Raw genomic sequence first — 58,863 nt, forward strand, 5'->3', positions numbered from 1 at the left:
ATATAAAAAAATATATACAAGTAAAAAAATATTACTATAAAAGTCAAAGGGTATATACTCATTTGCATATAATATCTGATTCCAGTAAATAGCAGACTCAAAGATAATAATATCTTACATACAGACACTAAAGGTCACAACACTTCATTAGCAAACAAATAAATTGAATAACAGGCAATGTCTCAATAAAAACTGAAAAATATTATAGTCAGCATATCTAAAGTAAGATTTGAATTGAAATGAATTGTTGTATTTAGAACATCATACAGTTACAAAGAACACTTTTGTGTAGTGTTGTAGATACAATTCATTCAATTTCAGTGGACATCTCAAGTATCAATTTGTTCTAATTGTTGTGAATTTTGACAAATACAGAGTATTAATAGACTTTTGGCACACCACACCTTAACAAATACATTAATAAAATCACATCACTTTTATTCTTACAATTATATTGTTAAAACCAGCGAAATGAAAAATGACCATAATGACTGCTTAATACCTTAATGCTCTATCATCTACTACAAGGTAGCCTAATACGAATACATTAAGGGCATAGCCCAATATAGGATTTTGCCAGTTCCTTTTGACGGTTTTTGATAGGCAGCCTTGGACTCAATGTGGTTCATGGACTGTAGTATCCACTTCATCAGGAGTCCTAAGAGTTATATACTAAGAGAACATCAAAAAAGCAACAAATAAATATACATATAATAGTGTATAGTACATATTCCTTACATAGTAATAATTTTATAGTTTCGCAAAATACCTCTTTTTTTCTCCAGCTAGATTGAAAACTGGGCTCAAACCACAGCATCACATCAAACCACAAAAGCTGTTCTAAAGCTTTGAATAAAGGACCTCCCTGTGGAATTAAAAAAATGTAATGTCACTTTCAGTTCCATTCATTGAGGGCTAGCAGAGCAGAGGAGGCTGGCACTGAGTGGCACAGTTGGCAAGAGATATCATTTGACTTGAGATGTTTGAAAATGTGAGTTTGGCAAACAACCTGGGTCTAATAATAAAAGTGTCTGCACCAAGGTAAAATATACTGTATATTATCTAAAAGAGCTCATTAACACATACGTTTTAACTTGTTTTCATTTATTGGAGAATGTTGAGCTGTCTGTTTATTTGGAATTGTCTGTCAATGCAGTTCATTGCACAAAAATAGGTCTTGTACTATAGATACAAACATTTCGCCTTGCAATGCACAGAGAATTTGAATGTGTTTTATGGTACACTACAACACACTGCATATGTGCATTGGGAAAAATTTAAGAACGAATGTGAATATACTGTGTGTTACTGTTACAGGGTTATTGGGTTATTGGTGATCTGCAAGGTAGTGCAAGGTATAACAAAGATGCAGCCTGTAAAAGAGGAGAACACAAAACACATATTGCTCACTTGCATTCCACATTTAATGTGTTAAACAGAAATGGATCACATTATACAGATTATTACTTTTTGACAGCACAGGCCACATGGCAAAAATGCATCAATTTGTATTAGAGAGTTACCATTACAAACATATAGGATGATAAGCAGAGAAAGTGAATGTCAGAACAAACACAAAAATGAATAAAGATAGCATAAACAAAGTGTTATTAACCTGTATCAAAGAGTAGAGCACAAAACAGGTGTTGATCGCTTACATTCCAGGTTCATTTTATTTTTATTTTTTATTTTATTTATTTTAGGTACTTATATTGTGCCGTCAATTTACACAGTGCTTTACATATATATTGTACATTTACATCAGTCCCTAACCCTCAAGGGGTGTACAATCTAAGGTCCCTAACTCACATTCATACATACACATACTAGGGCCAATTTAGACAGGAGCCAATTCACCTATCAGCATGTCTTTGGAGTGTGGGAGGAAACCGGAGTACCTGGAGGAAACCCACGCAGTCACAGGGAGAACATGCAAACTCCAGGCAGGTGGTTCCGGGGTTGGGATTCGAACCAGCGACCCTAGTACTGCCAGGCGGAAGTGCTAACCATTTAGACACTGTGCTGCCCGCTGTGCTGTGAGCTTGTTGGTATCAGCCTCCTGAAGTCACATTACAAATTATTAGATCTTTCTTCTAGCTGCAGTCTTTTAATTGCATTACTGGGAGGTTTATTAATTTACATGCTGCATTGCAATGCATTGTGGTCATGTTAAAATGGTTCTGAAAAAAGGAAAAAAAGGTTTTATACCTTGATGCATTCTCTTCATTAAAGTAAAAAAACCTCTCAATAGTTGCTCCATTCGCCTGTCTCCTCTTAAACACTTACCTGAGTCCATTCTTGATCCAGCGTTGTCCCGTCTGCATCAGCTCTTCTCCCCTTTCCTCTTTCTCACAGGCTTAGCTGAGAGCAACAAGAGCCTTTGGCTCCCGCTACTGTCAGCCATATTCAGCTAGGAGTGAGTGGGGGTGGGACCAAGCCATGCTGTTTGTGACTAAGGATGCACACAGTCCAGCTTGGAATCAAGCCTACACAAGTTCCTTGCTATGGAGGCACTCAGAGAAGAGAAGGAGCCATGATTACCGGCAGGGGACCCCAGAAAAGGAGGTTGGGGGCTTCTCTGTGCTATACCATTGAACAGAGCAGGTAAGTATAACATGTTTATTATTTAATTAAATTATTTAAATTTAATTTTAAAAAAAGCTTTACAATAACTTTAACCTTGAAACTACCCATTGGAATTGAATTGGTTTGTATGTGCCCCACTGATTCTGTGGTTGCTGTGCTTTCCACTCATTATTCCACACCTCTTTATTCTGTATGCTGCTCTGTACATGTCCTATTGCACAGCTCCTCCATCTGTATATGCTCCCTATTCCGTGCTGTCTCATTCTGTATGCTTCGGTGTGCATTCCTTATTTCACACATCCCCATGGATGGATCCCCACTGGAAAAAGTTTGATTTGGAAAGGCCTTGCTCTTCACTTATGATGAAAAACTTGGCCTCTGGGCCCTAGTTTCAGCAGGTACCTGCTCCAACTACCGCTGGAATCACTTAGGTGATTCTGCCAGAAGTTGTCCCCCCCTCCCTCTCTGTTTGCAACCTCTTGGGACACATCACAGGTCCCAAGAGGCTGCGGGGCCATTCACAAGGCGCAATGCAACTTGCGCATATGCATTGGGAAGCCAGCTGTGAAGCCATGAGGAGTCACAGTCGGCTTCCCACACTAGATATGCCAGCTCCAGGGACCTGAAGACTGGTGAAAAACTGTCTTGGGTGAGGATGGTGCTGGAACCCTGGACAGGTAAGTGTACTATCTTAAAAGTTAGCAACTACAGTATCTGTAGCTGCCAAATAAATCATTTTAATAATTCTGAAGTGAGTGTAAAGCTTAAATGTTTTGTTTTATTCAAATAATAAACATGGTATACTTACCTGCTCTGTGCAATGGTATCGCAAAGAGCAGCCCCAAACCTTCTCTTCTCGGGTCCCCCGTCAGTGCTCTCAGCTCCTCCTCTTCTCGCTGCACTATCTATGGGCTAGCTCCCAAACCGAGCTGTGTAAATCTATTGACATACTGTCAGGGCTCCAGCTTTGACCAGAGGTGTGTGGACTGACACATGGAAACGCAGGCTTCAGATATGGTATAAACAATATAATTTATTAAGACTAACAATACAAAACGCAGTGCAAAACTAACATAAACACAGTGCAAACAAACCAAACCAAACCACCCACCGATAACAATACATACAATACAAAGAGTAGTCAGGCAGGCCGGGTCAGTAGCAAACGGGCAAACGGAGTACCAGGAACAGGCGGGAGAGCACCCTCTGGCCAGCCCTGGTACTGCAGCCCACAAGGCAGGAGAGTCCCACCATTATTGGCAAGTCCATTCCTGACAGTACCCCCCCCCAAGGAGCGGCCTCATGACGCTCCAAACAGTCCTAGCTGGGCAAAATGTTCCACATCCCAGGTCCGGTAACTGGCGGGATATCAAAGACTGGCACATCGGGCTGGGCACCGGACAGAGGCACATTGGGCTGGGCACCGGACAGAGGCACATCGGGCTGGACACCGGACAGAGGCACATTGGGCTGGGCACCGGACAGAGGCACATCGGGCTGAACACCGGATCACCAGGCGGAGCAGCAGGCACCGGGCCATCAGGCGGAGCGGCAGGCACCGGGCCACCAGGCGGGCCCCGAGTCATCTGGCAAGACCGTGGGCCCCGAGTCATCTGGCAAGACCGCAGGCCCTGAGTCACCTGGCAAGACAGTGGGCTCCGAGTCATCTGGCAAGACAGCGGGCCCCGAGTCACCAGGCACGACAGCGAGCTCTGAGTCAACCGGCACGACAGCGGGCTCCGAGTCAACTGGCACAACAGCGGGCACTGGGTCATCAGGCATCGGGTTATCTGGCTCAACAGCGGGCATCGGGTCATCTGGCTCGACAGGGGGCATCGGGTCATCTAGTATCAGGTCATCTGGCTCGACAGTGGGTACTGGGTCATCAGGCATTAGATCGTCTGGCTCGACAGCGGGCATCGGGTCATCAGGCACGACAGCGGGCATCGGGTCACCAGGCATGACAGCGGGCACTGGGTCATCAGGCATTGGATCTTCTGGATCGACAGCGGGCATCGGGTCACCAGGCATCAGGTCATCTGGCTCGACAGCAGGCACCGAGTCATCTGGCAAGACAGTGGGCACCGAGTCATCAGGCACAACAGCGGGCATCGGGTCACCAGGCATCAGGTCATCTGGCTCGACAGCGGGCACCGAGTCATCTGGCAAGACAGCGGGCATCGGGTCATCAAGCAAGACAGCGGGTACCGAGTCATCTGGTTCGACAGCAGGCATTGGGTCATCAAGCAAGACAGCGGGCACCGAGTCATCTGGTTCGACAGCAGGCATTGGGTCACCAGGTATTGGATCGTCTGGCTCGACAGCGGGCATTGGGTCACCAGGCATTGGATTGTCTGGCTCAACAGCAGGTACCGGGTCATCGGGCATTGGATCGTCTGGCTCGACAGCGGGCATCGGGTCACCAGGGATCAGGTCATCTGGCTCGACAGCTGGCATCGGGTCATCAGGCACGACAGCGGGCATCGGGTCACCAGGCATCAGGTCATCTGGCTCGACAGCGGGCACCGAGTCATCTGGCATGATAGGATCATTAGGCTGGATCAGTTCATCAGGCTGGGTACAGACATCAGGCTGGGTAGAGACATCAGGCTGAATTGCGGGTGCCGAGGCACCAGGCTGAACCACGGAAGGTGGGTTCTCAGACGGCAGGCTGACCGGTTTGGATACTGGCAGGATGGTACTGGTTGGAAAGAATTTTCGCTTTTTTCTGGTTTTAGTTACTGGAGCACTGTAAGTAAATGCAGGTCTGTAAACGAATGGAGCAGCTAAAGACAGAGAAGAGCTGGAGGATGGAACAGTGGAGGGAGCAGTTGCTACAGAGGACTTCTTTACAGGGTTACAGAAAGGATAGGTGCAGCGAGTGGGAGCAGAGGACTGGTATGTGGTAGTTAGCAGAGTATACTGGGCCGTCACTGGGGGTGCTGTCGGGGAGGCAGGAAGAGTGCCTTGAGCAGAGGAATGATGTTGCAAGCTGACTGAGGCTGGGTGCAACAAATCTGTTCATGTCTGCAGTACTGGTTGAACAAAACTTAGCTTACATATAGCTTGTCTGACCAAAGACTGCACTGCGTTTATGCAATCCATAAGCACATGTGATGGACAAGCTGCATAATGCTCATGGAAGCAATCTGGATCATCCTCCAACCATACCAGTGATTCCACTTGATCCACACTAAATGGGGGAAAAAAGTCATTCCTGCTTTCAGGGGTACAGGACCGAGCCAACTCAGCACAAACCTGGATCAATGGTTGCACCTCAGAAAAATCTGTGCCCTAATCTACTAGGCAATGAGCGATCCTTATGCATTCTAGTAGTTGATCCCGGGGATACTCCTTCAGAGTCTGATAAGCATAGTCTTTGTCATCAAACACTAGCAGAGATAAATACACCACCTCATCAAGATCCATCCTACCCAGCAACAATAAGCCAAGATGGCTTCCCTGTGCAGCCACTTCTGGTCAGGATTGGCCTTGGTGTAATGTCAGGGCTCCAGGTATGACCAGAGGTGTGTGGACTGACACAGGGAAACGCAGGCTTCAGATATGGTATAAACAATATTTATTTATTAAGACTAACAATACAAAACGCAGTGCAAAACTAAACATAAACACAGTGCAAACAAACCAAACCACCCACCGATAACAATACATACAATACAAAGAGTAGTCAGGCAGGCCGGGTCAGTAGCAAACGGAGTACCAGGAACAGGCGGGAGAGTGGTCGGGGTCACAAGCTGGGTTCGGTAACTCACGGGCAGCGCGGTACAGAGGGTCGGGCAGAGAATGGTCAGGGTCACAAGCCAGGGATCAAGCAGGAGAAGTCAGCAGAGGTCAGGATCAGGCAGGGTCGGCAACAAGTCAGACAGGAACAGGAATACAGGATACAAGGTACAGGAGCCCATGGAAAAACACACACCAAGGCCCTGACTGTGAGTCTGGCCATTCCTTAAATACAACCCCTGCAATCAGCTTCAGGTGTTTGACTGATTGCAGGGGTGAGTCTCTGATTGCTGAGAGCACCCGCTGGCCAGCCCTGGTTCTGCAGCCCACAAGGCAGGTGAGTCCCACCATTATTGGCAAGTCCATTCCTGACACATACACAGCACAGTTTGGCTACACCCCCATTTCCCTCTTCACAGAATTTGATTGACAGCAGCAGGAGCCAATGACTGGCCCTGTTTTCACTGAGTCCTGTGAAAAGAAGAAAAGAGAACAGTGCAGCTGCACTCGAGCACAACGCTGGATTGAGATAGGACTCAGGTAAGTATTTACAGAGGTGAGGGGGTGATATAGCCAGTGGGACATTTTTTACCTTAACCTCTTGGCGCCGGCCGAAGGCAAATATGTAGCCTCCCGGCGTCTGGGTCTAGACACCGAGCGGCAGCACATTTGCGTACTATTAAAAAAATATATATGTGCTGAGAGCGCACACCCTGAACGCTCCCAGCACACATGTCCGGTATACATCTCCTCTTTCGATCGGGACCTTTCCCAATCATGTGACCGCCGTGACAGCGTCACGGAGGTCACTTGACCCTAAACCCCGCCTCCCGGCTTCTGAAACCCTTAAAGGGCTGGGAGGCGCCTGTGCCAAGGGGTTAATGAGAGAATGCATTAAGGTAAAAATGTCCTGCCTTTAGAACTACTTTCAGTTTCAACACAGGGCTACTATCTGCTCACAGAAGCTGATTGATTGTTAACGCTTCATCTAATAATCCCATTGTTGGTGTTTTTTTATTTTTTAAATTGGGATCTATTTAACTTTTTTATTTTATTTCATTTTGGTTTTGGCATGAATTTGAGGGAAGCAGTCACTTAGTGGGCTTTGCATTTGAAAGGGTGAAAGTTTAATGATTTTGTGTTTTCTGGGATTTAAGTGATTTTATTTTATAGTGAAAAGGTCTTTTTTTATTAACCTCCCTGACGGTATTCCCAAGTGAAGCTCGGGGTAAAGTTTCAGTACCAAAAGCCGTAACCCCGAGCTACACTCGGGATTACCCTGCAGCGTTGCTCAGGGATTCCCTCGATCACTTATCTTGTCGTTCGCTCCCGCGATGTCCCCCCTGTAGAGTCCCCGGCCATCTCCTCTGGCCGATGCCGGCATCCGTCTTCCAGGTTCCGTTCCCTGCCAGTGTCAGGACGTACGGGGACGGAACCGGCGGGAAATTCAAAGATTTTAAAAGTGACATTCACTCAATACACTAAAATCACATAGTAAAACATTACTGTATCAAAGCATTTCACATACATTTTGTCCCGAGTGCTTTGTCCTGTGCCCTGCCTGCATTTTTACTGTTCTTTCTGCCTGGAAACTGAGAAATGTCCATGGCGTCCAAAAAGCGTCCCTTTAGGTCAAAAGTGATTTTAGACCATCTAGAGAACAGCGATAGTAAATTAGAACCACTTGCAGAATTGAGTGATAATGATTCGTGGGGAAATTTGTCATCAGACACTGAAAACGATTTTGCTACTAAGCTCAGTGATGTGCAAACTTGGCGTTATATTTTTTAAATTTCAGTGTTTTTGGTTTGATTACATTATTTAATTAAATGTATTATTATTATATGATTATTTTTTATGATTATTTATTAAATTATAATTTATGATTTCGTGTTTCAAATTTTATCGTACCCGGGATGTTTACTGGACTCTTGTTCGGACAGATTTCAGTGAGTTATTCCTAAAAATTACAGGCCTACAATAAAAAAACAACATATTTCTATGCAAAAACAGTACCACTTTGAGCACAGAAATACTGACATAATCAGACCGCTAGGGAGGTTAAGTATGGTGTGATTAGTGGATAGCAGTCACTTGTTGCTGACCAGGTTTCAATTCTTCTTTTTCTCCTCAGCATTTCACTGTGTCATTTGAAAAGTTATTAAAATATTTTAAACTATTTTTTTAAAAAGTGTGCACCACACATCATCACCCCACATTTCCCATACTTACATCTCCAATTTCCATACTGAAAGTGAAAGAAAAACTCCCCAATAATTACAGAAATGGCAGTTAAAAACTCCCAGAGGTTTTAACCCTTCCCAATCTATCCAAAATAATAAAAAAAAGTTTTGTCTAGACTTTAAAAATGCACCATAAAAGGCAAAGTTAAGAAAAGTAGCACTTTCTTCTTTGTTTAGACTTTTAATCCGAACATTTATTATTACCCAGAGGAAATAATCAGAATAAAATAGAATGTATCTGCAAAAAAATAATTAGCATTATTCAAAAAGTAAGAATAAGTAGAACATAATCAGTTTTAGCAATGAGGAGCACAACACGTCCATGTTTAATTGGAGAAAAATAGGTCACTTTGGATAGCGAGGGATGGGGGAATGTTTGCAAATAACAAGCTTAGTAATCACACTCTGTACGCTAAGAAGATCCCACGACTATCAAGATAATACCTTTCGTAAATTAATTTGACATCTAGTTTGTAGGGAAAAAACGTATTTATTATATAATTCATGATAAATAGTGTTGCTGTTTGAAGCAGAAGGAAAGATATACAGTATATAGACATTTCCTGAAAACCAACTATAGGTGATTGTTGAATTATAGAACATTTATGTTTTTTTCATTTATTATGAAATGCAGACTTTCTCAACATTTTTATTGAAGAGGAACTCTTGAAGTTATATTTAAGTCTCAGGCAAATTCTGCTAACATTAATGCATCTAGGGCCATTAGGAAAATGCCCCTAGCATTGGTGGTCAGTGGGAGGAATGCACCTCTTGTAGTGGTGATCAAAATGCCACCTTCACAGATAGCTACAAATATCATTGGTGTCATGCTGCTGTCTCTGCCAAGTGGTGTTGGACCCAGAACTATGTGAATACAATTGGATAAGAGGTCAGTCAGCCTCAGCTCAAGGAACCCTTGTCAACCTCTGAAGGAACCCTAGAGTCCCATGGAAACCTGGTTGAGAATAGCTGCTCTACAGTGAGTTACTAAATGGGTGACTCCGCTATTGATGAAAAGTTGACATAATCAAAAAATATTAAACATAGGTTAGGAAATTGTAGTCCTCCCCCCCTCCAATGTTTAAAAAAAAGCTAAGTATTATTCACCTTCTCCATGTTCCAGCATTGTCCTCAGCTTCCTCCTCCTGCCAGGGCAGAGTGACTGTGATGTCATTCTGCCCATTTCCTGTGAGCCCAGCCCAGTCATTTCCCCCAAGGGAAGTGTCAGCACACAGGCTGGACTCAAAGTATTCCAGGACTGAAGGGTGCTCACAGGTCATTACACAAGTGTCGTTCAGTCCAGGAAGAATATTAACCACTCCTGGAGCAAGATGAGGTAGCTGTTGTGACATCAACGGACTGGATAGAAGAGCGCAGAAAAAGGTGTAATATGGATTTTTTTTTGTATAAAAATGGGATGTGGAGGCAGGTAGTGGGTTAAATATCTGGAGTACTGCTTTGAAACATCTGTGAAGTTTGCGTGCCACCTGTTTCCCATAGGGGATATTTCCCTTCACATCCTGTGCTATAGATACAAAAATGCAAAAAGTGGGGGAAATCCCTTTTAGACAGTTGTCACCGGAACACATATCCTTGTTAGATGATTTCCCCTTCATTACTGCTCTGGTGAAAACTTAAGATTTCACATTTCCTATCACTTACAGTCCTGGTGGCAGTGATCAAATGTCCTACTAGTCTTTTGCAAAAACTAAAATACATGTTTTGCATTTAAATACACTTTAACCACATGCCGCCCAGCCACTGTAGAAATACGGCGGCAGGGCGGCACGGCTGGGCAAAACCACATTTATTTTAAAACGTGTGTTTTTAAAACAGGTAGGGGGTGCGCGCGAGGTGCGCCGCCGCCCTACCTGTCCCGCCGATCACAGCAGCGGGTGTCAGTCGCCGGGTCACAGCCGGTCGTTACCGGCTATGTCCCGGCGATCGGCGGCAATTGCTGACAGAGAGCACAGCTGCAGTAGCTGTGCTTTCTGTCAGTTCCCTGACAGCTCCAGGACACGCTGATCGGGACAGAAGAGTTTCTCTCTCCCGATCAGCGATGTTCCCTGTAGTACACACCCCTGCCCCCTAGTAAAACACTCCCCTCACACAAGTAACCCTTTCCCTGAATAATAAACTTAACCCCTTCCTCCCCAGTGCCATTAGTACAGTGTCAGTGTTTTTTTTTTTTGCACTGATCACTGTATTGGTGTCACTGGGGATGTCAGTGACCCCAAGTCAGTACACCCCAATGTCAGAATGTCCGCCGCAGTCCCGCCGTAAGTCGCTGATCACCGCCATAAGTCACTGATCGCCGCCATAAGTCGCTGATCACCGCCATTATTAGTATAAAAAAAACTAAAAATCCCAGTATCTTTCCCGCCATTTGTAAACGCTATAACTTTCACATAAACCAATTAATTTACACGTATTGGGGTTTTTTTTTTTAGCAAAGACATGTCACATAAAGCATTTTGGCAGAAATGTATGACTAAATTTGATTTTTAAATTTTTTTTTACTGGAACGTGTTTTATAGCAAAAAGTCCAAAATATTGTTTTTTTTCCTCAAAATTGTCAGCCTTTTTTTTTTTATAGCGCAAAAAATAAAAACTGCACAGGCGATCAAATACCAAAGCTCAATTTGTGGGAAAAAAAAGGATGTAAATTTCATTTATGTACCGTTTTGCATGACTGCGCAATTGTCCGTTAAACTAGCGCAGTGCTGTATAGCAAAAAAATGCAGTATCTATACCATAGTTTGTAGACGCTATAACTTCCACACAAAGCAATCAATATACACTTATTGGGATTTTTTTTACCAAAAACATGTAGCAGAATACATTTTGGCCTAAATTTATAACTAACTTTGCGTTTACTATATATTTTTTATAGCTGAAAGTAAAAAATATTGTTTTTCTTCAAAATTTTTGGCATTTTTTTGTTCATAGCGTGAAAAATAAAAAGCGCACAGGTGATCAAATACCACCGAAAGAAAGCTCTATTTGTGTGGAAAAAAAGGACGTAAATTTTCTTTTGGGTGCAGCATTGCATGACCACGCAATTATCAGTTAAATTAGTGCAGCACCGAGTAGCAAAAAGAGGCCTGGTCATTAAGGGGGATAAATCCTCTGGAGGTCAAGTTGTTAATGGCATTGCAAATTAATATATACTGTATATATACAGTATATGATATTTTAACTGAAAAAAATAAATTAATTAATTAAAATTTCACTACCGTGTCAATATGGAAATTTGGGGCATTCTACACATCGTATGGGGGGGAATTTATCAAAACTGGAGCTCAGAGTCTAGAGCAGTTATACATAACAACAAATCAGCTAATATCTTTAACTTGTTCAGTTAAGCTTTAAAAATGAAAGCTAGAAGCTGATTGGTTGCAATGCACATCTGCTCTAGATTCTGGTTGCTCTATTTTTGATAAATTTCTAGGAGTGATCATGTAGAAGTGGGACAGGCACACAGGAAGTGATGTCATTCTGCTACGTGATACTGGAAGTGGAGATATACCCTGAGTGTAAGGGCTGCGCTTTTGTCATACTTGGACGGCTGGGCTGGTACTTTTGATATGAACATGCAATATTTTCTTGGTGCAAGGTTATGCACTATTAAATGTGCGTATACATGGTTTTAGTGGAAGCTTTATAAGAAATTGAAGGTTTTACATTATATGAGCTTTTCCTTTTCTATGGTGACACCTATGTGTGGGGTGTTTAAAAGGAGAGAGAGCTGCAGTGGTCCGGGACCCCCCTTCCTTAAAGAGGCACAAGCTCTTTAAGACTCACATTTAGCAAGAGGGTCATTATTATTATTATTATTATACAGGACGTATATAGCTCCAACAGTTTGTGCACTGCTTTATAATATAATGGGAGACAGTATAGTTACAATACAATCAAAACAAGTGGATTAAGAGGGCCCTACTCATAAAAGCTTACAATCTAATAGGGTGGGGCAAGTGGTAAAAAAGGTTATGAGCTGATGGACATGGCTATCTGGTGAGTTTTCCATGGTGAAGGTGACACATGGGTGACACTTTTCACAGCAAGAAACCAGATAATTTTCTGAAATATTGGAGAAGAGATTAATAAGAGCATGGGGCACTTTGTTTAATAGACACTTTATTGGTTCACTTTGTAATGTGATCAAGTACAGGACATTTTTTTGGTACTATTATAAATATTATATCACTCTGAATGTAGCTTATTTCTTGAAGCACATCTTTTTGAAAGTATTTGATAGTTTTTGTAGCACTTCATTCATGTACTTTATTTATAAGATGTTTATGGATATGTTTACACCTAGAGCTGTCACATTTTGCATTTAAGTGACACATATTATTGGGTTTTGGGATAGCAGCTTGGTATGTACTAATTAGTTTTGGAAAGGGTGGCATGGGTTTTGTTTGTTTTGTATCATAAATTTTGCACAAGTGATCTCCTTTTCTGTGGAGCTGCCCTTTGAAATGTAGTGCCTTATGTGTAGTCTTTCCAGGAGAAACTAAAGGTGACTTTTTATTGAGATAAATATGAGGGCTGCCATTGCCAGCTTTCCTCTAAAAATGCAAGATGCCTGGCTGTGTCTGACCTCAGTAAGTAGAGTCAGTGAACCAGGACAAGCATGCTGTCAGGGGCAGCTCCAGACATGTTTTTGCAGGTGCTAGGGGTATAAGTGGGGGACCTAAGTCCCCAGTTCTGAAAGTTACATAATGTTAAAAGCAGACACGCAATATAAAGAAAAGCTTAGTCAGAAAATGAATAGTACACATGCTAAAGTATAGAGCAGCATTCCTGTCATCTGATGTAATCCTACATTTTTTTAATGTAATCGTTATTTAGGGTAAAAAAAAGGACAAAGGAAATCAAATAGGCATGTCTCAACCACTATGTACAGAAAGAGTCATAACCAACGAGACAAGTTCAAGTCTTCCAGTATCACTGACGTTCAAACTTAAAAGATACACGTCTCCATCACAAAATAAGGACTAGTGGCATAATGAGCTAACTTGAGACAAAAAAAACCCAAAACAAATGACAACATCCAGGTTAGTCAATATAAGATCTCATTACTATCCGTAAACATAAATATGTCAACTACATCTAGGTTGCGGACTGAAGTAAAAAAAGGTGTCAATAGTCACAAATAAAAGGAGACCCCCAACTACCGCCCAGTAAAGGATACAGCGGCAAGAGGGGAAAATCAGGATTGCTGATGCACCTGAACAAGTTGTTTGAAGGTGGGATCAGCAAGTGCCAGCAGAGCTACATCTAAGCTGGAGGAGGGTGCAGGCGATCTGGAGGCGTAGTGCCTCCAGGATGCCCAGATAGCGTTAAAGTGGTCCTGAGTACCCCCACACAGCCTCCATTATCTCCGTCACCTTCCCAATCCAATCTTTTCGGCTGGGGACACGAGAGCTGTTCCAGTGGACAGGAACAAGGCGTTTTGCAGCATTGAGGAGGTGTGGGAGAGAGCAGTTTTTGGAGGGAGAAATAGGCATGGTGGAGGTGTGAAACAAAAGGTGTTCATCAGATAGGGGGAGATCTATGGCCACAATCTCCACTATGTGGTCCCAGATGTCCACCCAGAAAGGCAAGAGCATAGGGCAATCCCACCAAATGTGGAGGAATGTACCTCTTTGTCCACAGCCTCTCCAGCAGCGGTCAGAAATAGATGGGTAGATCCGGGCAAGTGCAGTGGGCACACGGTACTATCTCAACAACAATTTATAGTTATTCTCCTGAGTCTTAGTGTCAATAGAGCTGGAATGTGTCAAACGATATAGGTGTTGCAGTTGTTCATCAGTAAACTCACACTGGAGGTCTTGTTCCCATTCCCTGATATATATCGGCTTAGGATTGAAGGTAGCCAAAGTAAGTCATTTATAGAGGACTGAGATCATATGTGGGATGGGGTCTCTGCCAGTCCTCAGGTGGTTGAAGCTTGTAAGGGAAGCCACCAAAATGCTCCCTAAGACAGGTAAGTGAGTACAGGTTACTTCCCTCCATAAGATGAGACAAACTAACATTTCTATCTCTCACTCACGGTCCAAAATAGGAAAGCTATTCCCCTGGGGGAAAACCCCTACCCGTATCTATCCCAGACCACAAGAACATAGGTAGTCAATGGAGAGACCCAATCTGAGAAACCCCTAGCGCCTGATAAGACCCAAAGTGCATAGGACTAGTTACGGCCCGCTATGGTTTTTTCAAGGGAGACCAAGAGCTTAGAGGAAACATGAAACCTCTAGTTGAGGATCTGCTAAAGTGCAACTGCCCTATAATAGAGTTGTATGTCGGGTACACCTAATCCTCCCACCTGTTTAGGCCTTTTCAGTATATGCCAGGCCATCTGTGGTCTCTTGCCACCCTAAACAAACGAGGCAAAGTGATGACGAAACTCAATAAAAAAGTGTTTAGGCAGGGAGACAGGTACCATCTGCAGGAAGAAAAGTATACAGGGAAATATGGTCATTTTTCGAATATTAATATGACCTATTCATGTAAAATTCGCCCTATCACATGCCTGTAATTCGCAACAAATTTTACCTAGTAAGGGGGCATAATTAGAGGCATAAAAGGAATCCACGCGGTCAGTGAGGTGGATACCTAAATACATTAGAGATTTGGGTGTCCGGGTGAATTAAAAGGCACACTTCAGGGCATAAGCAAGATTCGTATGGTTATGGGTCTCCCCTTTAAAATTATAATTAGACCCTTCACCAGGCACTCAGCCTGGGTGACCAGGAAAGAGCAGTAAGTTTGCTGCCCCCTTTAGTATACCATTCAGTATACCGAAACTCCAGCATCAGTGAGAAAAAGAAGCCCCCAGCAGTAGTAACTGCAGGGAAATATGCCCTGTGGTCAGTGGTTTCTGGGAGGAAAAAAATGTCCTAGTTTCAGTGATCAGAAAACGCACTTGTGGTTGGTGGTTAGTGGGAGAATAAATATGAATTATAACATTATTATTATATATTTCAGGTACTTATATAGGGCCGTCAATTTATGCAGCGCTTTACACATATATTATACATTCACATCAGTCCCTAACCCTCAAGGGGTGTTCAATCTTAGGTCCCTAACTCACATTCATACATACTAGGGCCAATTTAGACAGGAGACAATTAACCTACCAGCATGTCTTTGGAGTGTGGAAGGAAACCGGAGTACCCAGAGGAAACCCACGCAGGCACAGGGAGATAATGCAAATTCCAGGCAGGTGGTGCTGTGGTTGGGATTCAAACCAACGACCCTAGTACTGCCAGGCAGAAGTGCTAACCATTTAGCCACTGTGCTGCCCATCCAGTGACATCAGTGTGTACCTAGAACTGTTTGTGGGAATGGTAAGGTATAATAATGTACCTCTGTGCTCTTTCCACTGGTGGGGGGGCAGTTATCTGGACCACCATAATATAATGGGGCTGCCAGATTCCTATAGGACCCTCAAACCACAACTTGTGGATTGGATGTGGAAAAAAATGCCCTTGTCCCGCAATATTGGTGGTCAGAATATGTACTTGGGGTTGGTGACTAATGGGAAGATGAATATGAATGCCTTAAATGACCCTGACATTGGTGGTCAGTAGGGGGAAGACTGCCTTGACAAATGTTAGCAAATTAGTTATCTTTCAAACAGTAAAATCTGTAAATCGGTGTAGGATTTCTACACTGACCACCAATGCAATGGGAAGATTTGCCCTGAATGGTCATTATGTAGTAGAGGTATTTGCACGTACCACCAGGGTATTGAAGGTATTCTATATTGACCACCAATGTAAAAAGGTCACTTGCACTAACCACCAATGTAATGAGAAGTTTAACTTTGACCATCAACATAACAGAGACATTTACCCTAACCAGTAATGTAATAGTTGTATTTATAGCGACCATCAAAACCCTGTCTGCTTACCTCTATATCCCAACCCCATCCCCTCCGCTCATCTCTGCTTCCCAATCCCACCCTTCTTGCTAACCTCTGCACCCCAGGCCCCCCTATTTTCTTACTTTTGCACCCTCAACTTCTCCCTGTTTAACCTCTACATGCCAAGTAGTGGGCAATTTCCTCTGATGGCTCTGTTTACCAGTTTCAGCAGAGAGCCCTGAGTTGTCGAACCATTATATGTGGGTCCACACTGATATAAGTCTAAATGGGGCACCGCATTTTACAGGCTCTGTGTGAATGCTTGATTACATATTTCAGATGCTTTTGCACTCCCAAGCAACCCTCTGGGGCAACCACTTCATCAGTGTTAGAAAAGTTTCAGAGTTTCTTCTCTCTATACTTGTTCTAAGTCGCAGGCTCAGCTCTGTTAACAAAGAATCAGCATGAGAGCCAAAGAACTAACATTTTCAGAAAGGGGTTAGCAATGGTAACCTCCATTGTTCTGTCGTGATAGATGCCCTTTAAATGGCACAAGGAAAGGAATGACAGTATGATTTTTCACTTGAGTTATCTCACTGGATGGGTCACAGATTTTGTTTTTCAAGCATATCTGAATATCACAGTAAATGCTATTGATCAGTTTCATTAAGATATTTGTGATCTGCTGTTCCTGATTGCAGTTAGCTTGGATTGTCTTCATAGCTAATAAAAATTGCTTATTGTACATATGGAGTAAAATTGTTCTTTAAACACTGTTCAAAATTGACCTTAGGCAATTTGTAATGATCTATTTTCTCTCCCGACCCAGATTTATATGGTCAGTTTCTAAAGAACACTTGGTATTCTTGTTGCAAAAGATATATTTTGTATGAATGGCCTTAAACAATTTGACCTGTTTTTCATTCTAAGCTATTTAGGGAACTAATTACTAATAACTGTAATGCACATTTTTTCCTTTTTTTCTTTTACTTTACAATTTTTTAGGCCAATTTATTGTATTTGCTTTTTATATTTATGCTACATATTTGATTTACAAATAAAATATATTAGTGGTTACACCCATCATGTCGGATTCAAAAAGCACAGTGGATTTTCAAAGAGAGAGCAAAACAGGAGCTATTCACCTGACTGCTTCTCTTTCCAATTAAAATGTCAGAGGGTTACAAAAAAAAATGCTGGGGGGGAGGTTAGAGGTGTGAAACAGTATGGGGAATAAACCACTGTTTTAGCTCCTTCACTCGTGTGTACAATTCGGCTTTAGTTACCCAACTCTGTAAACAAGGAGTTTCTGTCAGCAAAGCAGAAAAGGAAGTTAATAAAGACTTTTATGAGGGAAAATAAAGGGTTCAGTAGAACATGTCATACTTTAAAAAGTGTTAAAAAAAAATACACTCCAACATCCACGTGAAAGTGAAACTTTGGGTATGACCTTTTTTGTTGACAGATTTAGGTGTCCTCCTCTTGACCACTGTGCCTAGCTGAACATCTGAGGCACCATCAGCTGAAGTCTATACTGTGAAATGGAATAGGGAGCCACTTGTCAACATGCTTATTGAATGTTACAGTCACTGTGACATGCTATACAAACTGTCCAGGGAGTACTGTTGGACTTTTACGCCGAATCATAGCCGAATCTGAAAAGGACTCTTATGGCTATATGAGTGCCTGTATTATATCAGTTCCCGGTATCTCCCAGTTTCCAATTCAGATATAGTGCATATATATACGTGCCTGCCATTAACTACACATATGGAATATTGGAGGGGGGGCTGTAGTTGTTTTTATAAGGGATTACAGGGTTTGTCAGAATTTTTGTACTTAATGCGGAGCTACAATCAACCTAGAAAAAAATAGAAGTTTGTAGCTAAAAAAACTGTAGCTGCTGACTTTTAAAAAAACAGCCACTCACCTGTCCTTTGATCCTGTGGTGTCCTCATACTGGCCGGTTCATCAGCTGTCCTGTTTCCCTGGCACCGGCATCTTTAGTTTGGGCACCCGGCTGTGACAGCTTGTGGCTGCACATCCGGGTGCCAACTGTGCATGCGCGAATAGCACTGTACTTTGTGAATGGTGCTGTAGCCTTCTTGGACCTGTCATGTGTCCCAAAAGACTATGGGGAGGGGGGGGGACAACTTCTGCTTCTGATCACCTAGGCGATCACAGAGGAAGTGGGAGTGGATACCTGTCAAATTCAGGTACCCCCACCCCGCTCCCAAAAGGTGTCAATCCTTAAAAGGGTGCGGAGGAGGAAGCCTTAAAGCGAAACCTCTCCTTTTGGGTGGAGCTCCGCTTTAATGAAACTTTTTTTGTATCATGCATTGGTGGAGTGGAGCATAAAGCTGTAAGTATTATAAAGATTCTGTAGTCCTTTATAGGTAACAATAGGAAGGTAGAGTCCAAACTTGTTTTTTTATTCTTAGTTTATTTATACTTAGCTTTGCCGGTGACTCCCCCTCATCAAAATTTTCAATATACCTACATTATTATATTGGGCCTGGAGGATTTTTGGAGTAAGATTCCAATCAGAAAATGATACACAAGACTTTCTGCCTGCATGTGAAAATAACCACATGCAACATTTCACATTTACCTGGCTGATAGTACACAAATTCTAACCTTTCTGCACTCTACTGTAATCTAAAACTAAGACAAAAATTAAAGGTTCTAACTAGACATGCACTTTAAGAATCCAAAGCCCCCTCTACTACACGTGTTTTGTTTTTCATCTACTTAAAATTTCAATATTCATTTTTAGTGGCTGACAGTTGCAGAACAGGCCTATGACAATGAGTTTATGGTTCACCAATAAACAGTATTTACATTGTATAAAAATACTAATCCATTGGCCTTGCTAATAGCAAAAGTGCTTCTGGATACATGTCATATTCAGCTGTAACTTTACTGTCATTTACCTCATTCTCATTGTAAAGTGTTACACAGGCAGCTCAAGCATCATTTGGAGAACAGGTATAATACGGCATGAACAGGCCTGATTCATCAGTTCTCTGCCAGCAGTACTTAGCCTCAGGCAGGGTTTAAATCTCTGGCTACCTGACCTGTGAATAGGATTTGGATGTAGTCCAGAATGAAAACACTGTTTTGTATTAGGGGGTACAGAAACAACTAGTATGCTTGCAATTTTTCTTTAATTATAATTTTTAGGCTAAATACAATTTAATGCTGGATGTGGACACTTATGGAATGCCTACCTCAGCCCAACATCAAATACTTTTCTTCACTGAGTGTCATAAAGGTGAACATGCTTTTCATACATCAGTCCCTGGAGAGTGCTCTGCTCTGGCAGGCCAATGTAATGTCACAACCACAAAAATGATATGATAATCTATGAATACTGTTAAATATGAATAGGGGGCATCTCCATGTCACTACACAAAGGTTTGTTTTGAAATGATCATTCATGTTAGATGGAAATATTTAATCTTCTAGCAATTTAAAGAGAATAGTCAATTATCTATTATGGTCAAAAATACAATTTTCAGTCAGATAAAAATATTTTATATTTAGACAAAAAAATATGTGCTGTGCTCAAAAGAATGGGAATCAATATCTCAATGGGAGTTTACATACACAATGGAATGAACAGTGACTTATCCCCTTACCCTCCTTATCTTTTCAAAGGGTACGCTACCAAGTTTCAATCAGAGAAGGAAAGTCTCCTGTGTGTCCTCTATTAAATATCTTTTTCAAAAACAGATTTTTATATTAAAAAGGTATAAAACAATAGTTTAAAAACATACATTTAAAAATAATAATACAATTAACCTTTAAGAATTAGTATTTCCTTTTAACATAGACAATCTATGTCTCTAGGATTTCCTATGTGTATCAAGGCTACTGTTGAGTTGTCCCCAAGTTATTTTCCCAAGTTGGTGTAGTGGCAGTCAGGTACATGGCAACAGGCACTCTTCCTGGCTCAATGAACAGTCTAAGGATGATTTTTTGATACGTTATTGCTATTTGAACTTGGATAGATGGAAGGGAGCTGTTCAGCAACTCTAGACAACAATAAGATGCCTCTCTTCACTTTGTCAAAGCTTCATAGTTCAGTGCCACTAGTAGCAGCTAAGGAAATGAGAAACTCTGAGACACTGTAAGAAATGTCCATTTTGTACTCTGTACTCACAATGTCCCTGGATACTTGGATACCTCCTTGCAATATCAGACAGCCATTTTTCCTGTGAACTCTCCAGACCAGATCCTTAGTGAAATTCCATAAAAGAGAAGTTTACCTTTCATAACATGTTACATGTTACACCCATATTCAGGGTGTATCATGTAACATGTTACAAAAGGACTCGCCCCCCGATCCCCCCATTGTGACAGTTAGCAGGGGATCTTCTCCCCCCACTAGTTTTCACAATTAAAAAACAACTTGATTGTGCGAGGCTGCGCATGCTGGCCACGTCATCTATTCACTGTGTTCCGTGAATGAGAAGACTACAAGTCCCAATGGCCTTTGTGGCTGTCGGCTTGTAGTTCTCAATGAATTACCACGGTGCTGTGGAGCACATTGGTAGTTCATTGATTCTTCCTGTCAAAGTGTATCTGCTTGCCCATATGAGGTATGAGCACACAGATACACTTACAGGTCTGCAGCAGTCCTACATGAAAATGCTGTACACACTCCTAAAACAAAAAATAGTAAATGCACATTGTTTACCCGCAAAAAAAATGTGCATTTATTATTTTTTGTAGAAAGGTGAACTTTTCCTTCAATCAGTTCCAGAAAGTTTTCAGCAAGACAAGCCTCCCAGCCCTAGCATAGTTGGGACCTTGATGTAGAACCACAGCTGGATGGCCAAGAAGGGCAGCAGCCCTTCAGGCTTGGAACTTCTCCTCCTGATCAAGGACAGGGCTGTCTCAGGCCCCAGACTATTTACATATGTACTCTCAGCCACCTACAGGGTACCCTCCCCCCAGGGATTGGCTGAAATAACATACATGTTCAGGCTGTCAGTTTGCTTTTTCCAAGCCTCTACATTCTAGATTAGGGGTGGGCAAACTTTTTGACTTGAGGGCCGCAATGGGTTCATATATTGGACCCGGGGGCCGGACCAAGAGTAGATGAATGATGTGTATGTGTCATCCATAGTAAGTATAGTAATATTCCCCCATAGTAAGCATAGTAATTAATCCCCCATATAGTAATTCATCCCCCATAGTAATTCATCCCCCATAGTAATTAATCCCCCATATAGTAATTCATCCCCCATAGTAATTCATCCCCCATAGTAATTCATCCCCCATATAGTAATTCATCCCCCATAGTAATTCATCCCCCCTATAGTAATTCATCCCCCCTATAGTAATTCATCCCCCATATAGTAATTCATCCTCCCTATAGTAATTCATCCCCCATAGTAATTCATCCCCCATAGTAATTCATCCCCCATATAGTAATTCATCCCCCATAGTAATTCATCCCCCATAGTAATTCATCCCCCATATAGTAATTCATCCCCCATAGTAATTCATCCCCCATATAGTAATTCATCCCCCATATAGTAATTCATTCCCCATAGTAATTCATCCCCCATAGTAATTCATCCCCCATAGTAATTCATCCCCCATATAGTAATTCATCCCCCATAGTAATTCATCCCCCATATAGTAATTAATCCCCCATATAGTAATTCATCCCCCATAGTAATTCATCCCCCATATAGTAATTCATCCCCCATAGTAATTCATCCCCCATATAGTAATTCATCCCCCATATAGTAATTCATCCCCCATAGTAATTCATCCCCCCTATAGTAATTCATCCCCCATATTAATTCATCCCCCATATTAAGTCCCCAAGTCCCCCCTGTGTCAATTCACTTACCTTTGCTCCGCGCGTTCCTCTCGCCGTGTACCCGCGCCGTTCCGGTGTAGCACGAAAATCTGTCTCCTATGAGGATCTGTCCCCCTCGACGTATCTGCGCATGTGCCAGTTTCAGGCATTAGCAGCCGATCGGCGATCTCCGGCACATGCGCAGATACGTCGAGGGGGACAGATCCTCATAGGAGACAGATTTTCATGCTACACCGGTCTTCAGAGCGGACTGTGAGAGGAGCCTAGCGGGAGCCTAGCTCCGCGGGCCGGATTAAAAGGTCCGCCGGGCCGTAGTTTGCCCATTGCTGTTCTAGATTCATCCAGAGGGCAGGGAGAAACAGTAAAACCTGCAGCTGGTGAAGCATATACAGTATATATACAGTATATAATATATATATATATATCTATATATATATATAAACAATAGTTAAAGCTGGGTCCAACAAAATGCCTAAGGCTCAGGCTTTTTCTTACTAAATGAACATTTAACATCTGAAAGCCTTATTTTCTCATGAAACATTTAATCTCACAAAGCTCTCTTTTATTACCACCTCAAATAACTCTAATATTGATTTAAATGGCTGTAAATTCTGTTAAAGGGGTACATTTAAAGTGTCAGCCACCTAAAGATAATTTTGTAGTTATAGGTGGAAAATAGTAGGCCAGGTCATAGCATGGCTTCGTTTTGAATACTCAAACAGCAACATCTTCCAACCATTATTCCCAGCTCTATTCCTGGGATTGTTATTTGTCCCTGCCCACCTTTGTGTGTTCCTTCTCCACCTGTTGCTTTCTCCCTAATATAAAATAAATATAGTGTTTCTACAAAGAGAATACTGCTTGAGATGATTGTAGCCATATTAGTGTATTTGCAACAGAAACAATTGAGTACTGTCCGTGATACTTTTTTTATTTGCACTAACATACAATTTTGAGGACAAGCTTTCGGGGTATGTCCCCTTCTTCAAGGTCCAAGCAGTACTGTACAAATCCAATGGATTTCCAATGGATTTGTACAGTACTGCTTGGACCTTGAAGAAGGGGGCACTCCCCGAAAGCTTGTCCTCAAAATTGTATGTTAGTGCAAATAAAAAAAGTAACATGGACAGTACTCAGTTGTTACAAAGAGAATAGAAACTCCTCATAATAGCCATGGGTGGTGTACAGATTCAGAAATGCAAGGACAGTAATATCACTTATTGAGAGAGACATTATAACTTTCCAGCGCCTACCAAAAACTAAATATCACTTGAGGGTGGACTGAGCCTTTAAGTACAGGTCCAGCTGCATTTATAGTAATACTTAGTTTAATAAATTTTCTCATTTCAATGTTTTAATTAGTGTCTCTATATTTTCTAATAAGCCTTGCACATTTTTGTTGCAGTAAGTGGATTTGGTGGAACTGATGGGTTCCAGCTAGTGCCTGAAATTTATAAAGCACTCCTTAATTCCTTCAAGTAATTGAAATCATTCAACAAAACATGTAATAGCTCTTGTCTAACTGCAGAGAACATTATCAACGTCTTTTCAACCTTCACAAAAAAGTATCTAATAAGTAAATCAAAAGTCAGTGTATTTTTTTGTTAGTTCTGTTGAAAACCTGTTATACTCTTTCTCCTGGGGTAAAATGAGAACATTTTTGCAGAAAGTAAAACTACATGGGTTACTGTTGGAAAATTTAAGATGTATATGTTCATATTTTATCCAGGCCAAATATAAGTGGAATTAAAGTCAAGCTGCAAACAATTGCTAGGAATTTAAGCTTAAAGTAAACTCTTATCTTGTAAAGCAACCCATTCAGTTTAAAATAGAAATGCAAAACATATGTGTATAGATTTAAAAACAATTTAAAATACCTTTTTTCCCTTTTTATATAAGTGATCATATTCCCTCTATTCTCAGCTGTAAAAGAGCTGGGGGGAGGAAAAAACAGCAGCACACTGATCATCCTAGTGAATGGCTATGCAGGGGGCGGGGTATCAAGACATCTCATTATTGGCAGGGAGCAGGCTCAGTTCCCATCACAACTAGAGAACTGACCACGCTGTGCTGTCCTGCCTAGTGTGCTTTTTCATACAAGTACATGGTACAGCAGGCACATAGCAGGAATACTAAATGTTAGGTTTACATGTTCTTTAAAGTGATTGTACATCCAATAATAAAAAAAAAAAACAGACAGGCCTATACTTACCTGCTCTGTGCAATGGAATTGCACAGTGCGGCCCCAAACCTTCTTTTTTCAGGTGTGAGGGGGAAGAAGAGCTTCAGATGGGCACAGCTCTGGATTGAGGGCTCAGGTAAGTATAAGGAGAGTCTGGGGGAATACTAGCACCTAAATATTTTTAGATAACCATTAACCTCCCTGGAGGTATTCCTGAGTGTAGTTCAGGGTAAAGTTTCAGCACCATAAGCGGTAACCCCAAGCTACACTCGGAACACCCTGCAGCGTTGCTCCGGGATCTCTTCTTCGCTTACCTTGTCCTTCGCTCCCGCGATATCCCTCCTGCAGTGTCCCGGCAATGTCCTCCGGCAGATGCCGGCATCTGTCTTCCGGGTTCTGTTCCCTGCGATGTCAGGACGTACGGGGACGGAAAGACGGGAAATTTAAAAATGTGAAAAAGTGACATTCACTAAATACACTAAAATCACATAGTAAAACATTACTGTATCAAACCATTTCACATACATTTTGTCCCTAGTGCTTTGTCCTTTGCCCTGCCTGCATTTTTACCGTTCATTCTGCCTGGAAATTGAGAAATGTCCATGGCGTCCAAAAAGCGTCCCTTTATGTCAAAAGCGATTTTAGACCAGCTAGAGAACAGCTATAGTAAATCAGAACCACTTGCAGAATTGAGTGATAATGATTTGTGGGGAAATTCGTCATCAGACACTGAAAACAATTTTGCGACTTTGCTCAGTGATGTGCAAACTTGGCGCTATAGTTCAAATTTCAGTTTTTGGTTTGATTATATTATTGAATTAAATGTATTATTATATTATTATTTTTATGATTATTTATTAAATTATAATTTATGGTTTCGTGTTTCAAATTTTAACATACCCGGGATGTTTACTAGACTCTTGTTCGGACAGATTTCAGTGAGTTATTCCTAAAAATTACAGGCCTACAATAAAACAAAATACATATTTCCATGCAAAAAAATGTACCGCTTTGAGCACAGAAATAATGACATAATCAGACCGCTAGGGAAGCTACGATAAAAAATGTTTGTGCTTTATAACCACTTTAAGCTTCATGTTGACAAAAGAGACATGCTCTTTTGCCCAAAAACTTTCTTTGTGTACTTGGGAATGTTTCTTTTGCATGGACACTGCATGGCACATTCTGTGAGCCATAATGTGAAAGTACGCTGTGCACACTTGCATTACAGAGGAAGTTCCATGCAGCAGAGTGGGGTCAAGCTAATATTGAAGATAGTCGAAACACCAAAAAATTTTAACAAATCAGAAAGCCCACTGGACAAGTATTACTAAAGTATTTCTTTTTTTACAAAAGTATTTTTTCTGTGTTTGGGTCTCATGTAAGACAGTTGCATTGTGACTCCACTTCTTCATATTTGTGAGTGCATGTGCAATAGGTATTTGGAAACTGGGAACCTTGAGCTGTGGCTGAATGACCTCCTATTTGATGGTACCTGTATAGTACTAGAACCAACCTCACTTGGCAGAGCCAGAGGCAGAGCTGCAAAGATGTCATTCTGGCCACCCCTGTAGGGGGCATTCTTCCTACTTACCACCACCAATGTTAGGGACATTTAACCAATAGTTCTTGATTGACTAATTTACCAGGGGTTCCAGGAGACCTGAAAGTCATTTAAAGGGTTACACCATGCTGCTCTCTGTTCATTCTTCAGTTCATTATTTTAAGTTTTAATATTAGTTTTTTGTTTATTTTTGCAGTCAAATATTCAACTTCATTGGGGTTGATTTACTAAAACTTGGGAGTGCAAAATCTGGTGCAGCTATGCATGGTAGCCAATCAAATTCTAACTTCATCGTGTTCAGTTAAGCTTTGACAATAAAACCTGGAAGCTGATTGATTTATATGCAGAGCTGCACCATATTTTGCACTCTTCAGTTTTAGTAAATCAACCACATTGTATTTTACTTTGGTTGGAGCAAAGATCACTGTAGTGGGGAGGAAGGTAAGTATTTTATTAAGTGAACACACTCAGGGGGTTAAGGTTTACCTAAAACCAAACTGAACTCTAAATTTAAATCAGCTAAATACATTCCATGTGCATTCAAACAAAAGGTATACAAAGTCTTACAGTTTTCTTTAGAAAGTAGCCACAACATGAGTACAAGAGTAAAAATGCCTGTTATCTTTCAGCATGTTGCATGGAAGGACCCTTGAATTTGGCTCTCTGCAGAAGTCCATCTTTCCCCTTCTGAGTCAGACCTTTAGCTCTGCAATCAGCAAGTGTCCATTTCTGCAACATGCTGACTGGGTACAGGCTATTTTATTAAGGCTGCAGCTGTGCATTAAAAAAGCAAGCTGTAAGGTCTGGTTCACACTAACATACGCTTAAACACTTAAACATACATGAGGGGCATGTCTTCCAGCACGGGATGTTGAGGTTTTCCCATGCAGGCAGTGCCATTCATGTCAATTAGGGTGCAGCAGTTTATCCCAATTAACGTGAATGGGAATGCTTGCATGCAGATGCATGGAACATCTGTGCATCCCAAGCAGGGGTGGACTGACAACTCATGGGGCCCCCGGGCAATAGGGGAACATGGGGCCCCTGTGTCCTTGCCCAAACTCAAGAAAAGCCTATGAAAAAGGTACCAGGGGCATCTCATGGGGCCCCCTACTGACTCCGGGCCCTCGGGCAGTGCCCGAGTTTCCAAATGGTCAGTCCGCCCCTGATCCCAAGCCAGCAAACATGGGACTCCTGCATAAGTACGCCCATGTGAATGAGGCCTAAGAATCTGCACACCTTTTATTGTGTTGCTCCTAGAATGTATTTAATCACTTGAAACTGAAACTTAAAATGGGCTTCAAAGAACAAATTTACTCAAAGAAAACTTGTCCTCTAGATCAGAAGTCTACAAATACACACAGAAAGGGTTTCACAAACTACTTTTCTTCAGTCTGCAAAAAGGAAAAAAAATCTTTGGTCAAACATTAGCAGATACTGTACTGTGGATAAAGACATTGCTGTCAAAAATGATAACAATATATTTGGAAGAAGAACTTTGCTTAGAGGCATTTATTTCTATTTATTTTAATTTCAATTTGTAAAATTATATTACATTTATGTAAATAAAAACACCATTCAAGTTGCAGGTCAGGATATTGCCAAAAGTGGAAGTAAAAGCATTTTTTGCAAGCTCCCCGATCTTGATAGGCTGGCCTGGTATGACATAAATCCCACACATGCACAGGAGTATGTTTATCCCAGCAAAATGGCATAACAAGCATGTATACTGCTTAGACTGTACACCGCACATATGGCTCAGTGTAAAATTAGTAGAAGAGGAGCTCTGACTGCAGAAGAGACATGCACAGTCTCCCCTGGAATAAAATCCTATCTGCCAACAATTTTTAACATTTAAATTTTGCTTTACTCATTATGAGACTTTAGAAATCACTTAATTTAATAACACTTTTTCATCCATTCCTTGTAATGAGAAATCAACTAATGGGTAATCAAAAACCTAAAATTCTGAAAAATCCAGTGTCTGTGCTTGCTCTGTAACCTATTACTATTATTTCCTCATAAAGGTGTTGCGTTTGCATAAAGCAATATTCCAATAATGCCATACAATTCATAAATGATTGTAACTGAAAATAATAATAAAAAAAACAACATATCGTATATATAAAAGAATGCCCAAGTGCATCAATCTTTGTGCTTCTTCCTTTGTGCCACTCAATATACTATTATATTTCTGCAAAGTGTATTCACTCTCGAGTTACTAAAGCTTGAGAGTGCAAAATCTGGTGCTGCTCTGCATAGAAACAATCAGCTTCCTTTTTTTTTTAAAAGCTTAATTGAACAACGTGAAGTTAGAAGCTGACTGTCTAGCATGCACAGCTGTACCAGATCTTGTACACTTCAGTTTTAGTCAGTCAATCCCAATGTGTTCATAAGCACTTGCAAAGTATATCCACTCTTCCACTCCTCCACCTCCAGTGCTCCACCAACACCAGTTGTGCTTTCACCTAGTATATATGACCCGCATTCAATGTAAGGTCAATAACAGCAAAGTTCCCTTTAAGTGGACTCCTCACTCCCCCGCAGGTTGCACCTCTTGTCCTCCCTTCCTCCAAATCTCATATTTTTTTTAGCAGAAAGGTTTTCATGATTAAGGATGGTAAAAAAGTAGAGTTGAAATGAACATCAAGGCATTCAAATTGGTAGTCACACATACAAAGAAACTGCTTATGTGGACAAAATTATGTTCTTTTTAACAGACCACCGAATGTCAATCCCAAACTTAGAGAATTTGAATTCTTCAATTCAATATCTAATCTAAAGATAACTTTTGACACATCTATACCCATGAGAATCCTCCCCGTACGCCAATGCCCCGAGAGATAATAAAAGAAATAACAAAACAATATCAATTACAATGGACCACAGCACATATTGATCTGCTGGCTATTAAGGTTCTAAAGTCACATCCCGTCTATTTACCTTCAATTACTTGCATCTATTGTCTCGAATACAACAAGACCTTCAAAAAAAGAAAACCAGGGCCTTTTCTGGGCTAAGTCGAATTGCAGTCATTAAGATGAATATTTTGCCAAGACTGCTATACTTATTCCCATTCCGATTGCTTCAGACTTTTTCAAGTCCATTGTAGAGCTGTTTAACCACTTCATTGGATTAGAAATTAGTATTTGGAAAGCCACTCTACCTCTTTGAAAAAACAAAGGAGGGTTAGGTTTACCAAACCCCAAAACTATTTATATGCCTGTTATATACAGAAAATTGCAGGATGGTTTCCAATTGCATTCAAATTGCTTTTTTTCCAATGTGCAAGTAATATTGTTATTTATTATTATTCTGTAAAAACTTTTCAAAAACCTAAATAAATAATATTAAACAAAAAAGAATGGTAAAAAGTTTACCTAAACAGATCTGTTTATGTAGGGGAAGGCCAAGAATGATGGCAATATGGTGTAGACGCCAGATATATACTTAAGCATCAAATACTTATGAATTTTCCCGCTCTTGACTCTGTTTTAAATAAATGCCCATTCTTTAGATTCTGTATGGGTACAAATACACCATAATGTCTTTTTCACAGGTGCAAGTGACTAATCTTGATTAAATGCAATAATAAACATGGTATAGACAGTGAATGGTTATAGAGTAGTCTAACCTTGAAATGTCATTCTTTCTTTAACACAGACAAACACTGTTATATTCACAGTTATTTTTCCTAGGAAACAGAGCCAAGTAAAAAGCAGTTTTTAGCATAACACCAAACGGCAAAGTGATGGATCAATGAATGTTATTTGCTGCAACAAAGTCAAAACCACAGTGCTATATTCTGCATATAAATTGAATGATAAAAAGGAATTAAATTAATTACCTGGTGTGATGAATAAAAGATTAAAATCTAAAACGTTATTTCTTGTCATAAAACTGACGATCAAATCTTTAAAGTCACAACAACTTGAAATTCCTGTAATTAGCAACCTCGGTCATCATTATTAGTTCTAGATCTCCAAAACTGACCCCAGTAGAGGAGGCTTACTGTGCAAACTCTTAATGATCTTGTTTCCTTTGTAGTTGCAGTCAGTGAGGGAATAAGCCAGTGACTGCAGCTGAGAGGCGTAAAGGAACTTCTGTCTGTAGACAGTGACGTCACTGTGTATCCTGGATACCACCAACGCGTTTCAACAGAGAGGCTACTGTCTTTGTCAAGGCAAATGGAAGTTTTCACTGCTGATCTCTGTATATATCCTCAGAGGATGATTCCCATGTTTGAACCCTTTGACGATGTATAAAATTATATAAAAATTGTTTAATTATTATTTTTCTTACTGTTCAAGTCTCCATCTTTTTATTATTCTAGTAATGTATTTATACCACAATGAAAAAGGTTTATTGTAACCTTAGCAAAAAGCAAACTATTGTTAGGTCCATATAGCTCTAGTGTATTCAGTTTAAGTATCCACATAATTTTGTTTCTGTATATTTTCTCTTATAAAAGTCTCCCTCCTCTAATCCTTTTTAATTTTCTCAATGGCCCAAAAAATAGTTCCCCCAGAGCTATGTAATGCACTTACTGTTAGGCTAGGTTCACACTAAAGCGGCTATGCAAGCCGCACTTGCTTGGGTATGGCAGCCCATTCATTTGAATGAGCTGCTGTGCCTGCGTTTCAGACAGGAAAAAGGTTCCTGCACCATGTTTAAACTACAGCAACCGGGAAATCGCATGGTACTTTTGCACCATGAGTTTTCTAAGCGGTTCCCGCACCCGCAAACACGCATTTTTAGAGGCGTGGGGGTTTCTTTATGAATGAATGGCAGCCCCAATGCATCTGCAAAGAGCAGTGCATTTTGGCTGCTGTTGGTTGTGGAATTACAGCTGTTCCCAAGCTTTCAACCACCCACAATTGTGTGAACCTACCCTTACTGTTATGCAATTCTTTATAAAGATTTGAGAGTGGATGTTTCTTATTACCCCCCAATATGTTATACATATATTTATGTATCCTAGTTTTTATTCTTTCTTGGTGTGTCCAACATATTGTTTTATACAAGGAAATGTTGTAATATATACCACCCCTTTGGCATTTCAAATTTGCATATCCTTAATATAGAAAATGTCCTGACTAATTTAAATGACTTGACCACTTTCCCTGTCTTGGTGAGTTTACATGTATTGCAACTATTACATATGACAAACTCACTCAAATGAGTTACGAACTGGTAATGCTTCTGTTCGCTTAATTCTTTGTGTAATGAGTTTCAGTTTTAATCCCTATTTATTTACCTTTCTGAACACAAACTGGAGTTTCAAGGGCATTAATGGACCCAAGATCTATTCCTCTTGTGATAAAGGCCAATACTTTTTAATATAGCTATTAATTAATGAGGTTTGTAATCTGTATTTTAAAAAGGGAGGCCATTTGTTGTCAGTCTCTGTTTTTGTTTTTTATTATGCTCTCTAACTCCTGTTTTAAAAATAATTTATCATATCCTTTTTCTTCAAACTGAATAGTTATCATAATAGCTTTTTCCTTAAAATTATATATGCATATATATCTGTGCAATTTCTCATGTAACTCTACTCTAGGAGGAGTTGTAATGACTTCTTCTTGTGAGCTGGATTATGCCAGGTTGTGGGCAGGGTCTACCTTTGCCTTGTTTGAGCGTGCTCATCAATGCCCGGAATCAGATGGGCCTGCATTCACGCATAAGTGACATTAGGGTGGCACCCCAACTCAGAGATGAGCTGTGCACCCTGTGTAGCTGTATGACCTACCTATTCCCTATGTGAGTGTATATTATGTACCTAGTGAAGACTGGATTGTTGTGGAGGCCTCTCTTGCTCCTTCTGCCCAACACTCCTAAAAGTGGAGACAGACAGTGTGAAGGAATGGAGCAGCATTAGTGTCAAAGTAGCTGACTAATGATGTCCACTTTTTTAGATGGGTAAAGCTGGTAGTCGAAGTCCTCAGGTCCAGATACAGGTGCAGCTTGGCACCAGAACAGAAAACAGAAGCAGGACCAGGAGACAGGCAGAGGTCAGCGACAGCTGGGCAGCGAGGGACCAAATAAGCAAGGATAGCAAGCCAAGGAGGTAGGCCAAGGTCAGTAACAGCTGGGCAAAGTGGTATAGAGTAGGCAAAGACCACACATGAGCTTGAGCACAGGCCTGCACTGGTTTTCTGGTCCTGGGAATCCAGTTTACCTTACAATGTACTGTTCATGTCACTGCACACCTTGCTGTTACATATTTGCATTTAAAAGGGACATCGCAGAGACTATGCCCTCTCCACCAGTCCGGCATTACTCTGCCACCTCACTCCCAGTGACAGAATAGGGTCCTGCTGAGCACATGCGCAGACCTTATGAGTGCTCTCCCTTAACTCTTCCACTCTGCCATACCATATGGCTAGGCCATGGCTCTCTGTAATGCAGGTCTGCTCCCAAACTCTGGGGAGCCAACTGCTGGGAAGGAAGTCAAAACACCGACCCCCTTTCTACCATAGGACCCTGCACCCATGACAGATACCACGCTTCATAACTGGCTGCTGTGAACATTGCATTAGTTACCAGTTACCCATAGCAACTAAATTCTTCCACCAACTTGTCTTGCTGAGTTAATCTTTAGTAGTGGCCTTTCTTCATACCCCATATGTGCTTTATAGACCATGTTATTCTGATACGCCAAAGTCTACCATGCACCCCTTTGAATAACTTCAGAATTGGCTCAAAACATTTAAAAGCTTTACTTAAAGTGCTTGAAAGTGTTCACAGGAACATTAGGTATAACAGTTTAACCCTATCTGGCTGACTGAAGCTGCCCAGGCATACCTGTAATAGGCATGAGTCCATTAATTGCATTCCCCATAGAATGGTAGGTGTCCAGCAGTCCAGTGTTCCCAGGTAGAATTTTTTGTAGAGACACCAGTTCATGGTAACCGGTAACAAGTCAGAGCGGGCTCCCTGTTGGCCCAACCTTCCCTTTTTTTATAACACATCGGGAATGAAAGGCAGGACCTAAAAAGCCTGACTGGACACGTTAACTCCCTCCCCACCTGGCAGAATAACTTACTAACGTAAAACAAACCCAACTTGTAGGCAACCTGCCTACATTCTATCCAGCAAAGGATGACCTGCCTTGGAAACTCTGGCACTCACCAACACACTTTTGGCTGTTCAACAGATTTATTGGGCAATGTCTGGACGATAAGGAAAAAGTGAACAGCAATTGCCATCGGTACCCCACTGTGTGGTTGGTTTCCACTAGGCTACATGCAATGAGTTTCAGTTAACTAGGTGAGCTAAAGGTTGCAAATCTTCAGTATTCATACAGTAAATAGACCCTAATTTATTCTGTACTCTGTTTCTTTGGCCCACGTTGGCCCCCCTGAACCCCACCTTGCAGTTCTCAGTTGAAATACAGAAAATAAGGTGTCCACTAGGCCTCTCACCACTCCTGATACCCAGCAAGAGGTAAGAGGTGGCCCACCTCCCAAGTTGGTGATGGATGATTTCAAAACTTCCTACCTCTCTGAATACCTCAATGCTGGAACAGTAGTAGCTTATCTCAAAGAAGAATGTCTTTTCATGGATGCAGAAGATTGTCCTTCACTCAATTTATCTGGTCTCTATGCACCTACAGTCTTTGATGTTCTCAAATCAGTGCTCTGGGAAAGCTACACAGTGCCTGGGGAATTCTGCACACTATGAAGGTACTCACAGGCAGCATACTCAGTTACTGTCTACAGGAGTACCAAAAAGCACATTCTCTATACTCAGGATTAGATATTTCCCTCCACCACAGCCTTGGTTCTGGGTACACTGGAAGGTATAGTTCCTCAGCGTTCCACTCTCCTGGGGCCCAACATGCACTACCCCTTCCTGTAAGTTTCTCCAGCCAATAGCCATCCAAATATTGATATGCATTCATGACAATGAATGTTTTGTTTCTCCCAAAATGGCTGCCACCTATGTTGGGGACACTTTCCAAGTCAGCACTATCCACCACTGCAGAAGGGAACAACAAATTTACAACAAGAAGAAATATTCTGCAAGCAAATTTAAGGGGCCACAAACCAGATTACACTCCTTAACCTCAAATATTGTCAGTTAGCTAACCATTTAAAATGTTGACAGCTAGTCTGTAAAACAAAATGATTACAATCTATTTGTTTTCTGAAAGTTTTAGTCATAATTTGTAAATATTTCACAAAAATACAAAAAGTGAATTTCCTTATACCTATATATAGGGGTAAAAACTGAAATCATTTTCAGTTTCAATTTCATATTCAGCCCAATTCCAGGAATTTAAAAGAAAAAAGTTCACCCTTGCATTACTGCTCCCTGAACTGTAAGGGTTAAATGCATATTATGTCTAAGGGTGCACAGAAAATTAGTAAATACTTAACTTACTTCGGACTCCATTAGGGTCCCTCTGGTTCCCTACAGGCTGCTCATTAAGCTGCAAGCGACTCTGGTTGTGCTCCAGTCTCCTCAAAAGAACAGTACAGGGTTAATGTCCCTGTATTGTACATGATGGTGCAGAGGAGAAGGCTGCTGCAGCTGACCAGAGCAGGGTATAAGGTAAGAGACAGAGCCTGCACTGTGCTCCCCTAAACATAACATGCATTTAATCCTTGCCGGGCAGTGGAGTTGCACTGCAAGGGTGCATTTTCTGAGATTTACATTAGCATTAATCCTGGATAAAAATGCATCTAAATCTGCTAGAGAGCCATTACAGATAAATTTAATATATAACTAAAAATTCAATAATAATCTATATCCATAATACTTAAATTCATAATTGCATAATACTTGAATCCATAATTGAAGTGAATCAAAAAAATTTCATTAATATTTGTAAATCAATGCAAAAAAACTGCGTGCCTGAAAAACTATTCAAAAGTGAAAAAATATATAATGATATATAATGAAAATATAAAAAATAGTTCAGTTCATACGAATTGAGATGGTAATGTGAATCAATCTGATTGGCGTGGTAAGTCTATGTTCATGACATGAACCTCTCTCTCCTTCCTCCTCTCCTTTCTCCTCAATTCAGCTTTTCTCAATTAGGACTTTCTCCTCTATCTGCTTGGCTTATTCCTCCATGAACGATACATACATAGAAAAGGGAAAAAGAAACATAGTGTCTTATCCTGAGTAAAAATGTTTAATGAGCTTCTGATCTCCCACTCACATGGTATCAGCAAAAGTAACGCTTTTGTGTAAATAAATCCAGGTCCTCCTGCAAACAGCCCTGCAGGTGTGTGTGTGTTCACTCGCTATACTCGCCGTTTCCTCTGTGGATGCGTGATGACGTCACCGCCCCTCCCCTCTGGGGGAAGAGGAAGCTACGAGTCCCTGTAGCGTAACGCGTAGGGGAGGGGCGGTGACGTCATCACGCATCCACAGAGGAAACGGCGAGTATAGCGAGTGAACACACACACACCTGCAGGGCTGTTTGCAGGAGGACCTGGATTTATTTACACAAAAGCGTTACTTTTGCTGATACCATGTGAGTGGGAGATCAGAAGCTCATTAAACATTTTTACTCAGGATAAGACACTATGTTTCTTTTTCCCTTTTCTATGTATGTATCGTTCATGGAGGAATAAGCCAAGCAGATAGAGGAGAAAGTCCTAATTGAGAAAAGCTGAATTGAGGAGAAAGGAGAGGAGGAAGGAGAGAGAGGTTCATGTCATGAACATAGACTTACCACGCCAATCAGATTGATTCACATTACCATCTCAATTCGTATGAACTGAACTATTTTTTATATTTTCATTATATATCATTATATATTTTTTCACTTTTGAATAGTTTTTCAGGCACGCAGTTTTTTTGCATTGATTTACAAATATTAATGAAATTTTTTTGATTCACTTCAATTATGGATTCAAGTATTATGCAATTATGAATTTAAGTATTATGGATATAGATTATTATTGAATTTTTAGTTATATACTATATTTATTTATTTATTTAGAGCACTTAGATTTATTAATTTTGGAGCGCGGTACAACATAGATATATGAAATTAACATCCATACACCTGGAGAGGGTGTAAAAAGTACCTGGCGATCTAAATACTTAATTATTTAATCAAGCACGTCAATTGATTTATTAGTCGTTCACTTTATTCATAAATTCAATATTATTAGTATTTTTATACACTGAATTTATTGCTTTATAAGTAAGAAAACTTCTAGTGGCTCACAAGTATTTCATTATTTTGCATTTTTAAATAAATTTAATGTTGTTCATGTACCTTCACCATAGATCAAGGTTTGCACCCAGCTTCTCATAAAACTGATTTGCAGTTGCAGTTAAAATTCATTGTCAGTATACAAGGTACATAGTCACTTCAGCTGCAGTCACCAGCCAGGACTATATGCATATTCCCTAATTGGCCTAAACTACAAGAAATAAGATCAGAAAGAGTTTGCACAATAAGTCACCTGTTTATATCTGCTGGATTGGATCATTTACAGAGTCTTAGAACTAACAACTAGGAATGAGTGAATGTGCTTGAACTTGATATGTGGGTCATTCATTAAATTCATCCACAAATTGCGAACTTACATGCTAGCCCCTTCAAAGTCTATAAGGGTAAATCTGGAAAAAAATTATGACCATTTTCAAGCCTAAAGGTAAGGTATTCTCAAATAAAGGGAATGGGGAGCTGCACACTGCCAGGTGGGACATGTACTAATGCAAAAATATATTTTAAGAAAATATTGTTCAGCAGCGAAAAGGGTACATCTTTTTTGTGACTTCAAGGTTGACAAGAGAAAAAGCCAAATCCTTTAATAATTAACATACAGTACTTGAGAGATGGCTTTACACTATATGTTGTATTAAGGAATAATACAATGCTCACGGACAGAATCAGTGACTCTGTGTTCTGGCATCATATATTTGGCATGTGTAATAGATTTTTTTACTTTTACAGTATATTATTGTTAAAGGACAGGTTCACCTTTCTTAACCTGTTACATTTTACACCTGTATTTAGGGTGTAACATGTAACATCTTCAAAAACCTCCCCCTGCACCCTTGATCCCCCTTCCCCATGGCAGCAGACAGGGAATCCTTTCACCACACCCACTGTCAGATTAAAAAAAAGCACAATAAAGAGGAGGAGGGTTGGGGTTGCTTGCAGTGAGGAGGAGTAGTATTGGAATTCTGGTTGCAAGAGGGCGGGTTGAGGTGCTTGCAGCGAGGAGGAGAAAATTTGGAGCTGTATCAAGGGATAATTTGTACTCCTCCCAGATCCAAGGGGAAAATCATGTTGGGATCAATGCCTCCATTCAAAATGTAGCACAAAATGTCCCAATCTGAGGCAGCATGGCAAAGGATCTCTTTGCCATATTTTCTGATGGTGTCCAGATTCAAAACATAGTAGGCATAGGTTAAGCAGAAACAGTCAATGGGAGAAGGCTGGCCACCCTTCCACAAGGTGGACCTGGTTTCAGACTCGTAGCTGTCCTATGTGGGTGGCACATCCATGCACATTTCTACAAAATAAAGGTGTGCTTCAAGCACCTCCTATTTCACCCCCTGTTTGCCATAAGTCCCTTATTATTAATGAATCTGGTGGCTTTTTTCCACCACAGTGGAGATATAGGTGAAGTGGAAAACAACTACTGGAAACAGGCTGGCCACCCTTCTACAATTTGACCTTAATTTCACACCAGTCACTGAAACAAGCAAAGTAGCTATTTCTGTGCAAGCACATCGCCACACACAGTCAGGGATCCAGGTATGACCAGAGATGTGTTGACTGATACAGGGAAACGCAGGCTTCAAGTATAGTGTAAAACAATATAATTTATTAAGACTATACAGTACACACAGTGCAAAACCCAAACCTCCAACAAATCACAATATGTGCGGGAACACAGACACAGTCAGGCAGGCTGGGTCGGTAACTATCGGTCAGACAAGGCACAAAGGAGCAGGCAGGAGAGTGGTCAGGAATAGCCGGGGTCGGTGCAGGCAGAGTTCTTGCAGAGTCACGATCAGGCAGGAATCTCAGACAGGAAGCAGACAGGATGCAGGTACAGGGGCTCATGGGAACAAACATCAAGGCACTGACTGCAGGCCTGGCCATTGCTTAAATACACCTCCTGCAATCAGCCTCAGGGGATGGCTTGACTGCAGGAGTGAGATTCTGGCTGCTGAGAGCACCCGCTGGCCAGCACTGGTACTGCAGCCCACAGGGCAGGTGAGCCCCAGCACCACCTGTGGTGAGTCTATTCCTGACACACACTTCTGCACAACAGATCTAAACTTCAAAGCACCCCCTTTTCTAACTTGCATACTGTATACATTTTTAATGGTTTCATTGCAAAAAAAGACCACTGCCTCAGGCACTGGCCCCCCAGAGGTGTGGATTCTCTTGGAGTTACCTGTATCTACGCATGATTCTCTATAAGATAACTTTCCAATTTTGGCCTCTTGCATCCCTGGGCTCTTCTGACGTGGAAAGTATTGATAGTATAATGGAAATTAAAACTGACATTTCAAAGGATTTGGACATCTCACTCAAGGAGACAAATAAAAGAGAACAGGAAACAATAAATAACACATACAACAAAGTTTAAAAAAAGATCGATGAAGAGATGTTACTTAAAGCTATAAAAAAAAGGGTGCATCCAGTATTAAACTGAAATAAAAACACTGAAAATAGCCAGAAGTTTTCTACAGCCAATGCATGGCATGCAAGCAGTTTTATTAGGCTGCTATTTCAAGGGGAAGCATATTTTGTCAAGAAATAAAAATTAGCATGTATTATTTCCCAAACAATAGCTGGAACTATTGTGCAGCTGATGAACAGATTTATTAGGCTACGATCTGAGAAGGAGGGAAAAGATAGGTTTTATTATGAGATAAACATACGTATATATAATCAGTTGAACATAAACATACTGTATTTCAGAGAACAGATCCAGAAATATTGAACTCAATGAACATTATGTGAGCAGATTTAGCAGGCTGTAATTTAAGAGGAAAAGACCAAGCAAGTTTTATCAAGAACTAAAAGTTACAGCTTATTATTTCACAAAACATAGCTAGGAATATTGTTTAATTTATGCACAGTAAATAACAGTTTTATTAGGCTGCAAAAAATACTGTACTGACTCCATGCACGGTATGTAAACCGCTTTTTCTAGGCTACAGTTTCCCATTGAGACATCGGGCAGGTTTATAGTCAAGAACTAAAAATTAGAGCTTTTATTTCATAGAAAAAATAAGCTATTGTATTGAATCCATGTACAGCATGTAAACTTTTACTAGACTGCATTTTCAGAAGAAAACAACAGGCAATTGTAATCAAGGAATCAACGTCAGAGTGTATTTTTTTTAGAAATAAGCTAGCAAAATACTTGACTGAGGGAGATGCAGAATATTGAGGCTAACCACTTACCTAGCCACCTAAATAAAGAAAATCACCCCCCAACATTCTCCTACCTGAAATAACCACACACCATTTAACATAACGAAAAATAAGATTTAAGCAACTTTACTAAGCCAAATTTTGAACTAGAGAAACATCAACTAGCTTTTCATGAAACAATCAACATTAGAGTGTAGTTATTACACTAACAAATGGCATAAAAATATCATGAGGGATGTTTACTGGACTGGAGTAGACAGAATCTGGAGCATCTAGGCAGGGCAACCAATAAGCTTTTATCTTTCATTATCAAAGCTTAACTGAACAAGCTGAAGATAGAAGCTGGCTATAGTAATCAGTCTCCATAGTAATCAGTCTCCAGTTGATGTCGGCTACTGGGTGGGTATGTAGGTCCTCTTGTGCTAGTATTCCTTGCGTCCGTTTTTTGATTGCTTGATGTGTTAGTCAGATGCTGCTTCTATTTATTGTGGTTCTGATCTTGCTTTTGTTCTTGCCCTGCATCCTGCTACCTTACATCTGCTCCCCCCGGGGCGGACTGACCATTTGGAAACTGGGGCACTGCCCGAGGGCCCGGGGTCAGTAGGGGGCCCCATGAAATGCCCTTGGTACCTTTAACATAGGCTTTTTTGAGTTTGGGCAAGGACACAGGGGCCCCATGATCCCCTATTGCCAGGGGACCCCATGAGTTGTTAGTCCACCCCTGTTCCTGATCGCAATCTTTCTTGCATCTCCGGTGTTCTCTGTGACCCATGTTCCTTATAGGGTTTATATATTGTATATGGTTATTTGGTAGGCTTTCTGTTACTTAGACATTTTGGTTGGGGTTCACTTGTATTTTTATGCTTCTTGCTTGCTGGTGTCTGGATATTTTTTGTTTTTTAATAATAAATTTACTTCACTATATATAGTCTTGTCCCAGTTTCCCTGTGTAGCAATGCAGATCTGGCCATCTTAGCCACTATCTCTCCCTGCAAATATTGTGTGATCAACCCCTGTGTGGTCCAGATCTGTCCAACACATAGTGAGTGTGTATCTGACTCAGTGTAAATATAGTAGTTTTTCCTAACTACTCAATGTCTCCTGCAACACATACTGATAAAAAGCTTCTGTGAGGCCTGATGTTTATATGGAGAGACTGTTATATAGGAATATCCTAAGCCACTTGACCACAGTTCAGAGGCCAAGACGTGCATTGTTGGTAATTGGTTGCTCATCCAAACGTATAATGTTAAGAATTACAAGTTGCTATGATTTAAATGTTTAATCAACAGTTTTTATGGCAAGAAAAAAAGATTTAGATTTTAATCTTTTATTCATCACCCAGGTAATTAATTTTATTACTTTTATCATTCTATTTCAGTTCAGTCTATAGCACTATAGCTTTGACTTTGTTGCAGTTTTTTAAGGTTTTCCAAGGGACAGTTTTGTAGTTTTTTTCTTAGAAATGATGCAAGGTTTATATATTGTATATTCATGAATGTTCTATGCTGTCGATAAAACCTAAAATTCAGGAATAAATGAAGCAAATGAAATTCAGAGAAAGAATGCTAAAAAAGTGTTGAATGCACAAGCATCCTCATAAACTTAATCCACTATGCAATAAAGTATATCTAAGCTAAACATTTTTCTTTTAAGTTTTTTCCTGTCTGTGTTGTATCAGGGAAAGGTCCATTTACTTTCTGTGGACACAAGTGAGAAGAAAACTTTCCAAGGTAAAAGGAACTCCCACTTTAGTTGGGAACAGGGATCAGGTGTCCCCTTTATTTTTGCTGCAGTGACAACTGTAAAATCTTTAGTTTCTCACCACTGATAATGGGCTTACACTTTCACACTATTTACTTCTCTACTGTCCAGTAACAGCCTTTGGATGAGTCCATGACAGCCTGGGCTCAGAGATGGTGGGATGAATGATACTGGTAGTCTATAAACCCATAATACTGTGGACATGAAGTGGTGAGAAATAAGTACTGCAGGGGACAGCTTTGGACTGAAGGTGAATATTGCGTTGTGAGTATTGTTTTTTAATGGACTATTAGGTATTTTTGTGACAGGAGTTCTTTTTAAAGAAATTATGCATAACATACACACACACACACCATGCCAAATTTCCATCAGTCAAGGATTCCTCTCTTTAAATTAAGAAGTCATCAAATTTGCCTGAGTACAAAAGGCACCTAATTAGAAATGTTGCTCCTGCATTAAATCCAGCTACTGGTTAGATGTGGTAACAAGCATTGCACTACAGATAAAAAGATGGTAATTAGGAGATAATTCCCAATAAATTACAAAATTTTATAATAACACCACCATTACCAAAAATACCTTTCTATCTCATTATTGTCATTGTTCATTGTGTTTAGTCTCTCCTCAATGCCTCTCCTATTATCGCCTAATGCCTCCCAACTACCATCTTTGATGACAACATCACATAACACCAAGCTGCAATAGAAGTCTGGGATAAATGTTCTCAGTGTTCTATGAGGCGCCACACTGGTCTGAGGTTTGAAGGGATTGTGGAGGGAGTAGGGTATGAGTGGGGTGTGATTTGAGGTCTAAACAGGGGGAGGGGATGATCTGGGCTCAAAGGGGGATTTTTATAGGGACTGATATGGGGTCTGAAGAGGAGTTTAGCGGGGCTGATCTATTGTCTGAAGAGAGGTTTAAGGGGGCTTATTTGAGGTCTGAAGAGGAGTTTAGGGAGGCTGATCTAAGGTCTCAAAAGGAGTTTATGTGGGTTGACCTGGAGTCTGAAGGGGAGTTTAACCAGTTTTAATTTTTGGTCTGAAGGAGAGTTTGATGTGGGATGATTTGGGGTTTGATAAGAAGTTTAAGGAGGGATCTAAAGGTGAGTTTAGAAGGACTAAACCAGGATCTGAAAAGAAGTTTAAGGGGGGTTGATCTGAGATCTGCAGAATAGTTTAAAGGGAGCTTATATGGGGTCTGAAGGTGGGATTTGAGAGGGACTGTTCTAGACACTGAAGGGGAGTTTGAAGAATATTGGTCTGGGTTCTAAAGGTGCATATAAGGAGGACTGATCTGGGATCTGAGGAGGAATTTAATAGGGGCTTATCTAGGTTTTGAAGAAGAGTTTAAAAGAGGCTTATTTGGGGTCTTAAGAGGGAATTTAAGGAGTGCTGATATGGGGTTTAAAGAGGAGTTTGAGGGAAGGTGCAATTCCTAATAGGGTTTGGCACAAGTGAAGTGGGAATTCTGTTTGTTCAGGCATAGATATTTAATAAAATGCCAGCATATAATGACCATATTTCAAAAACAGCACCTTAGCTAAAACAACTGCATATGTGAAAAGATAAAAACTTGGTGAATAGTGTAAAAAGTAAAGCTGCAATTTTTGCTGATGACTCAAAGTATGTACAAATACTACAACTGTGGAAAGGTTAGAATCTATGTTAACTTTTCATTGCTGTCTGTGTTTCAGACTTCCTTTGTATTTGATTTGATTAAACAGGGGTCATTCTCCCAACAGAAACGCAGGCAGCCATAAAACACATTTTCTAGTAGAATTGGTAAGATTTAGAACCTCACTTAGGATTTTATTTCTGTCTTGTCTATGTCCCCATGAGAGAGATGACCATTCTTACCTGTCTAGGTAATGGGTGCCAGACAGAACAGGAACAGAATTTAAATCTCCTCTATGGAAGAAAATTCTTCTAAGTGAGGACACAACAGCCTTTAACAACTTTTTAGCTCTTTTCCACTATATCCACAACCAAAATAATTGTTTAGTCTTGTTGAGCTACAATGTTGATACCTGTAAGGGTTTGGGTCAACATGCTTTGGGCTTGTGTTAATGGCATCAGTTGGACATCAGGTTGAGATTCTTCTGAGATCAATCAAAATTCATTATTGGTACTTTTGTCGTCTTTCAGACATGCATTTGACCAACTTTAAGTTGGTTTTGCATTACCATGGGCTCATATGGGAATGCAAAATGTGTCTGCTGTGCATAAAAGCCTGTCACAAAGGCCCTTGGATTATACACATACATGATATTAATAACATATCCATTTAGGAATAACAGTTGGGAAAAAAATTGAAGAACACTGTTAAAATTAGGTAAAAATCAGAGCTCAATGACAAACAGCAACTTCAAAGGCAAACCAAACTTTAAAATGTATACAAAAAATTAGTTGGGAAAAACAGAGATGGAGAAAAAGATTTTAAAACATTAGGTAAGAAATGAAGCTTTCGCAATGTAGCAGACCCCCTACGCAATCTAATAAAAAACAAGAAATACGGGAGTTGCTTGCCTAGCACCCTGTCATTAGGCATCCTCGCCTAGATGCAAGTGATATCACTCAGCCTTCTGGTGGGATCCTGAGAAAACTAAGAACCCTAAATAATGTTCTCCAGAAAGGAAAGTAATTGCTTTTTCTTTTTCCTAATATTTTTCTTTTTATATTTTTATAGTGTTTTTATGGGGGGGTGAGGGCTGTAGCGGTCTACTGCATAACTCATGAGAAGTAAAATATATGTCTTTTAATTAATGTTAATAGACATAGAGTATTTAGGCATACCTTTCATTTGTAGTGCTTTAATATAACAATAAAAGTTAAATTTAGAATACATGCTTTGTTCATATTTTTAACACGCCTGCTAATACGATGGCTTGCAAACCAAAGACCGGACAGCAGCAGATGTGTCAAACACTGCAATCTTTTTAAGAGATGGGCCTTGGAAAGTGTAAGAGAACACACAAAGTACATATGCTCAGTATCTTAGAGAAATGAACCATCTGGAACAGGAGTGTAGATAAAGAAGCATGCACGTTTGGTCAATGATCGCTAATTTTCTTTTATATTGGCAAATAAAGAATACTGTATGTACAGTATATGTAGAGAAACATTAAATAATATAGTGTAGGTTTATACATTCAATTTAATATATATTCATAATGAAATCATTGTATTTATAATTGACAGATTTTTTTTTAACTTCAGGCATATTTTTTCTATTTAGCTTCCATTATATATCCTATAATGTGCTATTGTCTGCACATTTAAAATAGTTTTTCTGTGTCCTTGCTTCGGCAGAACATATACTAAATTTGGAATGGTACCGAGAAGATTAACATGGCCCCTACACTGGGATTACATGCAAATTCGTGAAGCATTCCATTGTTTTTTTTTTACTATATAAGCTATTCTGATTAAACTAAGGAAAGCTAGAGGGGTTGGTCACACTTTAATCCGGGATTATTACCTAGCCTCAATTTTGACCCACATGGTTCTCCTCAGTGCCACATACTTAATGGGCAGAACTAGAAAGCCACCAAATCCTAGGAAAAAATCTATATAACTATCTACCGTGTTTCCCCGAAAATAAGACAGTGTCTTATATTAATTTTTGCTGCCAAAGATGCGCTAGGTCTTCTTTTCAGGGGATGTCTTATTTTTCCATGAAGAAGAATACGGTACACATTTATTGTTAAATGAAAATAAAGGAAATTTATTACCTGTATACCGTACGGTAGTACGGTAGTTGTCAACACAAACCAGACAAACTGTGAATCCTACAGTATCAAGAATTAACTCATTTATTCAATGACAATCATGTCATCATCTTCTGGAACATCATCATAACAATCATCATAACAGGCAGTGTCACCAACGACAGACCAGCACTCACCACCTTCGCCGCGTCCCGTCCGCTCTGATCCTCCTGTTCTTCTACACGCGTCTGCGAAAGTCTCCTCCTCTCTCCCGCCCCGCGTTCACCGCTCACTCCGCCCTCCGCTCCGCCTCCACACAGCACGTCACTGGTTGCTAGATGCCAGTCGGGGCGGCCCTTGCAACCAGTTTACGGTAAATTAATTTTCATTAATTTACAGAGCCTAGGGGGGCCTTATTTTCGGGGGGATGCCTTATATTTCACCCAGAAGGAAACCTGTAAGTAGGTCTTATTTTTGGAGGATGTTTTATTTTCGGGGAAACACGGTAATAGCTTACCACTACATATTCTACAAACCTACCCAATTCTCCCCTCCTATAGAAGCTACATTGCTGATATGGTAAAATTTACTGAACATGACCCCTAGGAATAACAAACAGATTACTCTTTCCTTCCCCTTACCCTCTTTGTGCCTTATCATACATGACCTTAATCTTTCGCATTGGGCCTCCAAAGGTATTCATGTTTTGGAGGATTTATATGTAGGCCCTTCTCTTAAAACCTTTAGAACACTACAATTGACACACGTTATCTCTTATACTGATTATTACACATACTTACAAATTGTACACTTCTTACAACGTAATAAGAGTCTCGATACTTCCTTACTGTGGTGAGCAGCCCAACTCTACAAGGCGTCTACTACACATATTAATTTACTCTATTTTTCAAGACAAAGCTTAATTTACTAAAATCATCATCTATTATAGCATGGGAAAACGATTTTGATATTGAGTATTCCCCCGGGTGTTGACAAAAGGCTCTGAGTGCCACCTATGCAGCAACTAAAAGCACAGACCTATAGGAATTGACCCAGAAGTTTTTGCTGCATTGGTACTTAACCCTGTATCACTTTGCTAAATCCTCAACACATCTGTCACCCAATTGCTGGAGAAACTGTGGTGCTACTGGCAAATGGTTTCATATAATCTGGTCTTGCCCACACCTCTCAGCTCACTGACTGTTAGTTTTAGATCTTAGTTCCTTTGTCCCCAGGTATGGTCTTATTCTCCTTGGGTGTAGACACAGTCCCACATATCCTTAGAAATGTATTTTTTTTTTTTTATAATTTAAATATTTATTGATTTTCATTTTAAATACTTTTCAACATCATGATATACAAACTTATATATATATCTATACACCATAGTATCCAACATTTCTACTTTATTTACTTTATTCCAAATTTCCCCCCCCCCTCCTCCACCCTCACCCAAATCCCATCTTCCTGCTTTTCCTATTCTCTACATCATTTTATCTCAGCAAGTGCAGTTTTCCTATTATTTTCTTTAATCTTTCCTATATTTCATGTATAACTTAGCTTTTTCCCAATTCTCCCATTTCCTATTATAAATCACCATCCTATCTTCCTGGACATGGCACAACCTTTCCATCTTTTTAATCTGCTCAACCCCTTCTATCCAGTCTTCTACCCTCGGAGCTTCTATTTGCTTCCAAAACCTGGGTATCAGAGCTTTTGCAGCGTTAATGTAGCACCATATCCCTGATTTTTTATATTTATTGACTGATATGTCCATGTTATGCAAAATACACACTTCTGGGTCTAATCCAATATCTATTTCTGTTATTTTTCTTATCAATTGGGTTATTGTTTTCCAGAATACCTGAATCTTTGGGCAGCCCCACCATATGTGATATGTTGTACCTATTTCACCACATCCCCTCCAACACCACGGTGAACTCTCTTTACACATCTTATTTTCAACAGTTGGTGTAATGTGCCATCTTGTCAAACACTTATAGTTCATCTCTACCTCTCTCATAGAAATGTTTTCGTGGGTTAATCTATATATTCTCCTCTGCTTCTCCTCATCTATCACACTTCCCATGTCAGTTTCCCATTTTATTATATATGTTGGCTTTGTATTTATATCTAGTTCTGTGAGTATTTTATATACCTTAGCAATCCCGTGTTTCCCATCACCTTGTGTACCCAAAACCTTTTCAAACAAGTTCCAGTTGTCTCTTGTCCTTAAAGGTTTTGGCAAACTTCCAACAAAACTCCTCAATTGAAAATACTGCCATTTATCTAATTTAGTGAAAATCTCACCCTCTTTTTTTTTCAATTCCACAAATGATCCTATTTTATCCCCCACCAAAATATCTCTTAATTGAACCTCTTCCTTTTTAAACCACCTACCTCCTATTTCTTCTCTACCAGGGGGGAAAAACTCCGTGTTTTTTAGTGAAATCAGTGTTGAATTAAAAGACCATTTCAAACTTTTGTGTAAATTATCCCAAATTTTTAAAACATTCAATGTGTATGTATTTACATTATCATTTAAACCCCTATACTGTGTTGGTATCCATATCGCCTTGCCCAAATCTGTTCCACTAAGTTCATTCTCTATCCTCACCCAACTTTTTTTATAGTTCTGTGTCCAATCTATAGTTCTTGCCAATATTACAGCTTTGTAGTATCTTTTAAAGTCTGGAAGCCCTAAACCACCTCTTTCTTTCCTCCTACTCAACAACTCATATGACAATCTTGGTTTTTTATTCCTCCATATGTATTTTGTTATCAGTTTCTTAATTAACTTAAAAAAGGTCTCTGGGAGTTTAATTGGTATCATTTGATATCTATACATGATTTTTGGTACTATTATCATTTTTACTAGGTTAATACGACCTATCAATGTCGGAGTTCCCTCTTGCAATATTTTTAGCTCCTCTCTAATCTCATTAATCAGTGAAATATAGTTTAATTTGTAAAGGTGTTTATATGAAGCTGTGAGATTTACTCCTAAGTATTTTATATCTCTATCTTTCCATTTAAAGGGAAATTCCTTTTGTATTTTTTCTTTTTCATTTTTTGAAATATTTATATTTAGAATCTCCGTTTTTGTTGGATTAATCTTCAAATTTGACAATTCTCCATATTCCTTCAATAGCTTCATTAGGTTTGGCAGTGTCATCCTGGGGTTTCTCACATAGAACAGCAAGTCGTCAGCAAAAGCGGCGACTTTATGTTCCGTGTCTCCTATCTGAATTCCCTTTATATCTCTATTTAGCCGTAGTGTTGACAGAAGTGGTTCTAGTAATACAACATACAACAATGGGGACAGTGGACATCCCTGTCTTGTACCGTTTGACATCTCAATGGGTTCTGACCTCTCACCGTTCACCACAACAACTGCAGAGGGGTATCTATACAACTTTCCTATCCACTCTCTCATTGTGGGCCCGATTCCCATGACTTCCAACGTATCCATCATGAATCTCCAGTTCACTCTATCAAACGCTTTTTCAGCGTCTATAGAGAGTAGAATCACCGGTTCTTTTCCCTTTTTACTTTTTTGGATCAGCATTAATGATCGTAACCCATTATCTCTACCCTCCCTCCCGGGAACGAAGCCCACCTGGTCCTGATGTATCCATTCCGGCATTAGCTCTTTCAATCTATTTGCCAAGACCTTTGCATATAGCTTAGTGTCAGTGTTTAATAATGAAATAGGTCTATAGTTCGAACACTGTGTAGCATCTTTTCCCTCTTTTTGGATAAGCACCATTTGAGCTTGTAGCGATTCTTTTCTTATTTCCATCTCTCCACCTAATGCATTCATATATTTTCTAAGTTTTGGTACTAAGATTTCACTATATTTTTTATAATATCTCACAGTATAACCATCTGGTCCTGGACTTTTCCCAGACACTGTACCCTTCAGAGCTAATTTTATTTCCTCTTGTGAGATATCTGCATCCAGGGAGTTCATTTGGGCTTCGCTTAATTTTAGTAACCCAGCCTTCTCTAGATATTTCTTTCTCTTTTGATTCTTCTCACTTTCTATGTTTTCAGATTCCCGCAGGGGATTTATATTATACAGATCTCTATAATATTCCATAAAAACTTTGGTGATTTCTCTATTTGAGTGTTTCAGGTTCCCCTTAACATCTTTTATTTTTTCTATATAATTTCTATTTTTCTTTTTCCTTAGGGCCCTCATAAAGTATTTTCCCGGTCTTTCTCCCCATCTATATCTCTCACTCAAAACCCTATTATATGCTTTTCTCCTCTCCTCTTCTATTACACCTTCCAATTCTTCTTTCTTTTTTTTTAACTTCAACTCTATTTCCTTTATTATTCTATTCTTATGTTGTTGTTCTAGCATACTTATTTCTTCTAAGAGTCTGCTCATTTTCTCTCTTCTTTCTTTTTTCTTTCTTGCCCCAATCGCTATCAATATTCCTCTTATGTATGCCTTATGAGATTCCCACACTGTAGCTATGGACACATCACCTGTCTCGTTTTCCTGGAAATACCGTTCAATCTCTTCCCCTATTTTCTGGGCTATTTCGTTTTCTACTAATAGTGTCTCATTCAGTTTCCACCCCAGCCCTCCTGTTTTCCCCTTCCCCCATTCCAATTTCATTCTAACTGGGGCGTGATCCGATAAAGAGGTTGTCTCTATTTCAATTTGAACTAGGTGGTCAATTAATTGATGTTCTATTAATATGTGGTCTAATCTTGAATACCTCTTATGCATGTTTGAAAAAAAGGTATAATCTCTATCTTGCATGTGTGTAATTCTCCAGGCATCTACTAATTGACTTATATGTAGTTCTTTCTTCAAGAGTTTCAGAGCCCTACTTCCTTCTCTCTGTACATGGGAGGTAGCATCTTTTTGTGGGTCCATACAAAAATTAAAATCCCCTGCGAGAATCAAACAGCCTTTTTTAAAGTCCATCAACTTCCTCAGCACTTTTTTCAGATATATCTCTGGACTTTTATTAGGACAATAAATATTGGCCAGTGTACATTCGATCTCCTGTAATTTTCCCTTTAAGAACAAGAATCTCCCCTCTGGGTCTGTCATTCTATCTTCCAGCTCAAACCTAGTATTCTTTGCCATACCTATTGCAACACCCTTCGCTCTCTTAACCGGGGAATCAGCATAATACCATGTTGGGTGATTTCTGGATCTCAGCCTAACGTTCGATTCTATCTCAAGATGTGTCTCCTGTAGGAATACTACTGAGGCTGCTCTATGATGTAATTCTTTAAACAGTCTAAATCTTTTCCCAGGGGAGTTCAACCCATTTACGTTATATGTTATAAACTGAATCTCCTCCATCTTCCATAAATCTTCTCTTCCCCTTCTTCTCCCTTCTCACTTGCTTTTGTATCTTTTTTTTTTTTTTTTTTTTTTTGCAGGAAGAATACCCCCCCTCCCCACTTGCCCACCCCCCCCAGCTTTCCCCCTCCCCCCCACCCCCCTCCCCCCCCCTCTTTTTAGGCCCATCTTTTGCCTATTGATCATTTATGGAAGAAACTTCCACTTTTGATCTAGTCCTTGGGCTAAAAACTCTGGGCATGGACGACCTTCCCCTTGTCCGGCCTCCTCATAGCTCCCCTGGTCCCTCCTAAGTTCATCCCCAGCACCATAAGGCAGGGGCAGTAGGGTGAGGGCTGACCAGTGTAGAGGAAAGAGCAAAAAAAAAAAAAAAAAAAAAAAAAACAGCCTTATCTTTCCTCCACCACCTCTCTCCCCCTCTCCCCCCGCCCCCTCCCCCCCACAAGTTGCCAATCCTCTTTTCTCTTCATTCTAAATTCCCATTGATCTTCTTCCCAGCCTGGAATTTCCATTCTTTGTATTTTTAAACTGTCACAAAAATGTTTCAGATCTTCTGGGAACCTGAGGTGCGCCGTAACCCCATTTTTCCATCCTATTAAACATTCAGGAGACCCCCATCTGTATTGCACATTATATTCTTTTAACCTTTCCAATAGGGGCCTCAAAGTTCTCCTTCTCCACAGAGTCTCTGGGGCCAAGTCCGCATATATCTGTATATCGCCACCTTCATACTTAATAGCTGGTTTCCCTTTTATCTTCTTCCAAATTTTTTCTTTATCTCGAAACTCATAAAATTTAACTATGATGTCTCTCGGGCTTTCTTTCCCCAGATATCTCTGGATGTTTCCTTTTCTGAAAATTCCTTCTATTTTAGTCTTTTCCATTTCAGTGCTGTCTGTTATAATATTTAATATTTTACAAACCACTTCTTGCAGGTTTTCTCCCTTAGAGTTCTCTGGGACCCCACGTATCATGACGTTTCTCCTCCTGTCTCTATTTTCTTGTATCTCAGCTTTATATTTCAATTTTTCTTGGGCTTTCCCTATGCTAATTATTACTTTTTCAAGCTCAGAGATAGCCTGGGTCTGATTTTTAACTTTCTCCTCCGTTTCCTCAACTCTTACCAGCAGGTGTCCCAGGTCACTTCGGATATTTACCATTTCTTGTTTTATTGTTTTCTCCAGATCTTTAAACATTTCTGCCATTTCTTTTTTATTAGGTATTTGTAAATCTTTTTCCATCTCTATATTTCCTAATGCTTGCTGATTGCTGGTGTCCAGGCCTAGTGATACTCTTGGGCTATTTTCCATGCTGAGATCAACTTCTCCTCTTTCAGACCTATTCTGGGGTCTTTCTGGGGTTACGTTTCCTTGGGAGGTATATTTTTTAATTGTACCAGTCTGGGACCCTTTAAGCCCACTTCCTTTTACACTTTTATTTTTCATTTTCTCTGTAACTTTTATTCTTTGTTCTTCTATTATAAAATTCATGGATTTGGGGGGGAGAGAATCAAAGTTCTTGTATACTAGTCTCTGCACTATTCCCCGGCTGGTCTTTTTGGGCTGTTCTGTCCTCAAATTTTTTCCACCTTTTTTGCAAACGCCGGGGGTCCCCCCTTTCACTTACCCCCTGCTACCCTTTTGGGAGCCATGTAATGCATCACAGTTAGGGTATAGAAGGTTTCAACTTAAAGTCACTCACCCTCCTCGTTTATTTCATCCAGTGGCCCCACTGAGTGCTCTCTCCTTCAGGTCACATAGGGTCTTTGTTCAAGGAGGGAGGGGGGGGGGACCCTTCAGAGTCTCTTTAATCTTCTATTGACCAGGGCTCAATGGATATCTTCTTAGCTTGATTTATGCCCTGGGGGTCTCAGGGGAATAGAGGGAGAATGCACCGATCCCCAGCCGACAGATCCGTTCTGCTCTCTCACCGCAGAACGCCGGCCGGCCGGCTTCCCGAACTCCCAGGAGTGCTTTGCGGCCGGTCACGTGCTCGCGCCGACTTCCCAGCATCCAACCGCTCTCTCACCGCTATTCACCAGCCACTCTCCTCACTCCCCCCGCACACCTCCACTTTCCGTCCCGGGGAGCCGCCAGGCCAGGGTAAGAGGCAAGTCACCAGACTATCCACATGTCTCGGGGGGATCCCAGGGGACCTAGGGAGGTCAGGACACGGAGCTCCGTCCGAGAGCTCCTACATTGAGCTCTCCTCCGCCGCCATACTCAGGCTCCGCCCACTGGTCATCAGTAATGTGGGAGCGCGGGGTGGGTGGGCACGCCTTAGAAATGTATTGATACATATTGTCCTAGCTGCACGTCTTACCTTGGTCAGACACTGGAAAGACCCTAAGGTCCTGAGCATCAGCGAAGTGATACAAATGACTCATATTCATGCTAACTATAAAATACTTTTTGCATCATCCAGTGGTGAGTACTATGTAGCTCTTAATCTTTGGAAATCTCGATTAGAGTGATACCATAAATACTTAAAGTGTTTCTAAACCCAGGGCCCTGCATTCACTCTATCTGGTCTCCCTCAGTACACACTACATGGAAATGCAATTACTTTAGTAAATAAAAACTGATAAATACCTTTTCTCATCAGCAGTTAGAGCAGTATTGTGACTTCTATTAGTGTCCAGCAGAGCACTGGTTACAGCTTGTAGGAGGAGTTTTCTTTCTGCTCTATGAGGATGCAGGACCCATGACCTCTGTCTTGATAGTGCTGATTGGCCCTGTGCTGATCATATGCACTCTCCCAAGAAAAAAAAAAAACCTCTCTAGCAATACACACTTAACTGAGCATGTGCAGAGTGACTTCATACAATATGTCTTATCAGGAGATAAGAGGGGGGGCACTGAAAGAAGGGGAGGATCAGAGAAGTCAGGATCATACAGTGTTTTTACACAATGCAGATGATTAACCCCTTAGGTTCCACAATGAGTATAACAAGCATGCTTTACTGCATATACAAACTGATTTTATTGTTGTGGGTTTAGTAACACTTTAAGTACCCGATTGCCATAATTTGTATAATGTGGATACAGCATAAATTTGTATTATTAACACTCAGTCCTATATTGCTCCTTGACTCTGATTCTATACTTGTTTGATTAATTCTACTTCTGAGCCCCCATCTTATTTTGGGGCTCCAATAGGTTTGCACTAATTCATTGTGTGCCTTACTATTGCAGTTTTCATGACTGTTAAACCTTGTTGCCTTTCTATACAAAAGTATTTTCTTAATAAATCTCAATAAAGATTTATTAAAATGAAAATATTTTTTCAGTGTTATTTACACTGTTTTGTAACCACTTGACCTCCGGAAGATGTTACCCCCTTCATGACTAGGCCATTTTTTGCTATTCAGCACTGTGCTACTTTAACTGATAATTGCACGGTCAAGCACCACTGTACCCAAATAAAATTTATATATTTTTTCACACAAATAGAAATTTCTTTTGGTGGTATTTGATCAGCATTGCGTTTTTATTTTTTATTATGATTGTTTTATTATATAACCTAAAATTAAAAAAATAAAACATAATTTTTTACTTTCTGCTATAAAACATATCCAATAAAGAACAAAATAAACCTAATTTCTTCTTAAATTTAGGCCAAAATGTATTCTGTTACGTGTATTTGGTAAAAAAAAAATCCTAATAAGTGGTGTTAGTTATAGAGTATACAAACTATGGGATTTATATTGGAATTGTTATTGGCAATCAGGCAGATGAATGTCAGGATCCAACTCCTCTAATCACAGAACCGTTTTGCATTCTGTGAAAGAATACTAAAAGTTCTATGAAAGGAGGAGGATGGAAGGGGTGGGTCAGCAGTGCAATTCTTTCATAATTCCATCCTCTGATTTTAACTCCTGCAGCCCCAAAAGATAAGTACTGTGGAGAGGACCTGGGGCAGTGGAGGGAAACTTCCTATGCAGTGCAGTAACCAGCTAAGTAAATTATGTCCCTGATGTAGTATAGCAAACTAAAATTTGACTAAACTTCAGTTTTACTAGGAAAGAAACATGCCTGTAAATGGGAGGATAAGGTATTCTTCAAACACAAAGGGTTCAATACTTGCTGGAAAGCACCATTGTCCCAGAATTTAAAAACTTGGGCTGCCAAAAGGTAAGTATATTGCCTCTTTTTTACATGCATTGCTTTTATAACTTTTGACCCTATAATGGAAGGGTCACTTTAATCACCCTATTTGGAGATATAATTGTTAGTAGTACACTGAGGTTCCTTTGGTGTGCGTATTGTGATGGTCTAACTAGACCTTAACTATATTGTGTGGGAAACAAGATGATTGTTCCCAATGGAGGAAAAGGAAAAAACTGGGTCTCTGGACTTGAACAGAAGGGATTCTGGGACATTCTTTCTTCAAATTGATACTATTGTCTTAGAAATAGAGTGGGGAAACTTGATATGTTTTTGTTTCTGGTGGTTACAAAAAAAACATTGCTTGCTGTAGATTTAAAACTGGTCTCCAGCCAAAATCACAAAAAACAAAAAAGAATAGCCTATTAAAAGATACACTAAAAAAAAATTGTAATTTGCTGCCATACTCACCTTAGTAGAAGCTGCCCCCTGTAGTACTTCTCTTTCAACACTAAATATTCTCAGTTTGTCATCATTAAGTGAAAGCCAGAACCATTCAACCCACTCTCTTTGAACCCAAACTGTCATAGACCCATACTCAGCTTGTGACTAGGCAGTGAAGAAGAATTATCACATTGATGATCATCTCTCTGTCACTCTCTTTCACTGTGCTTTCTCCTTCTATCAGCATGCTCTTTATCAGCACATGAACTTCTGCTTCTTCTTCATGTCTGAGCTTCCTACTGTATAAGTGACTGCAAGAGGCTTAGATAATTTTCCTTGATTAAAAACAATATATCTAATGATGTGTTAATGAATAAAGAGCTGCATTAATATGTGTATTTTTTTATCTGCCTAGAGTTCAGCTTAATATAATTTTTTTTTCATCTGCAGTTTTTACGCAGATACTGAAGACTGATCTTAGATAGTCTGTTGTACATGATTTCATTTCACTCCTCCTTACTTCCTGTTAATTAAAGCGCTTAAGAGTGTTTTTTCAAATCTGTAAATCTAAAGATATTATTGCCTTTCTTGGCAGCCAAATGCCTGATATGCAAAAGTGAAATTTCTGACATGGATGTACAGTACAAAAGCTAGCCTGGCATAAATATTTTAAAAGGTCAAGCAAAATGTGACAGCCCTTCAAGGGGCCATAATCAAATGCAGAGATGAATGGCTAATTACCCAGGGAACGGATCAATAATCAGACATTGATAAAGAACTGTAGCCTTTGAGGGGAATGGGCGGGTCAAACAGAGGGGTGTTAATAACCTGCTTCTAATGTTTAGCTTTATTTTGTCCTCTACCCTGTCTGCTTGACATAACAGGCTTGCCAAGCATAATACAATCCATTTGTAGACATTATGAGCAAGACACTGCAAAGGCGAGAAGAAGAAAAACAGGTAAGATTCAGTGATTGCAGTAGCTGTGCTAAAATATTGATATTATTATTTTTTTATTTTTTTACTGACTACAGTATATAAGAAATATACATTTTATTCTGTAAAATTGATTTTGCTTACACCAAACACACTTTCAAGTCTATTTGATTAGCATTATACTATTTGTGTTGCATTATAACATTTGAGATATATAGATACAGTGTGTGTGTGTATATATATATATATATTTAAACAAAGTGGATTAACTCAAACAACAAATATACATTATTGCTTTAAATGCCACCCTGATGAATGCTTTTTGATTTTTTTTTTTTAGTTTTTTTATAATAATTATTGGAATGTAAAGGAATATAAGTACAGATAAAATGAAACTCATTTGGATCCATTTATTAAAAAGATAGTGACATAACTTTTCACAATCTGTAGTCCAATCAAATAATGCTGGCCTAAGTGAAAATTTAATTGCTCAAGTTATATTTAGTAAAACCATTGAAACTCACTTGTAAAAGTGTTTTAAATAAGAACTATCTTAGGTACCTATAATAACCATTTAGATTTTAAAAAATTTAATTAAAAAAAAAGCGTATTTTTTGCTGGATGAAAAAGCACAGTTGCTGCAAATGTCATTTAATAAAAAAAGTCTATTCACTTTTATGTTTTCAAGCTACATATGGATTTGACATGCCTAAATACTGACAATGTGGAGAAACATAAAAATTGCAATGATTTATTTGTTGTTACTATATTTGATTAGCCATTTTAGGGAATTTGAGAGGATTTAAAAAATAACATATATTTGTATTGAATATTTTACTGAATTCAATATGTGGTTAGGGATAGAATCTCTGTCAGGTTTGTACTGCTGTCTTCCCTCCTACGGGGACATTTTACATCTTTATTTTTCCAATGGGGAGAATTATCCCACTGACAGCTGTCTAAGTGGAAGATTTTCTCTCACTTCCTGTTGTGTCTTCATTGGGGAGCCAATTGCAAAAAATAAAACTGACGAGAGTTCTAAATAACCCCTACTTTATTCAAGATTAAAAAAAATGTTTTGGCTTTAAATATACGTAAACAATTTCATGCCTGCCACGTATGCTCTAAAAACGTACTTTTGATCTGATTTTACTGTGGTTTATTAAATTGTTTACATCACATCCAAAAAGTGTATTCATTTTTTTGGATCATAAAATCATAATTTAAAATCATAATCCAAAAAGCATATTCACTTTTTGGATCGTAAAATAGTCATTTAAAATTACTTTATCAAAGAGTTAGTACAATAAGTCCATAAAGATGCTGATCTTGCAAACCCAACCACTGCCGTAGAAAACAGCCCGTAGGTTTGTAAATACAATTTCAACAGACATCCAATAATCATGTTGATTGACAGATCTCTATGTATGTTGTATGTGTGCATTTGTGTGTAGTCAATATATTTCAACCTAAAAGAAGTGAATTGTGCCAGATGTCAAAATAGCAGCCTATGAAGAATTTTCCAAAGTCAGTTGTAGATGTATTTGGAGATTGTAATTCCAGGGTATCTTATTTCTATAATTAATGATAATCGACACGCATGGATTTCTCCATCCATGCTGCTGTATTCAAACAGCCCTGAAACCCGCAGCTGCTTGAATACCCAAACAGTGACTGCATTCAATAGGGCTTTTCCAATTTCCCACCAGCGCTTCGATTATTTAGATGATGTTTGTTGAGCTGGGTGGTGCTGACAGGGCCACCCATGGCTTGAATTTCAGTTGATTCAGCAGGAGTCAGCCATAAATGCAAGCTGTGCATGGCCAGCCTAAGAGCTGATTCACACATGTGCGGTGCGGATTGAAGCTCAGGTTTCACAGATAATTGACACAGTAGTTGCTCAGTGGTTCATGTCACGGTTACATCAGGTTCAGGATAGGATTAGCTCAGGATCTTATCCTTTTCACGCATATGTGGTTTAGAAACGGTTACCATAGAAGCCAATAGTCTGTAATCCGCACAAGAACCTGAAGGCACTGCTTAGAAATCGTACATGACTCTTTTTCAAACCACACTAAATCCACACCACCAATTCACTGGACATATGTGAACAGGCACCATAGGAAACAATGTTATTTCACAGGTCATGCAGATTGGATACGGTTCTAACTGGCACTAATAATGAACTGTTTATCCAATGATATTTCCGTACTGTTTTTGTCAAATAAACTTTTAATCCTTTCTTGGTTGGCCACTTTTCCCAAGATATTGTCAATGAACTAATGACACAATGAACTTTATTTAATAAAGGCAAATATACTGATTGCTTTTAAAGGGAATTAGCACATTACAATTAAACTTTTCCTTAGCTTAGCAAATGAGATGAAGCTCTGATGACTTCCATAACCCAATCATTTCCTTTCCTTGCATGTGTTTGGGTATTTTTTGCACAGTAAATTTAAATTGTATTCACTAAGCTAAGGGAAAATCCCTTTACAAAGTGTATATTCCCTTGAAAAGTCAAAAGCCTATTTGCTTGTAGTAAATCAATCCCAAGGAAGCATTGTACAGGGTTTTTTCACTTTCAGCAAAAATGAAATCTTAAGCCAGCCATAGATGGATCGAATCTCAAGATTTGATCCATCTATGGACAGGCTGGTTGTACCCAAGTTGATCGATGGATCGACTTGGGTACAACCAACCTGTCAGATTTTTTACATATGATTACTGCTGGCGACTATAGGCACTAGTAGTATTCAATGTGCTTTGCCGGCCATGAAGGCTCCCTGCCAGTAGAACACAATTGCGCTGAGGGAAGGATTCCCCCATCAACACTGACTGTTTGATGGGAGAATTGAGTGATTTTCTTTCCATTTCTACCCATGTTGGATGGACAGAAAATCACATAATCTATGAACTGCTTCAGTTTTACCTTTCACATGGACTGTTGTCGTATACACTTTGTTTGTGGTCAACAAAGCAACTCCAAGGCTGCTGATTTCTCAATGTTTCTGGAGCTAGTACGTTGAGTTCCTGAGCAGGGAGAGCCTTGACTATCCACATCAGGGAACAAATAGAGGGGTTTTCCACTTTGCTGTTGGAAATGTAAACCCCCTTTCAACACTGCAATTTTAAAAATGTTAATTCTGGTGCATTACCTCTCACATTAG

General features: G+C 39.9%; 1 long non-coding RNA gene and 1 other non-coding gene across 2 annotated transcripts; one reads left to right on the plus strand and one right to left on the minus strand.

The window, feature by feature from the left end:
- Positions 1–297: 297 nt before the first annotated feature.
- On the minus strand, positions 298–30,066 carry LOC149469461 (uncharacterized). Its single transcript, XR_016311577.1, has 3 exons — positions 29,879–30,066; positions 770–865; positions 298–672 (listed from the first exon to the last, which is right to left on the minus strand). It is a non-coding gene; the product is annotated as an uncharacterized LOC149469461 (long non-coding RNA).
- A 14,396-nt stretch (positions 30,067–44,462) lies between these two features.
- LOC149469462 (U6 spliceosomal RNA) lies at positions 44,463–44,569 on the plus strand. The gene has a single exon (XR_016311578.1). It is a non-coding gene; the product is annotated as a U6 spliceosomal RNA (small nuclear RNA).
- The last annotated feature ends 14,294 nt before the right edge of the window (positions 44,570–58,863 follow it).

The sequence above is a fragment of the Staurois parvus genome, unplaced genomic scaffold (assembly GCF_062004578.1).
Source record: "Staurois parvus isolate SC_StPar_1 unplaced genomic scaffold, SC_StPar_1.0 ptg000070l, whole genome shotgun sequence".
NCBI classification, from domain to species: Eukaryota; Metazoa; Chordata; class Amphibia; order Anura; family Ranidae; genus Staurois; species Staurois parvus.